At 31.9% G+C, this 62,366-nt stretch overlaps 6 protein-coding genes across 8 annotated transcripts; 2 read left to right on the top strand and 4 right to left on the bottom strand.

Moving 5' to 3' along the window:
* Positions 1–7,646: 7,646 nt before the first annotated feature.
* Positions 7,647–9,901, top strand: LOC101215844 (S-adenosylmethionine decarboxylase proenzyme). 2 transcript variants are annotated; one of them, XM_011650602.2, is made up of 3 exons: positions 7,647–7,833; positions 8,008–8,181; positions 8,281–9,901. In XM_011650602.2, exon 3 carries the CDS (start codon positions 8,422–8,424, stop codon positions 9,589–9,591), a length of 1,170 nt encoding a protein of 389 aa, XP_011648904.1. In that variant the 5' UTR covers positions 7,647–7,833; positions 8,008–8,181; positions 8,281–8,421; the 3' UTR covers positions 9,592–9,901. The 2 variants fall into 2 exon arrangements, with proteins under 2 accessions (XP_011648904.1, XP_031737140.1); XM_031881280.1 differs by having other exon boundaries at positions 7,654–7,833; positions 7,998–8,181.
* A 2,438-nt stretch (positions 9,902–12,339) lies between these two features.
* LOC101216087 (nuclear pore complex protein NUP43) lies at positions 12,340–19,183 on the bottom strand. The gene is made up of 5 exons (XM_004144668.3): positions 18,433–19,183; positions 18,041–18,098; positions 13,186–13,423; positions 12,957–13,030; positions 12,340–12,768 (listed from the first exon to the last, which is right to left on the bottom strand). The coding sequence occupies exons 1-5, from the start codon at positions 19,059–19,061 to the stop codon at positions 12,715–12,717; spliced, it is 1,053 nt and encodes a 350-aa protein (XP_004144716.1). The 5' UTR covers positions 19,062–19,183; the 3' UTR covers positions 12,340–12,714.
* Positions 19,184–31,577: 12,394 nt separating this feature from the next.
* On the bottom strand, positions 31,578–33,024 carry LOC101216327 (putative GDP-L-fucose synthase 2). Its single transcript, XM_004144669.3, has 2 exons — positions 32,866–33,024; positions 31,578–32,776 (listed from the first exon to the last, which is right to left on the bottom strand). Exons 1-2 carry the CDS (start codon positions 32,885–32,887, stop codon positions 31,821–31,823), a joined length of 978 nt encoding a protein of 325 aa, XP_004144717.1. The 5' UTR covers positions 32,888–33,024; the 3' UTR covers positions 31,578–31,820.
* Positions 33,025–35,026: 2,002 nt separating this feature from the next.
* Positions 35,027–38,242, bottom strand: LOC101214084. The gene is made up of 2 exons (XM_004144742.3): positions 38,087–38,242; positions 35,027–37,671 (listed from the first exon to the last, which is right to left on the bottom strand). The coding sequence occupies exon 2, from the start codon at positions 37,543–37,545 to the stop codon at positions 35,518–35,520; it is 2,028 nt and encodes a 675-aa protein (XP_004144790.1). The 5' UTR covers positions 37,546–37,671; positions 38,087–38,242; the 3' UTR covers positions 35,027–35,517.
* Positions 38,243–44,324: 6,082 nt separating this feature from the next.
* Positions 44,325–48,151, top strand: LOC101216574. The gene is made up of 6 exons (XM_004144670.3): positions 44,325–44,684; positions 45,023–45,307; positions 45,393–45,566; positions 45,699–45,805; positions 46,199–46,509; positions 47,279–48,151. Exons 1-6 carry the CDS (start codon positions 44,529–44,531, stop codon positions 47,842–47,844), a joined length of 1,599 nt encoding a protein of 532 aa, XP_004144718.1. The 5' UTR covers positions 44,325–44,528; the 3' UTR covers positions 47,845–48,151.
* A 1,816-nt stretch (positions 48,152–49,967) lies between these two features.
* On the bottom strand, positions 49,968–58,846 carry LOC101216810 (autophagy-related protein 11). 2 transcript variants are annotated; one of them, XM_004144671.3, is made up of 5 exons: positions 56,828–58,846; positions 54,313–55,993; positions 51,555–51,775; positions 50,772–50,973; positions 49,968–50,678 (listed from the first exon to the last, which is right to left on the bottom strand). In XM_004144671.3, exons 1-5 carry the CDS (start codon positions 57,769–57,771, stop codon positions 50,268–50,270), a joined length of 3,459 nt encoding a protein of 1,152 aa, XP_004144719.1. In that variant the 5' UTR covers positions 57,772–58,846; the 3' UTR covers positions 49,968–50,267. The 2 variants fall into 2 exon arrangements, with proteins under 2 accessions (XP_004144719.1, XP_011648903.1); XM_011650601.2 differs by having other exon boundaries at positions 50,772–50,964.
* Between the last annotated feature and the right edge of the window lie 3,520 nt (positions 58,847–62,366).

The following is a 62,366-nucleotide window of genomic DNA, read 5'->3' as shown; positions in this document are numbered from 1 at the left end:
ACTAACTTTTTCGTTGCAAGTACAAATTTTATATCAATTGTGATCATATATATTGACATAATTAACATTCTATTTTAACTCATACAAGTTAAAATTATTGTTATATATATTAAAAAGAGAAAAAAATTGAACATGTGTAAGTTATAGAATTGAACGAATAATCTTTGAGATGATAACGAGTATATGCCTTATTCATTAAATTATGCTTAAATTAATGTTAACATTGAAACCCATGGAATAACTTTCATCATTTTACTTAAACACATGATATTAAACTTAAACTAATGAAGTTAGCGTATGAAATTATAATTTTTTTTAAAAGAGAAGGGAAAAAAATATATGATTTGATTATCTAATTATATATTTAAGTAGTTACTGATTTAGTGAAAATTATTCAAGGCCAAACCGACCACTCTTTATATATATTTTTTCCAAATTATTTTCACTTAATTATAGATTGCTCCATCAATAAAGTTTCAGCCAAAGAACATTAAATTCTTTTGTTTTTGGTTGAAGAAGGCTAAGCTCAATTCTAAAGCATTATGCTTTTTAATACTCTAATTCTGTATCCATTTTCTTTAGATTTTTCATTGGCATCTTTATCAACTTTTGGAAATATTTCCTTTTATTGTGTATATCTTTAATCTATTGGTCAATTATTGTAATGAAAAATCAAATCATTATATTATATTATATATATATATGTTGTATTGTGTACAAGCATCAATATCTTAATATTATATTATCTCTAAACTTTTATGCAGTCAATATATGATCAACATAAAAGATATAATATGATTCAATTATAAATTGAAAGGTCAACTATGAAAATAATAATGCTATTAAAAATTTGTTAAAATAGTTTATTGAGAATATTAAATTGTGGGATGAGACGTGAAGTTTCCACTCGATTTTATAATGATTGTATTATTATTTGTAGGGATACTAAAAATAATTTTAAAAATAAAAAGAAATTTAAAATGATTTCCATTATAAATATTATATAAATATATACATGTATATATAAAAGACCTATTTTGAACGCATAATTAAAAATTATTAATTTTATAATATAAAAATAATGGAAATGTTGTTACCTATCCTATCCTAATAACTAATCGTTTCTTTGTAGAATACAATAGAAATGTTGTTACCTACTTAAAAATTAATTTTATATGAGTTTCTTTAACATTCAAATATTGTACAGTCAAATGAATTGTATCGTGAGATTAATCTAAGTACGGATAAGCTAATTTGAATATTCACTAACATATATATATATACAAATTTAAAAGTCATGAACTGAAATTTGAATGCTTTCAATAATAATGTCTAACAACATTTCCCTTTTTTTGGGCATGTTCGGTTCTATATTTAACCACATACATCTCTAATTTGGAAACATACGATTCCATCAAATATTTTTATGCTTTGATCAATAATGTTTACCAGCATTCAACTTTTTCCTTCAATTTCTTTGGCAAGTTCAATTCTATGTTTATCCACATATATCTGATCTAATTTAAAAAGTACAGATGATTCTATCAAATATTTGATCGATAAATATCATACATCAAAATGTATTTATCAGTGACAATTGATGTACACTCATTCTAACACGATAAGAGGTTCATATCTCCCAACCCCACTTACTTGTCACTAGTAATTACTTCTATTTGCATAACTTCAATACAAAATTTGCAAAAATATTATGTTTATAAAACACAAGAAAAAAAAAAAAGGCTATACTACCAACAAAAACTTAGAAAGCTATAGAAATGATAAAATATAAGAAAAAGACAAAGAAAATAAGTGAGAAAATTATAGAGAAAAAGAAAACTAAAAATGATACCAATAGAATAGATTCTTATCTCAAAATCCCATGATAATAATAATTGAATGTAAATAAGTTAAAAGTATAGCCAAGTGGGTGCTGAGTCTGTGCCCAAGAGGATGCCATTAATTTACATTATTATAAAATTGCACCCCAAATAAGAAAATTATATAAACAAGACAAAATTTAATCCTTTTAATAATTGTGTTTTTTAAATAAACAAATATATACATTCAACAATATTTGTCATCTCTGCCTCTTTTTTTTTTTTTTTTTTTGTTGTTGTATGGTTCTTATATAAATTATTTTCATAGGTCAATTCTCATGGAATCTTGACTTAAATTAGTTGACTGCTAATTATTTTTGTTACTAATGTAATGTTAATGGGCAAATAGGCCAAAGATTGGAATATTAACTTCTTTTAGTTAAATTACAAATTATTGTTATTATTACACTTATACAAGTTATTTTTTTTTGTTTTGAAAATATATTCATATTTAAATTTGTTTCATGAGAGGAGAAATAATTTTAATTTTATCTACTTATTTTGTTTTAAGAGGGAAATCTCAAAATTAACAGTAACTTAAGTCATGCATGCGATTTAAACCTAATTTGATAAATTAAGACACTCATTATTCAAATCATAGAACGTTTTTACCGACGTAAAAAAATGTTAAAAAATCTTAAAGAAAAGTGTGGGTAAAGCCTTCATTCGACTTCTTTTAGCATAGACAATGTAGTTGAAAAGACGTTGTCCTTGAGGCATCATAAAAAGTAATAATTTAGCCATGAAACTTTAGTCAGTAACCATTGTATTTAAGAAAGATGCAAATCATTGTAAAACATGAAAATATAATGAAATTAATTAATTTTAAAAATAAAAACAAAAAACAAAATAGTTACCAAATTAGGTCTTAATTCTTGTACTTTGTAATTTTGATCAACTTGTCTCTATATTGAGATATACTTGTATGATTTAATGGAATTTCGTTCACGTGTACGTTGATAGACTAATTCGGTTACCAAATTTATTTATATACTATAAAGAAACTAAGTTGTTACGTCACAAAAAAACGACACGAACTTGTGATAAAATAAAATTACCTATGCAAGAAATTGATCATTACAAATTGTAATTACATTAACTAATTAGTCGCATATTAAAGCGTAAAAACTAAATTGCTACAAATTTAAAAATACAGAAATCAATATTATTGTTTAACAAATATTTTTATTAGTATAAAGTCATTCCACAATTTTTTATTTATAGAAAAACTCACTTAAAAACCTTCATAATAACTATAAGTACTAGAGGTGAGTATGATAGATCGAAAAATCGAGCCAACCGATCAAACCGAAGTCGGTCAGTTGGCTAGCAAGAAGAGTCTATTTCAGAATGTTTCAAATCAAATAATTTCTAAAAAATATTTTGAAGTGCTAAACCGACTAATCCTTACTCGTCGAAGTTGAAGTTGGTTTGCCAATCTACTAAACTGATTACTCAAGGTCAGTTTTTTCAAAAAAACTGACTTTAAACGATCGATGATCGCTCCTAGCGAGTACAAGGATGATAGTTTATAGGATGAATCAATTTTTAAAAATGAAAAAAGAAAAAAAAAAGGAAAAGAGGGGTAATTAGAAAATTGAGAAAAGTTGATGGGTTTTGTTGCAATTTGGTAAATTAAAAATTTGTTTAAAATGGTAGGTTAGTATTTGGGTGCATGGGAGGCAAGTGCAGGCGGTAGAGTGGAAAGGTAGGGGCATCGATTCGACGTGTAACGTAAAGGAAGCGGAACAAACGGAAGGGCGGATCAGGTGCTTAGCCGCTGTCGACATGTCGTACTAGGCTTTCGTTTTTTTAGTAAATAAAAGGCATCACAATTTCCAAAGTGCATTCTTAGCCATGCATTTCTCTCCCCAATGCTTTTTCTCTCTTTCATTCTCTTTATTTCTTTCTTTTTCTCAAATTTAATTATTTTCTTCTTTGACTTTCTTTTTGAAAAAAAACAAACTAATTTATATATAAGTTAATGCATGCACGAGAAAAGCATTCTTACTTTGTTTTATATATATAATATCAATTTATACCTATAAATTTTACAAATTTAATCCATTTAAATTTAACTTTGCAAGTCTGTCAATTTATGTTAACTATTATGTTCTATTCAAGAAAACCTCATCTAAACCACTTGAATATTTAAAAGAATTGTTTGGGACATTTACTCTTATTGTCTATTTTGTGTAATACAAGGGAGCATTTTGAACGTAGAGTGAGTTATCATAATTTGTGGTTATTATAGTATGTGAGTTCTAATAGTTTGTGGGTTATTATAGTGTGTCTTTAGGGTGCAAATTTTTATAATTTGGGTTATTATAATCTATGTTTGGGGATGTGGGGAATAGTGAAAGAAGGGAGCGAGAAATAAGAAAAAAATAAAATACGATAATCCTAGGGATTATGATAATCCTTGGAGCAAACATGAAGTGGGTTATCATTCATAATCTGAGGGTCAAACGGATTCTAAAAGGTTACACATGTTTGAGAATTAATACATTGATGATTTTCAAATGCGATCATAATAAATGATTTACATACGATATTCGTTGAATGAAATATATGTGGGTTGAAGTGTCTAAACTGACATGTTTATGAAAGTTTAAGGTTGTGAGTAAATGAGATCATTAAAGCAACAAAACTAATAAGATTGGGAAGATTTTAAACAAGAAACACAATACTTTCAAACTAAAAGAGATCATATAGAGGAATGCAAGTCTATGTACCAAGTTGTTCGACGTTGATCTAGGCTCAAGTTGTGCCTAGTGAAATGTCTTACATACATGCTTATGGCATGCTCCGACCAATGATTAAGGCGAATGATGATGGATAATGGTGATATATAGAGGGTTAAAACTCAAAGTATTTTGTACTTGTGAAAGTTTCAACGTAAGGTGATAATACAAATTGTAAAACTAAATAAAAATATTTTATTAATTAAAAATGGATGAGAGTTGATTCTCGAAGAAAACTTTCTACCCAAAAGAATCACTTTATAACAATTAAAACAGTTTATTTCAGAAAATCTAATGATACAGATATCCAATAATCAAATCCTAAAAGAAAATTTTGAAACAAATTATAACAATTAAATAAACACAAAGGAGAGAATACAAATATATGGATAACAATTATTGACACCAATGATTATACACGTACATCTCAAACTTGAAAACAATGCTCAAAATCTTGTCTGACGACAACAAGCTTTAATAAAATATTATGCAAAACTGTGATAATCTAATGTGACGAGTGTGGTGAGATATATGCAAGCTAGAGAACTCAAAGACGTCTACCTTGCATATATCTCACTCCTACTTTCAACCATCAAAATTTCTCATTATTATTAGTTCCACTCTTAAGGTATCTACAATTAAATTGATACACTCACAAATAACAATTTAATTTCAACTTTACGTTATTGATGTGATAACAAGTTTAACATGAGCATAATTAATCAACTAATAGTAGTAGTTGAATAATAGATGAATATTTAACCTAAAAGGGAAAATATCGTGTTCTTAATTAATTGCCACCATAATTTTTAGTTTATTTTAGTAATATAATTGTGTATAGTTTTGATTTAAAGGCTTTGACCCTAAAAAAACTTAAAAAAACTAATTGAGAAACTAAATTACATATTTAATTTATTTAAATGTGTATTCTTACATAATACAAAAGTTTGACAAAATATGCATATTATTTTGATCATATAGAGGGTTTATTTAATGATTACTGTTTGAAAAGAAAACATGGTAATAAATTATAAAACCATCGAATAAATAAATATTTTAGAATTTTAAATAAGCTAATATGATGTTTAAATTAGTGACACTTTGTTGTTTATTTTGTTTTTCTTTGATATAATGAAAATGTTGGTTCATCCCTTATATTGATTTTTGACTTATAATAGTATAAAAATATTTATGAAAAAATTGATACGTGAATATAATTTTTTTTCTAAAATATGCATGATCAATAGAAAAAAAATCTAATTATTTCAAAATGAGAGAATTAATAGTAATGTACTTCAGTTATGTGGACTGAAAATTGTACATGAATGAAAGTTATGAAGCACAAATACTTTAAAGTGTGCAAAGAATCGGTATCAAATACATGACAGACATATATATGTTAGATAGCTAAGATGAAGTATCTAACTTGTTTTTATATAAAAAACAACCAGGGACATCAATCAATTTTTTTAAAATTTCCATTGATAGCAAAAAACTTAAATAGACTATAAACAATTTGATAAATCTGGCTATAATTTGTAAGTAATTTCAAAATTTTACCCTATATGAAAATGTCAATTTATATATATTCAACATGAATTTTAACCTTAAACTTATAGCTCCTTATTTAATTTCATAAAAATATTATAATTACTAGCTAACTAAATGAAAAAAATTAAAAGAAATATATCCATAAAATCATATTTTCTTTTATTTTTGTTATAACTTTGTTGTCTCAATTGCATTTTTTAAAAATTACAATTAGTTATATGGTTTTTATATTTCAATAATTAATTAAATGATTTTAAAAAATGGTTCTCCTCCCAAAATCCCATCCACGTTGAAGAGGAAATCGGAGGGTCATCTTTGCATTAATGATTTTAATGCAATGTTAATAATTTTAGAGCACCTTTCAATAAACTAATTTAATGTAATTTTTAGAAGTAATTTAAAGTTTTTTTTTTTTTTGAATTTTTGGTTAAAAATTGATAGTTGAACTATGGATTTAATAAGGTGTAACTGAAAACTCTTTTTGTTGCATGAGTTATTAAATAATATTTATTTAGCAAGTAATAATTATTACTAAGCAATGAAAGTGGAACTCTCGTGTAAGAGTCGGTTATATTTCATTCTTTTGTGCTTTAAAATACTACTAATAAAATTCGTGAAATACACGTATTTTTTACTAGTATATTAACGTATTTGTATCTTAGTTTTTTATACATCAAGAAATGACATAATACCAAAATGGGTGATTTTGAGAAATAAAGTTTGAGAAAGGGGCAGATATGCAAAAGAAAAAACTAGAGATATATTCCATATGATATGCTCCATTTTAGGCCAAGTAAAAATTCGACGTGCCAAGTTCTCCTCTCGCCTCACTGCCACGTGCAAAGAAAACTTTGCAAATAACCCCCTTAACTATTCATAAAACTTCTGATACTCCCACTCCCAAGCTCACCACTTCCTCTTCCACTCCCCATTCCTATTTTCTACTGTAGAAGTGTCACAATTTTTGTTTGTAGTATATTTTTTAAAACTTATAAATCTTATTAACAACAACACTTTTACATAAAATTTAACAATATTATAATAAAAAATTGACAAAAATTAGATAAAAGATTTGGTTGATTTCAGATAAAATTGTATAAAAAAAAAGTCTAAAATTATCGATTTTTTAGAATTTTTGGTACAATTTGTCGTGGATTAACCAATTTTGTTCTAAATGAATGGTGATTCATAATTTTTTTTATAAACAATATAGTTAAGGTTTTATGTAAAAATGGGAAAAATTTGAAAACATAAAACAATTAAAATTTTAATATTTTAGAAAAATGTGGATGATTAGTTTAGTTTGATGGAGAAAAACAATTTTACAGGTAAAAAATGTACGTCTTGAAAAAGAAAAGTGCTACTTTTGTAAATTTATTTTTTATTTATTTTCACTAAGGCCACTCCTCCCGGCTCCGATCCCACACTAGAAACCTTAGGGGCACCTCCCTCTTCGTCTCTATAAATAGCCTTTCTCCGATTCCTTCTTTACCTCACAAAATCAAATCCTTCGTTCCCTCTCAATCTTTCTTTCTTTAGCACCAATAATCCTTCTTCCTTCCTCCTTCTACACCAATTTTCCTGTGGTCTGTATAACTTTCTTTCTTTGGAAATCTCCCCTTTCAACCTAAATTTATTCCGCCATTGACGAAGATTCTGTAAGTATTAGGATTATTAATTTCTTAGTTCTGCTGTTTGATTTATGTTCTTCTTTTCCGTTTCTTTCTCATTGGAAAGGTATTTCTGAACTTATGCATTTTGTGTTGTGTATTTTAGAATCTTGATCTGAAGTTTTTGTTGTGTAATTTTCTGATTTGTGGAGTTCGTTGCAGAGAAGAAGCGTGGATGTTGTAATGGAGACGAAAGGCGGTAAGAAGAAATCTAATAGTAGTAGTAGTAGCAAGAGTAGTAAAAGGCAACAATACGAAGCTCCTCTTGGTTACATTATTGAAGACGTTCGTCCTCACGGTGGCATTGAGAAGTTCCGATCTGCTGCTTATTCAAATGTAAGATTGTTTTTCCATTTCTTGTTCGGTCGAGTTGTTTTCTTGAGTAAACTTTGTGATTTCTTGTGTTGTAATTTGATTTCCTTTTTGTTTTGGCAGTGCGTGAGGAAGCCATCCTGATACTTTTGATTACTGCCGATTTCTTGTTCATTCTCAGAACAAAAATCTTCCAGATTTCTTTCGCTTTGCTTTTGTTGTTTTTTCCTGTTGTTTTGAGAAGCTTTGATTTCCTCTGCAACCATGACTGTGCTCACCAAACTCACGGACGCTTCGGCGCCGGAACAACCTCCTTCTCCGATCGGGTTCGAAGGCTTCGAGAAACGCCTAGAGATCACATTCTCTGAGCCGCCTATTTTTCAGGACCCTGAAGGACTCGGCCTACGAGCTCTGACTCGAACTCAACTCGATTCAATTCTCGAACCTGCTTGCTGCACTATCGTATCTCATCTCTCCAACTCGGATTTTGATTCTTACGTTCTCTCCGAATCGAGCCTCTTTGTTTATCCACGAGCAATCATCCTCAAAACTTGTGGCACCACCAAGCTTCTCCTCTCCATTCCGATTATACTCCAACTTGCTGATTCACTCTCACTCGCCGCCGTCTCCGTGAAATACTCTCGTGGAACCTTCATCTTCCCTGACTATCAACCTGCTCCTCACCGGAGCTTCTCCGAGGAAGTCACCGCACTGAATGTCTATTTCGGCCATTTCCACTCCGAGGCATACGTGCTCGGCGATCCGGCCGTTCCGAATCGCAACTGGCACATCTACTCCGCCGTGAAAACGCACTCAAATGTGAACCGTATGGATCTGGTTAGTCTAGAGATTTGCATGACGGGCTTGAACAGAGAGAAAGCTGCAGTTTTCTTCAAAAAACCTGGAGGAGAAGACTCATCGGCGGAAAAAATGACAAAAATGTCCAAAATCTCAGAGATAATTCCGAATCACATCATCTGCGACTTCGAATTCGATCCGTGTGGGTACTCAATGAACGGAATCGAAGGTGCAGCTTACTCTACGGTGCACGTTACTCCAGAGGATGGTTTCAGTTACGCCAGCTACGAAGCTATGGGATTCGACACAATGGAGCTGCCTTTCTCGGAGCTGGTGAATCGAGTACTCCGATGCTTTTCTCCCGCGGAATTCTCAATCGCCACCACATGCGGCGACGGCGACAACTCCCGCTCGTGGGCTGTGGATCATGCTGACGTGGAAGGGTACACGTGTGAGAACGTTGTGAAGCAGGAGATGGTAGGTGGCGAGTTGGTAGTTTACCGTACGTACAGCGTGGATAGAAGAAGGTGCGTGGAGGCCCCGGCATGCAAGACTTTGCTGATGCAGTGCTGGAAGGAGGCTGCCGCCAATGCAGCGGAGGAAGAGGTGGTGCTCCGCCGTTTGTCGTCAGCTTAGAAAGAATAATAATAACGTAGAAGGAAAGAGGAGTATTAGTGAATTTTCTCTAATACTACTAAGGTTAGAGGGGCGCCGGGCGGTGTGATGTGGTTTGTGAGTAATCAGGCAATACCGTGGATGGGGTTTAATGTGTTTTAAAGCTTTTTCTTTTTTATGGGTCAAATATTAGATCTGTGTTTCGTTTCGTTTTCGTTTTCGTTTTCGTGAGTTTGGAGTGAATTTTTATCTATTACACAGTGATTTGTTAAATGTTAATGTACATTTGGGTTTTAAATTTTGAATAAAAGTTGTTCTTAATCCCTTAAAATGATGGTTTTGTTTTTCCTTTTTCTCCATGAATTTATGGAAGCAATATTCTTTTAAATTTAATCACTCGTTTTTCTCCAATTACAAATTTACTATTGAGACACAATCGATATCATCAAACAACAAAAACCACTAAAATGTAGTTTAGTTGTGTGAGAAATGTGAGTTTACTTACTCAACCTTTTAAAATAACGAGGTGAATTAAACATTAAGTGTGTATTTAACTAAACTATCAAAATTATACAAATTATCTCTTTTAACAAAACTCATATCAACAATAATCAATCAAACCTTTGGACTATCTTGTGTAGGGAGAAACTTTCTTCCAACAAAACTAAGCCGATATTGAAATCAAGAAGTTAACACAACTTTCTACCTTGCATAACTTATTACGACACGTGTTAAGAAAAATCAAATCTTATAACGTTTAGAGTGAATGGAAAGGTTCATAAAAACTTTGTTCTCTTATAACATTTCTCTTTATTCCTTTATATTGAAGCATTTGATTTTGTAATTTGGTGTAATAAATGTGGTGAATCATTTGAAACTAATAAACAATCAAATAAAGGGAGATTTTTAGAGTTGGAATGGTGGATTCTCGATCTTTACACTTTTTGAAGACTATGAATAAAAAATTGCTTAATTGTATCATATCTAAACATTTCAAAGACTTGTTTAGCAATAGACATTTTTTTACCATTTGAATGAAAAATTATTTGCTATTTCTGATGTTTGTTTTGAAATGCAAGATTGGGTTGGATTTACCTTTCTTTCTTTTTATTATTTGTTTTTAATCTCCTCCGTGTACTTGAGTTTGTGATGCTACATAGCTTTCAATTCCATTACTATCATACTCAACTTTATTTTTAAAAATTAGAAAAGAAACTGATTTTAATTTCTAATTGTAACTTTTATAGAACGTTGAAATGTGTGGCAATCAAAAGATTTGTTCCGCGTTGATTTAAATATTTTTGTAACTCATCAAGGTAAGCTTAATTTAACGTTAATTGACATGATTTCCATCTTAGAAGTATAGTGGTGGTTGGATTACAACAAATGTGAGTTGTAATGAGTTGAATCTTACAAACTAAATACAAGATTATGTCCAAACTAATTCCAATCCAACTTTATTACTACTCTCCCTGTGTGGTCTTATACTATTTACAGTGTATTTGGTTTTTTGTTTGTTTCTTTTTATCACATCTTCATTGGGTTTCAATTCTTGGGAAGTAATTAGTTTCTAAAATTTCAAAAGTGCCCTTCAAGGATATTTTACTAAAAACATGTAAAAATAGAAATAATAAAAAATTAAGGAAACAATAAAAACATTAATTTGAATCTAATGAATTCATGTTTCTATATTCACTCATGTTTCTATATTCACTCATTGGCACCATACGTTATTAATTCATTTTATGATAGGAGAATTATTCACGACAGTTCAAATCTTCTACTTTCTCTATGACATCTTTCATTAATGATTTGATATGTTATTTTAAACATTCTACACGAGATCCTCCTTTTTGTCATTTGGTTGGATCACTACCCAAAGAAAATAAAAAATTTCTTTTAGAAGCTTAACCACGATGACACTAATACCGTTGATCGTCTCCAACCTCGTATGCCTTATACGTCTCTTTTCCCATCACAGTGTATTATGTGTCACGCTCATGCCAAGTCTCCTACTCATTTATTAATGCATTGCTCTTTTGCACGGCAATTTTAACACATCTTGGATATTGTTGGTGGTCTACTACTACACATTCTAACAATATTTACAACATAATTGAATCTCTTTTGGTGGGACACCCTTTTCTTGGTAACAAGAGGATGATTTGGCTGGCTATTCTTCGTGCATTCTTCTGAACTTAATAAGCATATCTTTCAGAATTCAGTTTCCTTTTTTAATTCCTTTTGTTTCTTTTTTTTATGTTGGTGCAAGATTGGACACCCTTGTGAGAACTTTAGCTTCTGTCTTAGTTTCCTATTGACACTCTTTTAGTAATCACCTTTAGGTGCTTGGGGTCTTCCATTATTTCATTTTATAAGGAAAAAAAAAAATAGTCTAGATAACCTTTAAAATAAAGTCCTGCGAATCAAATAATATGGATAATTCATTGCAAGTATAATAATAACCTATATCAATATTTTAATCTTATGCAATGTTTTTATCATTTCTACTGGGTGACTTCGATATATATTGTAAGACTAATTTTATTCAAACGTATTTTCAAATATAGCAAAACGAACTAACACATTTACAAATACAATAAAATGTCACGGTACATATCTAATGACAAAAAGAAATATGGTGGCATGAGTAATTTCTCATAACTAACCAGCAGGAAGGTTTGTAATCGGCCAGAAAAGAAAATACAAAAAAAAAAAAACTATAATTCAATCATAACAAATAATAATCCAAATAAAAAATATTCGATATAGCAAAGATTTTACGTTCTGTAACACTATATTGGGAGAAAAAGTTGTTCTATTTGGTATAAAAAAAATTAAAAGTGAAAGCGTCAAGCTGAGAAGTTGAATGAAGAACAGGTTAAATACATATAAAATACAAAGCAAAATAATATCATAAATATCCCCCTAATATGGTCTCTGACCAGTATGAAAATTCATATCAAAATTGAGTTCCAATTATGTGGTAAACACAGCCAAATTTACATGAGCCTAAAGCTAAGAAATTGCATGCACTCAATGAGAGATAGAAAGCTAAGGATACTCCTTAAATCGTTGAAGGAATTTATATAGTGGATTGGAACCTGATAATTTGGGAAGAACGATGACTTCTGATTCTGAAAATCAAGGTCTTGACAGGATGGCAACGGATTCCCACTCCAAGTTACATATCACTTCCTGCATAACATATTTAGAGAGTCTCAAAACGTAGCCACGCTACCCCAACCTAAACCCTCACAGATCTTTCACATAAGATGCCAATTTTCACAGTTAAGGGACAACACACAATTTCAGTTGGAACTAGAAATCTTATCATCACAAGTACACAAAACAAGTTTGCATAAAATAGTATATGGGAAACTTACTGATGGATGTTGACGGTTAATGTCGAAACCATTAATTGCACATGGTTCTGCCAGCAGTTCCACAGGCTCCTTGCCTAAAAGTGACATAATTAAAAAAATTAAGCAATATGGACTAGAAAATAATTCTTTTCAGGCATTAGAAAACAGAAACAATATAAACCAACAAAATGACGTTGGATAAACAATGGTTAACTTGCCAACCAAACAGGGGTACAGCACCAGCTCATACCTTGCTCAATACTAGTTAGAATCCCGTCCTCAGAGCAGATCATAGCAGGTAAAATCTGTGTAGATGACATGCCACCTAGATTGCCAGACTTAATATAAGGATCATAGTGAACCTCCCAAACCTCACTTTCACATGGCGAAGGATTTGATGTTTTGCTCCCTTCTAGACCCGAAAGAATGATAGGCTGCTGTTGTGACCTCAAATCCCAGGCAAAGACAGTCCCAAAAGAGCCCCCTGCCTAACATGAGAAATAATAAGCACTCTAATATCAAAGATGAAGAGCAGAAAAAGAAATATGGAACAAGTCACGACACTTTTAGATGAGAAACCAATTTGCACAGTTAAGGGGCAACACAATTTCATTTAGAACTGGAGATCTGAACATCACAGGCAAAGTAGACAACACCAGTCGCATAAAATAGTCTGCGGGCAATGTTTGTGTGTCTGATTTAATTTTATTAAATAGCTCAATAACTCTGCCAAATTAATCTACTAAAAGAATAAGATCAAGAAGACTATTGAGGAGTTTGACAGATGGCTCATTTAGCAACTATCCAAACTGAATTGATATGAACTGCCAAGGTCTTTAGATTTTTTATTCAATAATTTTGATCCAATTTTATCCTTTCCTTTCTAAACGTTATTAAAAAGGCCAAGGTTAGTCTTTTTGTCATGTTGATGATGTGAATTTAGGATTTTGTTGGCAAACCATCGGAAGCCTTGCCATTAGCATTAAGCTGTTGAGGATAGAGTGTGATGAATTGAGTTTTACCCTTTCCACTTTTCCTTTCAAGTTTGACGTCAAGGACATTCAAGTAGGATTAATCATTCAATCTTGTGGAGTGTTCAACTTTAGGGCTAAAACCTTGATCTTTCTCTTGTGATTTTGATCCTAAGACTCTCCACATCAAACCTAAACTTAGAGTTGAAATCAAATGGAGTTGGGAGTTTTAGTGTTTGTGACTTAGCTCACGTCTCCCAAGAGTTCCTAGTTATCACTAGAGTTTTCACATCATTTGGTATCGGAACATTTTTATTATATCACAAATGGAAGAGAGTAAAGAAACTCTCTCACAAAGTTTTAGGATAGAAATATTAAGTTTGAAAACTTTGATTGAAGAGTGCAATAAGGCTTGAGACCCATATTTAATGTAATGAAACGTCCTCTCTCTTCTCATCTTGAGCCATAATCGTCTCAAGCAACCATGCCTTTTACTGCAACCATTTCTTATCAGACCCTCACCACCCGATCAATCCTTATTAATCAGAAAAAATCCTCTATTGCCATTTAAGAAACCTCAAGGGGCACTCAGACCAAGATAATTGAACAAGAAAGATTATTCTTATCCACCAAACCATTTCACTATCCTGAAAAGCTCTTGACCGGCTTGCCCATTCCTTCAGCACCCTTTGCAAAGAGCCCTGCAATTTCAAGTTTGGAAGACACTTGTCCTTTATTTCATGATCAAATTATCTCTCGTAGGAATCTTCAAGAACAAATTGAATTACTGACAAGTCGAGCATATTTATTGACATCAACACTACAAATTGAAGTGGCTCAATGAGGTTGACGAAAATATAAGTGGCTCCATGTTGTGGAGTGCATTAAGGTGATCTTCTTTCGTGCTTATTATTTATAGTGCTTTTGGATTGCCTTAGTTGACTTATGGCCCATAGTGCTCGTCTAGGTAACATGGCAGGTTTGATGACACCCTTTGTTTTCAACTACCTCGGTACATCTTTTTGAGATTATTAATATTTGTTAGAAGGTCTCTGGCTTAAAAACACAATCTCTCTAATAGTGAATTGCTTGGGATTTGTATTGACGATTATGAGACAACATTTTGTTGCTAACAGGTTCATTGGCCATCGCCATACCTAAGTCTTCCCTTGGGTGGCAACTCTAAGATTGTTTCCTTTTAGCACCCTGTCATTGGGCGCATCCAGCCAAGCTTCATAATTTAAAGTATGCTTTTATTTCATAGGAAGGTAGACATATCACATATGTTTATCCAATCTACTCTAGCTAGTATGCCAACTTATTCATCTTTGTTTCTATCTCCTCCCAAGGTTACAAAGATTCTAGTCAAATTAACTTGAGATTGTTTTTGGGAAAACTCTCATGGTGATGGCAGTACACCTAATGTGAATTTAGAGATTACCTATTTTCCAAAATTGATGGGTGGTATGGGTATATGAAATTTTCAGCAACGTAATGATGCTTTAGTACATAAGTGGATTTGGAGATTTGATACAAAGGAAAGTGGCTACCAAAGGCCAATGGTGTGGAATCCTAATCCTAGTAGAGGTTTCACGAATAAGTCCCTGTTTAGTCTTTTGTTAGATTCGTTTTCATACTCTGAGTCGGTTTTTGATGTGGTTTGGAAGACGAAGGTTCCCAAGAAAGTTAGGTTCTTTATCAGGCAAGTATTGCTTGGGCATGTTAACACTGTGAATAGGCTTGTTAGGAAAAGGACTTTGCTTGTCGGCCTTTTTAGTCCTTTTTTGTTGTATGCTTTGTCGAAAGGCGGAGGAAGATCTTGATCATTTTTTCTGCCTTTCTGGGACTGTCAGATTGCGAGGGCAGTGTGGAGCTCCTTCCTGTAGGAGCTTGTTGTCAATTTTGCTGGGTGGTCAGGTGTGTGCTATTATAGTGAAATTTGGCCTTTGGCTAGATTTCATGTTTCCTTAGGGCTTCAATTTAGAGTTTTTTTGTGATTATTCTATAGGTGACTTTTTACTTAGTTGGTCCCCCTTCTACTAGTTGGGGTGTTTTGGTGGGCGGGTTTTTTTTTGTATGCTTGTGTATGCTTTCAATTATAAGAAACTAATGAAGGCTCGTTTCCTTCATCCCAATTATAAGTAGACTCTTTATAATCAGTACCATAATTGCTGGCAAGGAGCAAGAACAGTTGTTGATTATATAGAGAAATTTCACCGGTTGAGCGCAAGAACCAATCTAATGGAGAATGAGCAACACCTTATTGCCCAGCTTGTAGAAGGATTAAGGTTTGACATCAAAGAAAAGGTAAAGTTACAACCTTTTTTAAGTCTTGTTGATGCTATTACCTATGCAAAGTCTGTTGAAGAAATTATTGGGTTGAATTTGAAGAAAAACACAAAGAAGGGACCATGGAACACTAACCCCAATCCGGTTGCAACACAATCCTCTCTGACTCGTTATCAAGAGAAGGATAAAACTAATGAAATGAATGGGAAGAAGGCTGAAGTAGTCCCTAAGAAGCAAGCAGAAAATGCCTACCAAAGGCCGAATCTAAGCAAGTGTTTTCACTAAGGTCAAACTGGCCATCTCTCAGATGCCTGTCCCAAAAGAAAGACAGTGGCTATACTTGAGGAAAAGAAAGACAGTGGTTTTGAGCAAGTTGCTTTGCTGCTGCCAAGTTAGCACATCGAACAGCCATTTGGCCTATAAACTGTTAGCGCTCTGATACCAATTTGGTGTGAACCAAAGAGTCCTTTATTTGAGTGTATGTTCTGCCTCTCAAAGTGAGAGAAGATAGTTTATTCATAGGAAAAATGGTTGGTTACATAGTAACTAACTAGGTAGTTAACTAACAATGAATTGAAGCCTAACAATGAATTAAAGCATAACAATACTTGTAGCTTAACGATGAAATATAACAGAAGAGTTTACATCAGATTTGTAGCTTTATGCTTGTTATTTCCATTGTACTTTGAGCATTAGCCTCATATCATTATCTTAATGAAGAGGTTTGTTTCTTGTTCAAACAAAAAAATCTATGCAGAAATTTTAATGACTTGGGAACTACCGAGTGGGGTAGTCTTTCTCATCTTTTGTCCCCAATCCACTTTTGACACTCTTCTGAATCATGGACCCCCTCTTGAACCTTCTATGAAATACTATGTGAAATCGCTTGTGGAAGATTTGGTGAATCATGCATATCTTCTTTTCAAATATCTTTATATGATGATTTGGAAGGATCATCATCCCAATTTCTTTGGAAAGCTTAGTCTTGGAACAGCAGGTCGATTGCAGCAGTGAATGCCTTGCCTTATATGCACTTGTACCCTACCTAGTGTGTTATGTGCAACTCTAGTGATGAGACTACTAGTCATCTCTTCACGCATCATCCTTTTGCTTCCCATCATTGGCTTGTCATTTTGGATACTTTTGATTGGTATTTGTTGCTCCCTAACTATGTTTTTCATCCACTAGCTACTGTCTAGATAGAATCGTGGGATATCCTATGATGCATGAAGGCATTGTGGTTAGCCTTATGCAGGCTTTCTTTTGGCATCTTTGGGGTAAAGGCAATGGTCGTCTTTTCAGAGATACTTCCTCCTCTTTTTATCTATTCATGAATTTGGTTCTTTCTACTACTTTCTTTTGGTGTAAAGCTAGAAAAGTGTTTGTTCATCACAACTTATCCTTTTTTATTTTCAATTCCAGATCTTGTTGTAGTTCTTCTTTAGGTGCTTGGAGTTAGCTCCATTCATTTATTAGTGAGATAGCTTCTTAATTTAAAAAAAAAATGAAAATGAAAATATTAAATACTAAATATAATAATAATAATATGGAAAATTGTTTTAAATGACAAAGCTACTCATATTTACAAATATAGCAAAATTTCACTATCTATCATCAATAGATCATGATAGACTCTATATGTGAAGACAGATAGTGAAATTTTGGTATATTTGTGAATATTTTGGTCCAGTTTACAATATTTTGGAAGAACCCATATAATATATTAAGTTATAAAAAAAGCACAATTCAACACTCAAAGATCTTTTGCAGAACATAAATAAACAAACGTAACTATGACTGCTTGAGTATCATATAGAAATATGAAAGAAATATAACAGATTTTACCAAACAAGTATGCTTTCGCGATGGATGGATATCAATGCAGTGAACTATACCAGACGCCCTGCAACATTGGCATAAGGAATTCAGCAGATGTGTTTGTCAACTTCGACACCTTTTACTTTTGAAGATTCAACTATCAACTCAAAGTTTCATATCCTAAAATTTCTAGCCAACCTAGAGAAGAACCAATTACTTTTTCGCAATGACTTCTTAATTTTTCTACAATCATAATGTAGGAACGCTCTCTCATACAGGCAACAGCCTCTGATTTACCAAATGCAAGCCAATTCCAGTTTTAGAAAGCTGGGTGATTCCCAGAACTCTATTCTAGTCCTAGTTCTAAATGTTCCAATGCATATGATAGGATGCAAGGGAAGATAAACAAATTCACATACCAATTGGCCTTAAACTGAGAAACAGCTCCACCGGGCTTCCTCTGATCCCACCATTGCAAGCTAAACCCACAACCACCAGTCACAAACTCGGTAGGCGATGCCCATTTCACAGCGTTATACGACACCAACCCATTACTATCAAATATCCGACGATAACTCAATCCAGATTCCCCAACGCTCACCAAACTCACCCGTCCATCTTCCGAAACAGTCAGACATTCACCTCCCCCATCCATCACATCGACACATGAAATAGGTCCGTCGTGCAACATCTTCTCCGGTACCGAAAGCTCCGAGTCAAGCGACGCTTCCATTGGCTCGACAGATAAAACATGAAGAGAACCTGTGTAAGTCGAAGCGAAAACAAGAGGGTTTCGGTGGAGTTGAGATGTTTTAAGTGAAGATACTCTTGAAGGTGAAATCCATGTCGAATGAGGGACTATATCCAGTGGATTTTGAGTCAAGGAGTGAATTTCAATGGAGGATGAGTCGGAATCAGAGTCGAAAAGGGCAATGACGGCAAACCGGCTAAATGCGGAGAGTGGTGGAAGCCAACGAACACCATCAACATACTTGAATTGCGGGAACCTGTGGATTTGCGGTTGCTGTTGGGGACTAGCGATCGCCATTGTTAGGGTTTAAGGGAACTTAGATTGAGAAATGAGAATGACGTCGGAATTTAACTTTTTGAGACGCCGGTCCGGCCAAATTAAGTTTAGGGGTACTTAATTATTTTATTATTATTAGGGTTTAGGGTTTACTTTATAACCTTATTCTAAAATTTTGTAGGATTATTATTTTCTAATATCATACGAATTTATAATTTATAGTAACCAAAATTGCACAAATCGTTTATAAAATTGTTTACCTTTGTTTAATAATTGAGCTTATAACATTAAATAGTATATTCTTCTTTTTTTTTTTTTTTGTATATTGTATAATACAATTAGGTTAGGTTGATTCATCAAATAACCTAGTTACGTGAAACTAATGTTTAAGAATCTTGATTTCGTCGGTAGCTAAAATCCCTACTTATGGATGACTTTACTTTATCATTCTTGGCTCATCAAACGTAGCTATGAATTGATTTTAACATAATAGAACTTAATGGCTCAAGCCAGCCAGACCCATCAAGTTTGGAGGATTGTGAAGCTAAGTCAAGGTCTAAGTTAATTACTCAAAATGTTACCAAACACTCCAAATGGGTTGATCGATTAAAATGAAAATCCTAACGTTTCCAACTTTGCCACCAATAGCTATTGAAAAGAGTGTTTAGGATAAGAAGTTGAATGATGAGGATTAGGGAGTTATGGAATATTTTATACATAAACACACATGTTATAATAATCGGTGTAATATGTTTCAAACACTCCAAAATTATTGGATTGGAGATTATTTTAAATCACAATGTAGCAAACTCTATTTATAATAAAGGAAAAATATATTTTTAATTCTAGGGTTTTGGGTCCATATTATATTTAGTCTTAAATTTCAAAATGTTACATGATTGTGTTTTGAGTTTGATTTCAATTTAATCCATAAAATTTAGAAGGTTGGAATTTAATCATAAAAATTTAAGTTTTATATTAATTTGGTATCTAAATTTCAATATTTACATTTTTAAATGTAGGTTAATAAATTTAAAAGAACTAAACAAACTATATTTAGTTAAATTTCACTATTTTCCCTTGCTTTTTAAATTAAATTTTAACTTTACTTTAAACTCATTATTAAATACTCATAAATTGTATCATTTCACAAAAACATGTATAAAAAATTGTGAATGCACCTTTTTTTTTTTTGTATATTGCAACAAAATTAGTGATATCAAATGAATTTTAGAGAGACGCGAAAGCGAAAGCCTATGGGGTCGTTTCTGTAACTGGATAACCAGCACTGAAAACCGTCTTTACATTGGATGGTTTGGTGTTTTGATGATCCCTACCTTATTGACCGCAACTTCTGTATTTATTATTGCCTTCATTGCTGCTCCTCCAGTGGATATTGATGGTATTCGTGAACCTGTTTCTGGATATCAGAGTTATCGACTTTTAAATTTGTAACTTTTGAATTTTAGACAATGTAGTGATATAGGCCTTTATTCTTATAATTTTTTTTGCTATTTTTGCAAAAGCTCTCTGAATATTAGCATCAATATTTAAAGGTGAGTATATAATGAAAAATTTATGTTAAAAATGTAGATTTTGAAATCTATGGACCAAATTGAAAGAAAACTCATATCTTAAAGATAAAATTTTAACATTTTGATACTTTTAAACTAAATTGAAACCAACAACTAAAACGTAAGGACTAAATGCGTAACATTTTGAAATGTAAGGACTAAATAAAAATAAACCCAAAAACATAGGAACCAAAAAAATATTTTTTTATAATCAATAACCCGAGAAAAATGTAATATTACAAATATAAATTATTAAAGTAGTGGTGTTCATAAAATCTAATAACTGGAAAAAATCAATCAACTTTTGATTGGGTTGAGTTCAAATAAACAAAAAATTTATGGACTGGGTTGGTTCATGGGTTCACTAAAATAACTCAACCAAACTCCAATTTAACATTAACTTTAAAACGATCCTTATATTTATTATAGCATTATTTAATTTCATTAATGTTTTTTAAAAATTTATTCTCAAACAACTTCTAAAAATAATATTTTGACACTTTCAAAAGATAAGTTTCATTATACAAGATCAATCCGAGTTATTAATCTCGAATCCATATATAAAAGTACTTAAATCAAATTTTTTATTTCTTTTTAGAACCAAAATTTTTATAAATGATTTGAGTAATCCAAACCAACTCAATCCAATTTTTTTTAGTTAGATTGATCACATGGATGAATTACATTTTCAAGTGTTTAATTTGAAATATCAAAGTTATTTAAAACGATTTTTTAAGTATATTTTAAACAATTTTGACGTAAAATCAGTTTAAATAAACCAAATTAAAATATGTCGTATTCTGTAAAATCAATCCAAACAAATCCGCAATTAATAAGAGTTTTTCTCGGAGGAAAAAATTTCTCAATCCAAACTCCAACTTATGAAGACTGTATGACTTAAAGTATATGAAAGTAAGATTGGTCCAAGGCTATGGTGTAGGGTAGGGTCTTAGTGAAGTAATTGGGTTTGGTGCCCTTTTGGCTGCAGGTGGAGGCAGCTGCTCAGTCAATTTTTACAAACCAAATGTAAATAAATGGAATTTTGTTATAAAAATAAAACTATTTACAAAATATAAATAAATTTTTAAAATTTTATTTATTTGTTTTTTTAATCTTTTAATGCAATTTCAAATGTTTGATTTTAATTTCAGTACTTTTACTAATTTTTTCTCAACAAAAATTTTATCTAAAATACAATATTTGGATATGCTTTCAAAATTCAAAGTAAGGATACTAATAGATAATTTAAAATTTTCCTAATAAAAACTATGAAAGTTAAATATAAGATTTATTAAAAATAATTATAATAACTAAAATTTAACCAACTGAAGATTATTGGACCAAATTTGGTATTTTAACAAAACCAAGTAATATAACTAATTTACTTTATAATATAGATTTTTTGTTCCAATGAGCTTAAAGTTATCAGCTTGGGGGAGTACTATTAGTGTTAACTTTTACAATTTTTAGTTGTTGTTTGTTGGTAGTTGTTAACTTTGACATTTTTTAGTTGTTGTTTGTGGTTGAGACTTTTATGTTAACTTTGTCTTTGGTTTTGACACTTTTTCCTAAATGAAAGAAAACAATAATGTTAGATTATGACTCTGTTAACATTTAAAGCAAACTAATTGGTTAGAGCACTAGAAATTTTTATTATATGAAAAAGGAAAACATTCACATAAATTAGTTCTAAAAAGAACGGATTAACAAAAAAATTAAAATTATCAGATCAATAAACAAAAGGAGTTGTTGTTTGGTAAATTTTAGCCTGCACAAGAGAACCCATGGAAAAACCTAAGCAATAATAGAGGGAGTTCGGTGAACCCATGAGTGAGCTAAAGAGAGGCTCTAAGAGCCTAAGAGAGAGTTCAAGAGGAGCATCACATCCACATGGAGGAGAGCTTGGACAGCTCCATGAGAACCTAGAAGGTAGGCTTAAAAAGAGGTGAGATGAGAAAATGGGCGAGCTCAAGAGAAGAAGCACCTATGAGAGAGCGCTTAGACAACTCTGTGGGATATGGAAGGTAGACTCAATAATAGGTGAGAGAAGCCCGGGAGAGAGCTTAGGCAACCCAGCAGGACCTATGAGGCAAGCTCGAGAAAAGCAGCTCAAAGGAGCATAGGAGAAAGCTCAAGAAGAGCACTCATGAAGGAGAGGTTAGACAACTCCACAAGACCCACAAGGAAAACTCAATAGAAGTAAAAGTTCATAGGAGCTAGGAGATAGCTCAAGACGAGCTCAACGGAACCTAAAAGAAATCCTATTGAGAGAAGTCACAGAAGGAGAGCCCACAACCAGAGAGTCTTACCTATTGTTAAGAGGAGATCACAATGCAGTACCAAGGACAGCTTAGAGGACCCACAAAGAAAGAGCTCTAAAACATTGAATGTGAAACCGATCAAATTTCAAACAGACAAGTGTCATAAAAGGAGTTGATAGGAGCATTCTTGGTCTATCACAATGGTAATGCAAATACTAATTGATTATCAACTCAACGGTAATGAAAGTTTAAGAGAGGCGCAATTATGACCCAAGTGTCAGCTATGAATCAATGTATTCTATAAACAACAAAGGTAATTAGTCAAAGGTTTGCCCAAATACACCTAAATAACCTATCACTTTTTCTATTGTCTAGTCACTCGAAAGCACAAGACTAAATTGAACGCCACAGTGTGACTAGACTCCATACATGTGCTTACCTTCATTTGTCTTGCAGGCACCCAGACAAATCTTCCTATAAAACAAATTTTACGGCATCAACAATTAAATTACAAATTTGGTCAACCTGATTTGAAAAAAATATATTGAAATTTAGTCTCCTATGATTCTAACAGTTAAATTTTAATTCATATAATTTAATCATATCTCATAAAAATAGTCCATCGTTTAATAAAATCATAACTAGCCCCTAACATAAACACTGTTTATGAGACTTTTATCAAACTTTATAACCACAATTATTAAAATTTTAATTTAACAAAAAAAAAAAACTAATACGTTTATTTTTAAAAAATTGCAAAAATCACCCCTAAAATATAATTGTTATTGCAAAACGTTCAAACCTTTAAATAGTAAAATTAAGCCTTCAATCTTAGACAATTGTTAAAACAAAAATCATCAAACTTACATAATTGTAAAAGTTGTAACAACTATATAAATTTTTTAGAGTTCAATTTTCATCATTCGAAAATCTAATTATTTCATGAGATCCAAAGTTTAGAGAATACATACATATATATAATCAAATGAAAATAGTAATTTATACTAGGACACAATGTATCATTTCATGTCACTTTAGAGTAGATATATCATAAAATTAAAATAAAAAATGTTGTACTGTGTAAAAAATAATTAAAAGTAAAACTACAAGATCGTAACGTACAAAACATATGTATTACGTGTAACTAGTTTACAATTATTATAAATTTGAGAGGTCAATTATACAGAAATGAAAGTTTAAAGTTTGAGAGTATAAAAAGCAGAACTTGCAATTTGTTTCTTTTTCTTTTTTATCATTTTATCCTTCTGTTCTTATGAAGCATTGATTGCCAATTTCTCCCTTTTCCCTTCTGTTGACAGTAGCAGAGAGAAAACCCCATTTACAAGAAACTAGAGAGAGAAAAAACAACAAAAAGAAACTAGAGAGAGATTGAACCAAAAAGAAAAGAAAAAAAACCCCAACACCCAAATGTTTCTCGTCTCTCGTTCTCTTCTTGTTTATTTTGGATTTTTATTCCATTTTTCTTTTGACTATCATTCTTTTGTATATCTGACCCACTCCCCAAATTTACATTCCATCCTTGAGTGTTTCTCAAGTTAATTTTTTTACACCTCAAGAAAATTTTAATTTTTTTTAAAAAATATCCCAAATCTTCCATTTTCCCCCTTTTGCCCTTTCACATGTCTCGTCTCATCCTCTTGCGGCGGCGGAGGCGACGGAGCTGGCGGTGGCGGTGGCGGAATCGACTTAAATAGAATGAGGAACACGGCGGGATCTACGGTGGGCGCAAAAAAAAAAAAGAAAAACTAGCTTCTGCAGGACCCTTCTGGCTTATCTCCTCCGTGGCTCCTCCGGCGTTTGATCTCTGAACCGCCGTGACGCGGCGGCGGTTTTGGTGGTGATATTGGCGGACCGGCTCAATCTCTTGTAATTGCCTTTTCTTTTTCCTTTCTTTTCTTAATCTTAATTTTTGGCTTCTCTCTCACTCTCTTTTTCCATTATGTTCATTTTAGGTACATTTTGCTCTTTCTTTCTAATTTATTTTTTAATTTAATGAAATGGGTTAATATTATTTTACTTCTATTATATATATATATATATATATATATATATATATATTTCTGTGTGTCTCTCTCTAGAAGAATGTTAAAAAAAAAGAGTCATTTTGGGTGTTGGTGAGTAAAAAGAAAATAGTGGAGGGGGCGGCGGAGAGGGCGGTGTAGACGGCGGTGTGGGGAAATTGGAAGTTTGAAAGGGCCAACTGTTGTATTAGTTAGTATTAAGAATTTAAAAAATAGAAAAATAGAAATGATTTGATATTTGTATTTTAATGAATGAATTGATATTATATTGAATATTTAGGGCACTGTTCTGTCGCTCTGTCTTGCAATTAATGTAAACTCTTGGGAACGGTGGCTCTACAGTATGTCAGTACCAAAAACCCCTTTTTATTTTATTTTATTTTATTTTCTACAAAAGAAAAGAAATTATTATTGTTATTATTATTATATGATTATTGAAAAAAAAAAGAAAGAAAGAAGAAGGATGAATTTAGAAAAAAAAATTGGAAAATGGAAACTTGGCAATAATACCGAAATGGGTATTTGGAAATAACGCTGAGGACGATTACTTGTGGACCTATCACTACTTTTTGTTACTATTTCTTTTCTCTTTTATTTATTGGGTTATACAAATTGATGCTAATATAATCTACGTTGCTGTGAACATCCATAATCCAACTCATTTTAATTAAATGCCACATCATGGATTCATTCATCCAAATTATTGCAATCATTTTGGGGTTTCTAAATACTGCTTCTCAATTTACTTTTTATTACAAAATTTAACTCATTTGACGAGATGTAAAGATTTGAGTTTTTAGAAAGAAAAAAAAAACAAAATTAGTTTTTTGGTTTTATTTGATAAATGTGTTACTTTTGTTTATGTATTCGAAGTACATTCTATCGGCAAGAATCGAAGTAATTTTTTTAAAAGTAGAAAACTAAGTAGAACAATTTTACAAAATTCATCCATCAAAATAGTAATTAAAAAGACTACTATTTTAGTTATAATTTGAAGTTCATATTCAATATATTTAAATTGTACAATTTAAATTTATGTATTTTCAGTAAATATTATTCTAAACAGTTGTAATAATCTATAACTAAACTAATTTACTCCTTAACCCAAACACTCGGTCGAATAGTAAGTAAACTTTGTTTAACATTTTTTTTCAAAATTAAAGGAAATTATTTAAGCAAATGGCATACATTTTGATTTTTTTAGTAGTTAAAGTTGAAAGAAGTGAGTCAGATGTTTAGGTTTAAAATACAAATGTATTTTGATTAATTAACTACTGAAATTAATTATAAAGACTATATAGTACTAAATATTTAAATTTATTGGATTAATATAGAATATAATAAAGCTAAAGGGGAAATTGATAAACTATTGTATTAGTTAAATGTGTTAGAATTACGAGTGATAAACTATTGATAGAACAATTTTCTTCCTCTTTTTAAACCATCTATATCAATTCAATCAATGTCCTTTGTTGTAGACATTTATCTCAGTTCTAAGTGTATCATTTTCTATCAATTATGGATATCGTCCAAATTCATTTGATTGAAGTTCAACTATATCACTTTGTACAATTCGACTATGTCCTTAATATACCATTAATTGTGACTTTCTTTTTGTTTGTGATTGTAAGTGATAGAACTTTATTTTCATCAGTGATGGATATAAATAGAACTTTATTTTTTTTTATTAATGACAAGAACTATAGAAATCATGTGCTTGTTATTCGTCTTCTTTGATTGACCGAATTTGTTTACAATCTTACGCGAACAATAGTGATAGACAAAGATATAGCTCTATCTTTGACTATCACCAATCGATATATATAATTTTTTTTATCACTAATAGATAAATATAGAGTTATATGTCCTGTCAATCATTGTCTATCTAGTTTCACTATTGATTATCTATACAAATTTTCCATTTTTGAAGTGATTTGAAACCATAGTTAATTTTCCTATAGTTTTTCGTTTAAAAAGATATATTAAAACGACAAATCAACAAAACTTTAAATAATATTATATAGCATAACTATCACCAACAATCTATAAGTAATAGTAATGTACGTCTAGACAATGATATACATCCGAAACAACACACATAATTTACCATATTTTTTTTATGATAGACAATGGTAGAACACTATCGCTATCCACAAACAGTGATAGACTTCCGTCTCTATCCATCACTAAAAAAATCCATGACTTATTCTTCTCTATAATTATGATTCACATCCAATAAAAAAAAAGTTTAGTGTTAGAGCTGCAGGCTAACAAATTTAAACTCTGGTCTTTAAAAACAAATATTGTATCAATATCACTAAATCAAACTCACATCGAATAAATCAGCATCACTCAACTATAAAAATAGAGAACATTTTTTAAAATAAAAATATATTAAAACTATTGACACGAAAATATTAAAATCCATTTACAAACAAAAAAGGAAAAGAAATCCCAAATGATTTTCTATATTTTTTTCTTTGTCCAAATAACAAAAAGAAAGAAAGTGGGAAAAGAACGTTATTGGAGTTTGTTGGTTTGTTTTTTAATAAAGTAAACCTTAACTTTTCTTGAGCCTTCCATTCAAAGTTTTTGAATAATCTTCAATAATTAATTCCTTTATTTCACAACTTAAATGTTCAATCTTTTCTATTTTTCTTAAAAAAAAAACAGTGCATTAAATAAAAATAGGAAAAAGTTGAAATTTGTACCCAAAAATTATCTAAAAAACTTTGTCAATTTTTCAAAATATTAAAATTTTTGGCTTGATGAAAGTAAAATCGTAAAAAATAACAAATTGACGATAAAATGTACTACAGTAATTGATAGAAATATGTATTGGTAGACACCGATATCCTTCTATTTGTGTGATAGAATACAAACTATATTTTGCAAAAAATTTAGTTTATTTTACTATATTTGAAAATTTCTCTTTTTAAAATCATATTAAATATGAAAAATTATTATATATAATAAAGTTTCAAATTTGACTCTGATATACGAAATTAATCTATATTTTATATATATTTTGGTGTATTTGAGAATGTTGTTAAAATATTTAAAAATTATATTTTAAAAGAATTTACATACTTTATTAAATTATAATTAAATTTAAATACAAAAGAATCAAAAGGGTTACTATTTCGGCCTAAGTATCAAATCAATCAATTTATTATAAAGTTAAAAAGAAATATAAAATAAAGGGATGATATTTGAATACATGATAGAGAAATTTTTGCAAATAAATAAAATTTGAAAAGACACGAATAAACTTTTATTAGTCTATATCATAATAGACGTGTATCAACTTGATAGACTTCTATTAGTTTTAGATAATGGTAGTAATCTTCGTTTTTCTATATTTAAAAAGCTTCATTTATAATAATTTCTTTTTGGTAAGATTCGAACGTCCCAATCTCTCGTATGAAAGATCATCTATGTAGTAACTTATATAAATTTTATAATTTTAATTTATTGTTCGTATTTGGCTACTTTACCTAATAATTTTAACAAAAAGCAATTCCGAATCATCCTAAATTTAGTAATTTAAAATAACATAGCTAAAATCACAACTTTTAACAAAATTATTGTTAGAATATCTTGTTTTTATGAAATTATATCAATTTTATACCATACATATATGTTTGGTAATTGGTTTAATGCATATGAAAATAATTTATTGTTATTTAAAAAAAATATCCAAATGAAAATTGATTGGAGGGAGGAAATTGTATTACTTTTTCGCATTAACTTAAAGTCGGTAATTCGACCACGTAAGCTATTATAGTCCACTTTATGTTTTAATTAAATTGTAATGCCTCAAGACCATGGTTCGAACCAGAATTCTAAATTTGGATTAACACAAAACGACCTTGGCATTTCCCTACAATTTGACAACGTTATCATTGCATGTCTAAATTGTTTTTAAGAGAAAAGATTGTCTTCGCAAATCACCATGGGTTCTTTCAAAATGGTTTGTCCTAACAAAGATACTTTCTAGAAAAATGGTCACCGAACATAAAATTGCTTCAAGCTAAACACACTTAAATTTGAAGTTTTCATGACTGAGTCACTTAAATGAAAGTATACCTTGTCGGTATAGATAGTGATTTTCAATTCTTTTGAGTTCGTTTTCTCAATATTCCACTTATTCAAATGTAATCTTGATTCATTTGTGCCCCATCTAAACTTGAGACGTTACAACACCAGTTGGTACTTCCAACTTTGATACTTGTAATTAACTACAACATCACTCTTCAAAATCCTTTTTACTACAATGTTTAGTGTTTCGTTCTCATCTTATCTCCCTCTTTCTTTGTGTGCAACCCATTTTATTTAGTCTAGATCTCAAATACTACATTGTTATTATAGTTATAACTATATTAAGATAATATGCACCTTATTGTAACCCACATGTTATAATAATCATCACACCCCCTCAAATGTTCCCTACCTTTTTAAGATTTTGAAAATAGAAATATAATATGGTTTCTTGTTACTGGATGATTTGTTACATTGTTTTTCAATTTGACTACTTTATAGACACGATATTAAACCTTCACTAATATAACGGTAAACACATAAATACTAATAATTTTATTCTACTACATGTGTCTAACTACATCATAATAGATACAAATAGTAGTCTATCTTAATTCTATTATATTTTGTACGATGTTTGAAATCGATTATAATATATAACCTTTTGTTGTAAGTGTTGGAGTGAAACAAATAGATATTTTTTTTATAAGAAAAAGTTTTGTTTTATTTGGTGGGTTAAGATAGAAATAGACAGAAAGGTTAGGTGATGAGAGATTACATGGGAACATAAGATATAAATGAAAACGATGGGTCTTAAGGTTTCGTTATTTTGGAGCCACGTGAGAAGAGAACCAAACTCAATCCCATCCATTTTATAAAATACCAAATAGGGAACCCACCTTATGTCCAGTAAATCACAACAACAACAAAATAAACAACAATTATTTTATTTTTTATCCTTTGGATCCATCGTGGCTTCTTTTCCCCTTTTTTCTTTTCTTTTGATTTTGTTTTTTAATTTCTCAAATTCAAATTGGGTAGAAAGGGTTGAAAGGGTTGGGTTCGATTCGGTTTTAAATTCAATTTTTGAAAATTAATCACATCTCTTCTTCATTTCTTACAACAATACAAACAATGGTAGGATTTTTACCCAAATTTGAAATACAAAAACACGTTATTAAAAGCTTTTAAAAACTTTTTTCTTTTAGTTTTCAAATTTTGGTTTGATTTTTAGACCATTTATAAAAAATAGATAACAAAAAGGGAAGAAATTTAAAAACAAAAAAGTAGTATTTATAGACTTAATTAAAAAAACGAAATAGTTATTCAACAATTTAAGGGTTGAATTCGTGACTTACAAACAAATATTGTATAGTGTGAGCAATGAAATGAAGTGAAAAAAAAACCCTACAACATTATTTATAAACATCAACTTTCCATCCAACTAATATAATCATCTAATCGATAAAAATTACTCAACCAAAATCACCTATCACCTAATTCCTTTCAAACCAATTTGAAATGATTTTATATTTTTTAAAAATAAATTTTTGTTAATGTAAAATAAAAAATAAAAAAAAAAAGTGATTTTGATCATCTCAACATCACTACCAAACTACCAAACACACCGTAAATGCAAATTGTTAAATAACTTCTTTAAGACAACATCACCTAAGTATTCATTTTTAAAATCACCTCGAACATGTTATTTATCACTCAATCAAATTTTTTATGGTATAAAAATTACATTTAAAGGCAAAAAAAAAAAGTTAAAATTTTATTATTTTTGAGTGATTAAAGGTGAATTTATTTTGAACATGAAAAGAAAAAAAAGGTAATTTGAAGAATTTCAAAATCATTTTCCCCTTTAAATCCAAAAAATGACTCCAAGTAAGGTGAACTCTTCTCTCTTAACTTATTTTTAAATTGTGATGAAAGGTCCTAATTAAAATGGACAAAATGCAAATAAATTAATCCAAAATATTTAATTGGAATCAAAACTGTGGTATTCAACTTCCGACTTGAAAGAAAGAAAGTAAATACATACTTCAACTGAGCCATTTTGGTCTAACATTTCTCCAATCTAAGGGAGACTTAAATATTCACAAATGATTGATTTGCTTTGCTTCGTGGTCTATTTAAACACAGCTACCTCAAATCTAAATACCCAACTTCCCACTTAAAAACAGAAAATTGTATTTGTTTTCCTTCTAAACTGCCTGTTATGAACTTGTCATTACAGCTATCTCAAACTGATACGAATTTCTTCCATTATAGATCAAAATTCTCACACCCACAAGCACTTCAAAATCCCTAAGCCTTGCAAAACAAAATGCAGGAAAGACAAGGTTCTCCAATAAGAGGGAGGGACTATATCAAAGAGATATGATCGAAGAGTTACTCCTCAACACTCCTGTAAAAGGGATAGGTTCGGTTCTTGTGGTCTGCTGAGGTGTGTGCCTTTGTTATGAAATCATAGAGTTTTTTCAGGGTGTGGAGAGCAATCCTAGGTAAGGTTTCATGTTTCTCTTTAGACTTCGATTTCCAAGTGTTTTTTGTATAATTGTGCGTTACACAAGCATTTTAGAGTAGTTGTTTAAAAATGAAAGAGAAAAGAAATCTCCAAAATGCAAAATTTATTCGGAATTGTATTTGGTTCAATCTACTAGTGGTAAGGAAAGATCAAACAGAATCTCTATAGCGGATGTAATCGTAGATGATATAATATCAGAAAACAATAAAAGCTTCATATCTTGCAAATTAGATTCAGTAATATAGATTTTTAAACTACAATCACAACAAAAGGATCAAACAGATGATTGAAAATGGTGGACTAACCTGTGTTTTTTCCTGTTCATTTCTTCATTGCTGCACATTTTGAACATACCATTTGTAAGTATCCACAAGCCCATCTTTGAGAGAAATCTTTGGATTCCATCCCAATTCAGCAAGCTTAGAACTGTCCATCAATTTCCTTGGAGTTCCATCAGGTTTTGATTTATCCCAAACAAGATCTCCTTCAAATCCCACCACTTCTTTCACCAATTCAGCCAGCTCCTTGATACTCACCTCCTTCCCACTTCCAACATTCAAATGCCCCAAATCACTGTATTCCTCCATGAGGAAAACGACGGCGTCGGCCAAATCGTCGACGTGAAGAAATTCCCTCAAAGGGCTTCCACTTCCCCAAACCACCACTTCTTTTGCTCCTTTAACCTTTGCCTCATGAAATCTCCTCATCAATGCCGGCAATACGTGTGAATTCTCCGGGTGGAAATTATCGTTTGGACCGTATAGATTAGTCGGCATTCCTGAAATTGCATCCCATTTGTATTGAATTCGATATGCTTGACACATTTTGATTCCGGCGATCTTCGCCACCGCGTACCACTCGTTTGTCGGCTCCAGAGGACCGGTTAGTAATGCGTCTTCAGGAATCGGTTGTGGAGCGAATTTAGGATAAATACATGATGAACCGAGAAATAGTAGCTTCTCAACGCCATAGCGGTAGGCTGAATCGATGACATTAGTTTGGATTTGAAGGTTAATGGCGATGAAATCCGCTGGATAGGTGTTGTTAGCGTGAATTCCACCAACTTTCGCGGCGGCGAGGATAACGAATCGAGGTTTTTCATTAGCGAAGAACGATTCGACATCGGATTGGCGAGTTAGGTCAAGCTCAGAGTGAGAACGAAGAATGAGATTCGTGAATCCAAGCTGCTGGAGTTTTCGGACAATGGCGGAACCGACGAGTCCACGGTGACCAGCCACGAAGATCTTCGCCGATTTATCGAAGAGAAACGAGGATCCCGATGAAGCTGCAAAAATCAAAGAGAAAAGAGAAATTTCAGAAAGGATTCAGAGATCTAAGAAACGCGAACCGCCACTGAATGTAGAGAGAGATTACCGTTGTCGGCGGCGCCGCCCATCGTGGGAAGTGGAAGGAGAGAATCGTCGGCAGGCGGCGAGAGGAGGAAGGAATATGTGAGGGCGTATAATAAACGATAGAGTCGCGGATTCAGTGTGATTTTTATTGGAGGAGTTTAGTTTATCATCTGATGATTGCGTTAGATGCAATCCTGGCCGTTGAATTACAATTCATTGATGCTTGTATTAAATCTTAAATTAATTACATATTTTCACCTTTGATTGTTTCTTAAGCATTATTTATTTTAATTTAATTACACATTTAAATCTGTTGTACTAAAAAAGGCTACAAATTAAAATCTTTAATTGTAATAAGAAGACAACTATAGCAAAATAATTTTAAAATACCAAAACTTCAAATTATTTGAAAATCTAACAAAAATCAGTTTGTCAAAAATGTTAAATTTACTAAAATACCCCTGCTTAATTCAAATGTGCACATGCTCCCCAGCTCCAAAAAAAAGATAGGAATTAAGAAAAATATTTACAAATACAAAAAATTACGAAAGATTTCTACAATAGACACATACAGTAACCTATCGTAAATATATCTTTTATATTTTTTTAAGTTAAATTATATAAAAATGTTCCCTAAACTTTATTGTTTATTTTAAAATATCCATAAACTTTCAAAAGTTTAAATAATGCACTTAAACTTTAAAAAATGGTTAAAAAATATCTAAAATTGTTTAAGTTTTGTTTAAAATATACCGATAAACTATTAAAAAGTTTTAAAATAATCTAAATTTTACACGAATTTTTTCACTAACCAAAATTTCAGGTTAAAATTACAATTTTAAATTTATTTTAATTGTAGATAGATCTATCAACGTGAGTTTTTTTTATTCAACTAATTTTTGTTTACTATGTTACAAAGGGATTTTTTTATTTTGAAAATTTTTAGATTTTATGGAATTTTATGTTTTAACCAAATTTTAAAATGTTGAAAGATATATGGAAGTTTTAACTTTACATAAATTTTCATTTGGATAGATGTTTGTGGAAAAATTATAAAATAAATTTAAATTAGTAAATAGTATTTTGTTGTTTTCAAACAAGTAAATAGACATTTGTTTTATTATATTAATGTCATTTTCAGGTTTATTTTTGTGTGATTTGTGATTTTTTACAATGGAATAGAAATATCTATTCATCCACTCTATCTGAAAATGTGAAATTATCCATAGAAATATGGACATATTCATGCAAATTAACAAAATTTTAATGTTTAACGTTTTCAATTTTTTTTAATTCTTTTTTAAAGTTTAATGACATTTTTTAAATTTTTAAAAATTCAGCATATTTTTTATAGACATATTTTTTTATATATATAATTTATCCTGTTTTATAAATATTTTAGAGATGAAAAAGTAGAGAAATTAATTTTTAAAAACAAAATAAAAAAATCAAATGGGATAGGTTTCAAAATTTAGCTCATTTTAAGAACATTCACAAACAACAAATATATATACCATTTTAATTTAAAAGCCAAGAGTAAAAGTGAGAAATTGAATCGAGAAAGAAGGGAAAAGGAAATATCTATTATACTAAGAGTACAATCCTCATTTTCTTATATTTTGTTTTAAAAAGAAAGCAAAAATAGAAAATTGAGTAGGTTCCTTTCAAATAGGTTTTGGATATATTGGTTAGAGTCGATTTTCCAACCAAACTGTTAATGAACATGCTATGACTAATTTAATAAATATTCAAACCGACTTGACTGTCGAATAGTGCAAATAGGCTATTGATCTGTCAGTCAATCGATTTTATGCTTTAATTTATTTTTAAATGTTGGTTTGGACTCTTTCCCGACCGAGCTATTTCTTTCTTCAATCGCTTGCTCTCAATTCGTCTAACCTTAGTTTATTGAGTACTTGGTTTTTTGGTGCTCACCATAGTTTCAAGCCACAACAGTGAATTACTTTTAATACAACAACTATATAAAATGATTAAACTTTCAATTTTTAATAAGAAGTATCGTGTCAATTATCGTTGAGCTAAACATTAATATTTTAGATGAGCAAAGATTATTATAGTAGTTTACGACCGGGAGAACTTTAGATGAAAATAGTTATTTGAGTAGTTTATTTTACAAACAATATTATTATTTGATTAGTGTTGTGAAATTGCATGGAAATTTATTATAAACTAGAGACCGGAAAAACACTTTCAAAATAACATTCCAGAAGCGATATACAAAAGAGCAAAGAGCATACAAGTGAGGTGGAGTTTCTTCCATAAATCGTCTTATAAAGATCTTTCGAGAGGTTTCACCAAATCTCCCTTCAGTGATTTCTAAGAGTATTTCATAGAATGATTGAGAGGCTAAGTCCATGGATCAGAAGAGTGCAGAAAGTGGACTAAGGACGAGGTGGGAACTTTTCTCCATTGAAGATGAGGTCAGTTGAGGAATTGTTTACGTTATCTTTGACCCCATTTGAATGAAACCCATGAATTGTAATTTTTATAATTAAGGAATCCCATGTAGCAGTATCGATAGGATGACTTCACATGCATTATTATTATGTTTTTTACAAAACAATCAATGAACCACAAAAAAATGATAATGCATAAAACTTCCTTACAAGCAATCAAATTTCATTTCTCAAGGAAAAAGAAGTTGAAAAACTAACTAAGAAGTAGCTGGAGTCTCTTCATCTTGACCTCCCGCATGGTATTCATATGAACTGTATTTGGTAACATTATGGGCTATCAAAAGCCAAACATGAGTGATCAATTCACCACCTTGTCTGATGTGTTCTGAATGATATTCCATTTCACATTTACTTGCAGCATATCCCAACATCTCAAACCACATGCTGCCAATTAGCTTCCACTTGTTCTCGTTGCTCAGTGCCAATAAGCAGTCTGCAAGTTCTTTTACATCCTTCATCAGATGCCAATTTCCTACAACTACTTTTTCTGCTTCTGATTCAATTGGTTCATGTGGCTCTCTTGCATGAAGGATGCTCTCTTTCTTTAATTTCAGAATATCATTGCAGATGTCCTCTTTCTTTAGACGTCCAGTTCTTGTGAACTTCCCGAGTTTCACACATGAATGATCAAATATTATATCTGCAGTTGTTGTTGATAGCACGTGGGAACGAGTCACCACAAGATACATCATATAATCTGATAGACTCATGATAGCTTCCGTTTTATTTCCTACACTAGTATCACGATAACCTTCGATGTTATAGAAAATATTTGTTGTGATGTGCCATATGAAGATGCACTTATCAAAGGGTCTCTTTGATACAGTTGTTTCAATTGCTTTAATCAATTTGTTTTCGTTGTTGAGGTTCAGTAAAGTTTTGTACCTATTGATTGTCCATTGGCCTCTCTGATCAAATTCTTCTTCTCCTTTGATCGCCTCTATCTCTCTCAGTTCTGTCACCACAAATTCTTTCACCTCTGGACTGACGTCAATTCGATCCAAACTCAATTGCTTTCGGAGTTTCATATCCATTCCCATATAGCGGAGAATTTTTATTCTGCTGTAGTTCCGATGCTTGGTTTGCAAGCAGAATTCTAAAAGATTGAACTGCCCCATTGTGTTAGACCACCTTCTCCAAGTTGCCGACTGAGGGGATAGAGACCGCAAGAAACCCCGAAGGATTGGGAAAGCTTCATGGTGCCTTACCATCTGTACTATAGCCCAATCTGTAAATGGTAGTCTCAAGATCTGATAAATCTCAATTATCAAAGCTGCTATCAACACAAAATGGATGAAGCCAATACTAATATTGTACACAAATGCATCCTTGAACAATACAGAAAATCCAACTAGTGTGGCAATTACGCTAAGCAAACTTATTAAACGAAGAATCAAACCCTTACGAGTGTATACAACAGGTGCCTTAGTGTAGAGGGCATCATACATGAAACCCAATTCGACATCTGTAATTCTGAACACATCTTCATACCCACATTCTTTAATGTGTAGTTTACCTTGATCACAATCAGTTGGAGGATAGTAAAGCCAATTTTCAAGATGAGGTTTTAGGCAGCAAAATCTATAGTAGGCCCTCAAGATCAAGTTTGCCTCTGGAAGTTCGTTCTCTCCCTGTGGCAATTTGTTAAACAAATCAGCTACTTCGTGATATTTGAAGAAATCAGCAATTGTGAAGCCAAAGTTGCCATTAAGTGCTGATTTCAGAGCCCATGAAGTCTCACCATACTTGATTATTCCAGCCAAAGACATCGGCAAGTAAAGAAACGATGTTTTGGAATCTGTCCATGACCTTACTAGAATGTAAAACATAATTCCCACTTGGATTACCATACTGAAAACTTGCCTCACTCCAAGTTGGTTGTCTTCAATTGAGTAGGCCGTGATTGTATCTGGATTTCCTATTTGCATGAACATTAGTGGTGCCAACAACGCCTGGACTTGTGTGTGCGTATTGCGCTGTTCATGCCCTATATCAATTGTTGTGAGCTTGCCCAGAACAACAGTTGCAATTTTAGCAGCTAATAAGTAGGAAAACCAAACAATTAAGCTGAGCCTATTTCCTGGTGTGTGCCTTCTACGACTTCCATTGAAAGTTAGGATTACTTGGAACACAAAGTTTGCCAATACTAGCAACTCAATGCCCCAGTAACCCCATATGAAACTGATATGTTCTGGTACAATGAGGTCAAATAATTCAGAAAACATATTGCCTTCTGTCCTTTTATAATCCCTTTAATAGAAATAAGTGAAGAATACTCGAAAACTTCTAGAGTATAGAACAAATTTCCATTGTTATTTCTGAATCATTTCCTTCCTTCCTGCATCACAGCCCTAAAGAAAAAGAATATAAGAAGTTGAACAAAACTTATACTATCTGTCCTTGTGGTTGTTAAATCACTAATTGACAAAAGCTTAAGCTAAAGTGTGAAAATAAACTTAATACATTATCCCCTAAACATGTGAAAAATCAATATTAATCGATCAGAAAACAACATTGCAAGGTTTGAACACAAAACCTTTTGGATCATCTACTTTTGTACCATATTGTTTTATTGAATATTTAAGTGTATTTTCCACGTGGAGCATGTATACACAAAGAAATTAAAAAGAAGAAGCTATAAATCAGCCTAAGATTTGCTAATTACAGTTCATATATACAGATATGGCAACTCTAAAACCATAGAAGGCGGGAAAATATAATTTGCATGCTAAGAAAGAAGAAAGAAGCTAGAATTGAAAGTCATACCAAAAGAGATGGCTTGTGGAGGCTTGAAAAAGGAAAAAGCTCAACCTCTAAAACCAGAATAAACGATTACAAATAAAACAGTTCAAAGAAGCTAAGGAATTTAAAAAGCTACATCTCACATATATAACATGAAAGAAGCAATCATCCCTCCGACATATGCTTAGACTGCAAGCCAAACTTGACCTTTAAAAAGAATAAGAATTACTTACCTTGGAGATAACTTTTGGCACCTTATTGGCTTACTATAGTTTGCAGAGCATGGGCAACAGGCCTGTGGCCAGAAACCCACTTGGAAGCCTTGGGAAATAGGAGCATAATATTATAATTATTTTTGCATTTACTTTTTCGTTCTCGTTATCTTTAGAAAAATTGATGACCGTTGCATGCAAAATGGCATGGCTTGGATGGAACTACACAGAAAAACGCAACGGTTTGTAGTATTTTTCATGGAGAACCTATAATAAGATCTATAGAAAAAATAGATAGTAAAATTTTTTTAGAACCTTATTAGTTGGTGTTTGGCCTACTGGTGTTAAATAACTCAATTGTTTCCTTTGTTGAATTGTCGAACAGTTATTCAGGAATTCTATCTTTCATTTCTTTACTTTGTCCATTTTTTGAAGAACTCAACCACAAACTTTTAAATTCAGAGTTCATAACTCAACACAGTAATCCAAACACCTCCTTAATGGATTACTGTTTCTTTTTTATAATGTTCCAATCTATCACAACAACTCAAGTATTATTCTATGATTAGTTTCTAAAATAAGCAATTTCATTGTTGAGATTATACAGTATATTTTCATTGGCATAGCTTTTAGAATAAGATCAGTCTCATTGAAGTGATGCAGTTGAAAACTGTCATAGCCTTTGCTTTACAGATTTCAAGATTCGGCAGCCTTGTACTGATAGCTTCTTCAAAACTCTACAGAATAAAGGTAAAAGTCATTGCTTGTAATTAACCAATTGCTTAAATGTTGAATACATAGGACGAAGAAATCAAGAAGAAACAACTTGTTCTCTGATTAATAAGTATACCCTTCACTAGCATCTTATCTCTAGGAATAATTTTAGATTATGGTTATTGTTTGTGTGATCATAATGAATAAATGATTTGCTTCAGTATTGAGAATCTCTCCTATGATTGCTGAATGATTACTTGTGGTAGTTCTTTTAGATTTACCTTTTAATATGTTTGATTCAAAAGGCTGGAAGAAGAAGCAGACGAATATATATTTTTTCTTCTTCAAAAATTTCCCCTAATTTTGACCTCTTAAATATCAACAAACCTGTGTTTTTGTCTCTTTTTCTTTGATTTAGCTTTGCAAAATGTATATAAGTCAACAAATTGAAGTGATTTATATTTGATCTATCACGGGCAAGATAACTTAATTTGTAAGTTTGTTGATCGTAAATTAATAGTTTGCGACTCTCAACTACTATTGGTTGGCCTAATAGTAAAAATAAGACATATAGTCTCAATAACTAACTTAAAGATTAATTATTTAACCCATGGCGATCACCCAAATGTTATAGAATAAAATGAGTTGTTCGATAAGATTAGTCAAAATGTGCGGAAGCAGAAAGTTTGGGATTCTCTTTTTACTTATTTTACTAATTTTTTTTAGATGAGAGAAATTCTTTCTCTAAGTTTATTCGTTTGTCTTTGCCAGTTGCAAAGTTTAGGTTTTGATGTTTGGAATCTCGAGATACTATTGAGATTATTTCACATCTCACATAAAACTTCTTTCTTTTTCTTCTTCTCTCTCACCTTTTGAACATAAGTAATTAGGATCCAGATTTGAACATCAATTCTTATGATTAGTTGTATAATGTTCCATTAGGTTCCATTGGATAATCATTTGCTTCTTTTTGCTTGAATTTAGTGCTTTTATTTTTCTGTCTTTTAATGTATTTTCCTTTATTTGCTGTTTATTGTACTATATTTTCATTTATTAATTAATGACTTAATTAAGATCAATTAATCAATTGCTGATTTGTGCACCTTTTCCCATCATGAATTACTAATTTTAGTTTTGAAAATTTTGCTTAAATTTTGAATGTTTTTTTTTATAGAAACATATAATAGGGAGAGAAATATGTGAATTACAAAATTTAAAGAAAAAGAAAGAGAATATTATAAAATTGTTGCAATTATTATTATAATGAAAAGTTAAAAGTGTAGTTACTAATTAAGTTCAAACTTAAGAACACATCATTTAATCCATTTGCAATTATTATAATGAAAAGCTAAAAGTGTATGTACTAAATTCAAACTTTTAAGAATATATATTTTAATCCATCAATTCTTTCCTTTCTTGTGAATGTTTTTATTTTCTTTGTCTTTTCCAATGTAAACTTCTTTGTTTGAACCTATTTTTTTTATTTATTATTTTTCCTAGGCCCTTTCTTAATATACATTATGTTGTGTTATAAAGTCTAGTATTTTATTGTATTTTACTTTCAAAAAGTATAATTAAATAGAAAAAAAAGGGCAAAAGAATGTATTCCTACCTTCATTGAGATTAAAGAGAATATTTATGATGATCCTTGTAGACCCAACAAAAAAAAAATTAAAATATAGATAAACGTATAGACCGTGATAGAAGAAAATAAACTACTATTTATGTCATATTAGTTTATGGTTTAGAAGTTTTATTATTTAAAATAAATTTTCAAAAAAAGTTGCAACTTGTTTTTGTAATTATATATACAAATCATAACAATAAAATTTATAATTACACTCGAAACAAGCTAAATTCAATTAACATACTTGTGTTAGCGATATAGAAGTTTGTGGTTTAAATTATCCATTTTTGTTGTGTGAAAAAGATATTATGGTTTGCTTTTGTAAGATCGCGATGCTAGTAATAATAATAATAAAGTGTGATATTCAAGAGAATATGTGAGAGGGTATAAAATCGGCCCTACGACACAAGTTTTAACTCAATAGAAAAGAGGGAAATATCATATGAGAGTTAGAAAATTGATATATCGTTGTTATATTCTAGGATAACAGTCTTTGACTCTCGTCTCAAGGCTGGATTCAATTGAGACCTAAGTGCGATGGGGAAATTGGCTGAAGATGAGTGCAAGGTGCAAATAATATTGCGGCCGAAGCCCCACTCGAAGAAATCAATGAACAAGGTCTCTAAACCTACTAAAAATCAAGAAAGCGCATTCAAATTCTTTGAACCTCTCGATCTTGCTTTGATGGTACGTACTGATCCATAGTGAATGAAGAGAAATCAGCCTTTCGAAACTTCTTCGTGCTTGGGGAGGTGGAAGATGCAACTTTTTTCCATAGATTTTTTTAGTCTGAAATTTTCTATATCATGTCAAGAAAGGAAATGCATTTTGAATTATTTGAATACGAGACACTATCAGTAGCAATAACGATAAAACGTAATTCACAAGCATAATCAATCAATTTCTTAACTCGTAAATGAAATCACATTATTTCATTATAGATTTGGATGTGAGTCTCATGTATCAGTACAATTATATAACAAAAACAAATAAATCAAAAGTAATAAAAAAAAGAGATCAAATATTTTATTTTTGAGAATTATATATTACAAAAATGCAAAAAGACACAAAACTAAATTAAAAACTCTATTATTGTTGGTCACCTGTGATAATGATTTTTGATCGGTTTCTTATGTGGACCAATCAGCAGTGAGGTCCCACCTTATGAAATCAGATGACGTTCCCATCTGATTGCTTCTCACAATGAAACGTGTCAATCGAGGCCCCACGTGTCAATCTCTAAATAGGGAGCTTCTGGGTCCCGCATTTTTATCCATTTAATCCGTATCTGTCTGCCAGCTCACCCTTGCTTTACTTAATTTCCGAAATGACAAAACTACCCCTTGCAAGGATTTTTGTTTTCCGCTTTCTTTCTCATTTTAGATTTTATAAAACAAAGATTTTGGAGATTTTAGGGACATGTTCGAGTGAAGGTTATTTTAGATGAAATATTCTTATCATTGTGAGATTGAATCTTATTTTATCTAATATGGTAGGGATTTGATTCATCTGCTTTGGCATGTTAATTTTACTAAAATGAAAGTAGTTCGATTATTAAAAAGTTTTAGTGTAAACTTAATTATATACCCTATTGATTATCATTTTTAATTTTTGTGTACTCTATAAAAAAGCTATATGTATCTATTATTGATCTTTAGTACAATTAGGGTGTTGTTAGCTTTTTGGTATCACTAAATGAGTTGAGAGAGTTTTCATTTTCTTGTCCTTCATTTCCAAATCCATCACTAAATGAGAAGTCATTTATGACCGTTTGATTGTGATCCGTGGAAACGATTGGATTTATCCTTGAACTTGTAAAAAGAGAAGTGTATTGATTATCTCTAATCCATAGAAAGAGTCAACAAATTTAGTGACATACCCAAGAGAAACTTGGGAAGTGGACGTTGGTTGGTCCACTATACAATTGTCGTGTCAATTTCTCTATTCTTTTCCTATTTAGTTTTACAATTAATTTGTTGATATAGTTCATTGCATAAAATTAATTGCTACAACTTGTGTTTGACTTTCTGTATATGACATTATAAGACATTTGGAGGTAAATGCATTTGTATGAACCACTTGTGTAAATTACTTATTAGCAAAAACTTCATTAATTTGCTTAATTGGATCCACTTAGTTGAAAGGTTTCATTCATGTGTAAAAACCCTATTCACCTCAACTTTTAATTTCGACCAAATTAAACTCTAAATATAATTTGTAATTCTTTTTTAAAAAATAAATACTAATGCTATTTTTACTCTACTAATTTTGTGTCAAGTTAGGTGATAATATTTCTTTTAAACAAATGCCTACTATAAAATAAAAACAGGTACTTTGTTTTGTTTAGGATGAAAAGTGCAATAATTAACCAAGTTTAGGGTATAGTGATATAATCAAGAGTTCAATACAAAAATAAATACTATACCTTGCAAATTTTTAGATATAAGTATGAAAAACTTTAGTAAAAGATATCAATATACTATAAATAAACTAAAATTTAGTCAAAATGTGATGTCTTTTACACTTCAATTGAAAAACTTTTTTTATTAGAAAACTACCCATGATTTTTTATATACATATATAAACATTTGGAAGAAATCTAAACTCTTCAATTGTCCACTTAGTATTTTTTTAAAAGAAAGTTTTGACTCAAAATCTCACAATAAAAAGAGTAAATGAAAAAAAAAGAAGAACTCTTAGGTTGCTAGGGTGTGAAAGCAAAGTGAGTGGAGCTCATTGAGTTATAATATTTAATAAGGAAATTATGGTCCCATTGAATTAAATGCATAATTTAAAACTTAACTCTATTTTTTAAATAAAATTCTTTCATTTTTTTTCCCTTTTATTCTTTTAGTTAAATTCATGTTTTATTTTACATTTAGATCACAAATATTATTTAATAACAAACAATTTAAAGATAAATTACATCATAATAAACTAGTTTGAAGTTAATTTTCTCATTTAGAACATACCTATAACATACTTTAAAAAAATGATTTCAAATGCAATTTATAAAGGAACTTCTTACCACTCGATAACATAAATTTTAAAAATTAAGCCGATAGCTCAAATTTATTACTTTTGAAAAAAATGACAAAAAACAACCTCATCCATAAAATATAAAAAAATACTAATAAATCTGATACACTTAATGTCATTGATACACTACTAATACTTAAATGACATACTCCATACATTAAAAAACGACAAATTTGAGAAATGAAAAAGAACAATATAATACACTTTTTAAACATTCCGTTTATAATTTGTCATCTACTTAAATTTTCATATCCAAATTAGCAAAAAAAACTTATTTGAACTTAACATTTATAATTTGTAGAATACAAGTCGTGAAATATACGTATGTGGTGAAGTAAAGGAAAAAGAATATAAATGCATGAAGCATAGGGAAAGAAAAACAATAATAAAATGTTTGGGACCATGAGGAGAACTAAAATAATAAATAATATTACCATATTATAAATATATAAATATATATATGACAAAGACAAATTAACTATTTATAATCCAAGCGCACGTGCCATCGCACGTGAATGTCGCCGTCAAATTAGACTCCGCCAACCCGACCCGGACGGCGTTATGATTTTTCTCTCCCAAAATCTCTCTCTCTATATTTATCCTTTTTTTTTTTCTCTTCTCTCTCTCCCTTTTATTTTTCTTAATTTATTTAAAATTAATAAAATTAAATTTTAAAAAATAAAAAATAAATTTTTCTGTGGAGCTTTCAGAATCTCCGTCGTCTTTCGTATTTCCTATCCATTTTGGTCACAGATCGTCGTTCTAGGGTTTCTTCATTCTTGTATTCGTTTTGAAGCTCTATTTTGGATTTCTTTGGCCATTTGTTTCAATTTTCGGTATCTGAAAAAAGGGTCGAACAAGAGCAAGAGTTTTGATGGTGCAGTTGATGAAATCCGGGAATCATTCTCTTGAGCCCGATATGGCGTCCTTTCGCGACAAGGTACCGGTGAAACTGGAGATCGAAGACTCTCTTGAAGAGGACCATGGTCCCTTCCCCAAGCGATTGAAAACGGTGACGACGGATTCTCCGGTATGTGGTGTTGGTTTTTCTTCTGCTTGGTTACGAAGAAATTTTGGGGTTGAGAGATTTTTTTTTAATACTTGGTACTATTTTGACTACTGAATGTTATGCATTTCAACGTTGAAGTTTATTATTTATTAACTTTTTTTTTTTAACGGAGATTGATCTTCTGTATTATTTTTTCTTTTTTTGCTATTCCATTTGTTTTTTAGGGGTGAGATGATGCACTTTTGATTGTTGAAGAGTTACGGTTGAAATTTTTATTTCAAATTGTGATTTTCTCGTCAGTTGAAATGATTTTGGCCATTTTTGTTTGTTGTTTTTGCATGATCTTGCCAAACTTGAAGCAACAAAGTGATGGTAACGATGATTTTGCTGTACCGCCTTCACAATATAATCCGCTTGATGAGCCTAGTCCTCTTGGTTTACGGTTGAGGAAGAGCCCTTCATTGTTGGATCTAATTCAAATGAAGCTTTCACAATCGACTGCTGCTTCAAGCGATGTGGCGGAATGTGAAAGCTTTAACTCTTCATTGAAAAAGGAAAATAAAGGCACTGTCATTCCTTCCTCTACTGATAAGTTGAAAGCTTCAAACTTTCCTGCATCGCTTCTAAGGATTGGTGGTTGGGAGGTACAATCTATGCATCTCCCTTGTGTATTTAATCATTTTTAAATGGTGTGGATATTAAGTAATTGAGGTCATGTATTTTCGACAGTATAAATCAAGATATGAAGGTGATTTGGTGGCAAAATGTTATTTTGCTAAGCACAAGCTTGTTTGGGAAATTCTTGAAGGTGGGTTGAAGAGTAAAATAGAAATCCAGTGGTCTGATATCATGGCCTTAAAGGCCAACTGTCCTGATAATGGGCCTGGTACTCTGAATGTGGTGGTAAGCACTTCTTATTTTTGCCTAATGCCTTATTTGCTTGCTTTCTCTTTTTGAAAGACATGAGAGTTATTTGGGAAACTTCTTGTATTTATTTTATGGCAGCCTATTTTATTTTATTTTTCTTTTATGTAGTTGGCTAGGCAGCCCCTTTTCTTCAGGGAAACAAACCCTCAACCAAGAAAACACACTTTATGGCAGGCGACTGCTGACTTTACCGATGGCCAGGCTACTGTTCACAGGTATTACTTGTGATTTTACCATCTTTGAAGACTAAAATGCTATGCCTTACACTTTCCTTTTTGTGCTCTGTGTTTAAATTTACTTCTCAGTGATAATCAGTGGTAGAAGTCTGTCTATAGAATAGACTCTTCATGTCTTTTGTGCATAAATTTTTTAGTAGAGGAACCTCTGTTTTGATATATCATTTCTGAGATGGTTGAATGGGAGAATTAGATTAGATTGTCATTTCTTTATTCTTTCATCTCATTTTCTTCAAGTGCTGACTGGGTTTTCATTTTTCATATCTTGGGTGCATGAACTCTGTCTTTGGCCATTTAATTTTCTTTTTGCTGGTTACTTTCCATCTTGTAGGAATGAAAATCATTACAGAAATCTAATTTTGTGATTTTTAGGCAACATTTTCTGCAATGTCCTCAAGGATTGTTGAACAAACACTTTGAAAAGCTAATTCAGTGTGATATGCGTCTTAACTTCTTAAGCCGACAACCAGAGATAGTTTTGGATTCACCATATTTCGAACGAAGAGTGTCTGTTTTTGAGGATCCAGAACACCAAGCAGAAAATAGTAAAGGATCAATCGTATCTGTTCTGACAGATGGTACCTCGCCATCTCCTCAGCAATCATCCCTGAAGATAGAACAACAAGACTCTACTTGTACGACTGTAGAGCATCACTCTCAAGAAGCACCATCACCTTGTTCAGGTGACAACTTATTGATTTGCTATTTTTTATATGCGTTTTAGTGGATATGTTTTAATATATATTTTTTTTATTATTGTTCTTCTTTTGTATCTTGTTATTAGAATATTATTGAATTGAATAAGTTAAAAAGTAATATAGAATAGGGCCCAATATAGAGAATCTCTTTAACATTGAAGATATGTTAACTGAATAGCCAACATTTGAGATATTTTAACCAATAATTCTAGTTTTCTATATTTATAAATGGAAAAAAGAGCGAGGATGAACGAAGGGTAGCCCAGCAATCTAGCATCCTTATCATCCATACTTGACAACAAATGTCTTATATAGCTTGTGAGTTTAAATGGATTTTGCTATCAAAAGGATTACATACTGGAAATATCTGTTTTCCATGCCACACCACATGACAACATATTTTTGTTTATGATTATGTGTATTGTCATGGTTGAATGATGTGTTCATTCTACTTAATTTTAAGGACAAAAGGAAAACATTTTCTTTATTTTTGAGTTCATGAATTCTTAGTGCAAAATCGTGTCACTTGCAAAATGTCCTGTGAGTCCAAAAAAAATCACATGGTGTCAACATCATGAGTTGAATGGTCAATATTCCTTTTCCGTCCATATCTCTTGCCAATTTCTTTCTGGAATCTTTGAGTTGTACCTTTTGCAAGGATTTCGTCAGGAATTAGTCCAACCAAATGTTTGTTTGTTTCCAAAATATCTGTGCTCTTCCTTTGTTATTGATTAAAGATGGAATCTTGTACCAGCCGAAGCAAGTGCAAATTTTGAAGTTGGTAGCTCTAGAAGCCCAAGGAATTGGGAACAAATGAAAGTGCCCGGGCTCCACCCGTCCATGTCAATGAGTGATCTCGTGAACCACATTGGGCACTGCATTTCAGAGCAGATGACAGCAGCAAATTCGTCATTTGCCAATCAAGGACCAGAATACCAAGACATACTAGAAGACATTACACAATATCTCCTGAACGACAACCAATCCACAACTTCTGATGAGAAATCTCTCATGAAAAGGGTCAATTCTCTCTGTTGTCTCTTGCAAAAGGATCCAGCCAATCCCACAACTCAGAACTCACTGTTCAACGATGAAAGTCGAGTCGAAGGACCCGACAGTAGGAAGAACGATAAAGTTGGTAACATATTAAGGGGAGATGTCAAAGCTTTCGGCGAGGACGTAAAAGATAACTCGGGCACTAAGCAGGCAGTTGGTATGTCTAGGAAGGATTCATTTGGTGAATTGCTGTTGCATCTTCCTCGAATCACTTCTATCCCAAAGTTTTTGTTCAATATCTCAGAAGAAGATAGTGAAAGCTAAAGTTAAAGTTGACGTCTCTGGCTGAAATGTTTCTCTGTACATTGCTTCAGAAATCGGCGTCGAGACGATTTACAAGCAGATGAGTAAATCTTCATGGGATTCTGAAATATATATTGATGAAGAATCCTATGTGTGTAATTTCATGTATTTAGGCAATTTTATGTATGTCTACATCTGTTTCAATTCTTTCCCATGTAATGTTATGAAACCAACTTACATAAGTTGTAAATGGAATAACCCTTGATGAATCAATCCATTGTAGAGGTTATACAATTTGAAACGAAATTAGCTACATATTTTGCTGCAATGCTTGTCCAACATGTTCCTGTTCATTTTCTAATTTCTTGGAGTAGAAAAGAGAATATCATATGGAAGAAGAGAGGATACATATGGCTAAGGGTTGAAATATCCATTGTTATATTTGTAAATCAGTGTTTGACATTACACATGAACATAACTAGTTATATTCGTGTTTGACATTTCAATCAATGATATGTCTATCCCTCTGTTGCCTTATAAGTAACACATAAACACAACAAATTATCATCTATTAATTTTATTTCTGTTATGTGTTGTGTTCATCTATTAATTTCATTATAAAATAGATGTATTCCTAAACTAATACTTTTGTTGTCTTATAAACATACATAAACACAACAGATTATCGTCTATTAATCCATTATTGGATACGAATACTTACACTGAGATCTGTTTTTCATCAATTTTAGTTTGAAAGTAAAAAAATAATAATTGAATTCTTTATTTAAGTAATTTTAACACTTTATCAAAAAAACTTCTTTTACAAACCAACTTTAAAAAAAAAAAAAAACAAAAAACAAAAAAAACAAAATCTTCTATTAAATTAATTTATAATTATTGTTGCCAAATTCTAAAAAGAGTTGAAGCTGTTTCCTAATCAATCAAAATCTCAAATGCAACCAAAGTGCACTAACACAATCAAAATTTTCTACTAAATCGTATGATAACTAACTCAAAAATTTGAAATAAAAGAGAGTATATTTAACCCAATCATTTACCTGAACATATTTTCCAGAACTATCAATGTTAAAACAACTTAGCCAACTAAATATCCCTATACTAATTTTCCAGGCTGACTTATTAAGAAGTGTGTTTATGATTGTTGACTTACCATTGTAAAAGTAGAAAGTATAACCTTTTGTTTAGACCAAATCTCATTTATGGTTGATGGAGATGGCAAACAATTATAGTGGAGTGACGAATGATTCTGGTTTAGGAAGACATATCATGTCCAATTGATAGAATAAATTCAAAGGGATTAGGATGTGTGGGGAAAAGCCGAGAGTAAGTCCCTAAATTTATCCAGCGTCAGAGAATTTACAAAGATAAAACCAAGAATACCAAGAGATACTTATGGTTACATATCTTCTCAGTTATACTTTACTTGACATTCGTATTTTGTTTGTAATTTTGCTTTTTAGTTACTTGTTTGTATTAGTACATTTTTTAGATTAGGAAGAGATAAAGTGAAGGTCATGCCCCACCCAAATTCCATCATAATATTATCATTTTAAAAAAAAAGATTCCAAAGAGATAAGATGCGAGGTCCTGTCGACCATTATTTATATCTTTCCACTTTGTAAAATTATTGTCAACACGTGTACAATCTTTTTGGATGAATGATATCTTAGTGGGAGATTCTTAACAGTTTTTTTCTAACTTTGTTGCATACCATATCTATTATAGTCTTAACACGATATGACAATCTGAGTTTTTTCCACCTATATTCATGAAAAATTGTGATAGAATTGGTAGATTGCTTGAGGAATCTACACATGGCAATAAATATATCACATGAAAAATTCCAACAAACTGTTATAAAATGTAAGATCATCACGAACGTACTGGCATTGTAATAGAGATGTCATCCTTAACACTACAAGGTTATTGTAATAGAGATGTCATCCTTAACACTACGAGGTTAGATTTCATACTTTTGTGAGCGACAAGTCGTCGGTCAAAAACACAATCTCGAAGAGGCCATCCATTCAAAAAATCAAGAGGCAGAATCAGAAAAGTAAAAGGAGTCCCGGAAAAACTTGTAAAATCCAAGAGAGAATAAGATTTTGATGAAGACATGGGTATGAGAAATTAGCTGAGCATTGGCATTTTGAACTAATATTTATATATAGATATGAAGTCATCAAAGTAGTGTCAAACTAGAAGAGTAGGTGGCAATAATATTCACAGTTTTCAACACTTAAAAAAGTGTTTTAAAATATTTACATAGAGAGATGGGTATAAAGTGAGGGGTTAAAAACTCATTCCACCATCATTTTGTACAAAAGAAAAATAAAGGTTCACCTCCCAACAATTGTTCTTCAATGTTATTGATATGTACACTTGGGATCTTCCATCATGTCAGACTCTGTTGTTTGCAGGGATCAGGAAGCTGTTGAATGAATAGCAGTATCCGGTAACATCGCTACGGTCACTATAAAATATTCACACCCGACCGGGAGACCGTATGGGTTCGAAGATAAACCTGAATTCAAGGTCAACCTGTCAGTCCCCGAGTCGGAGATCACACAATCAGTTTGATCCACCGTACCATGATCACGCCGAGGAGAAGGCGGTGATGGTTTCACAGTTTGGTGTTCAATGTGGACAATCTGCCCAACAATGTAGTTAGAACGAGTTAGGAGATTGTCAGCAAATAAAGCCACGGATTCAGCAGACAGGTAGTAGTTGGCGCAATTACGATTAATTGCCTCATAATGCCCAGCTGCATTCCTAACGAATGCAGCAATCTCATGGACTTCCATTCGACCAAAAGAAATCTTCTCCTTGTTTGCCTGTAAGATGGCGCAATTCAATTCAGTATATCGATCCAGATTATGAGCAATCTGAACCTGAACTTAAACCAACAACATATTCAAACAGATTACCTGCTTCTCGAGTTGATGCTTTGTGTATAAAGTTTTAACAAGCTCTTTCTTCTCTTCCAGTTCCTTGACAAGTTGTTCGTTGGTAGCTTCAAGCTTTGCGTATTTCTCGTGTTGTTTGACCAAATGTCCAACTCTTTCTGCTATAGCCCAGATACATTGCCGGAATTCATTTGTGCCATCATTTTCATTGTCACTGCCAGAACTAATAGAATTCTAGGTAAGTTTCATTAATTAAATAAATAACTGATAAAACATTTCATAAAAAGGATACTTGAAACACAAGATCTTTAGAATTCAGAATTAAATGTAAAGGTAAATAAAATGAAATTTGCTGTTCATAGTTCTAGAACTAAATCTCATAACTATAAAAAAAATTACCAATAGCTTATCAACTAGTATCAAGCTCGAGGTTAGAGATTCGACTCTACATATTGTTCATAGTTCTAGAACTAAATCTCATAACTATAAAAAAAATGACCAATAGCTTATCAACTAGTATCAAGCTCGAGGTTAGAGATTCGACTCTACGTATTGTAGAAAATGATAATAAATAAATCTTATAACTAGGAGGATTGCACACCACAGTACAAGCGCATTTTAAAACACATGAATATTTAAAGAAAAAAATTGAAAGAGCAGAAATGCATTCATTTGCATGTAGAAAAACAACGGAATACTAGGTATAAGGTGGCATTTGCTCCTCTCCTTTTAGTGTGGGTAAGGGGAATGGTTTGGAAACCAGTAACTAAGCAAAAAAAAGAAAGAAAGAAAAAAGCGACTTACTTGGCTAAAGATTGTGCTAAAGTGCGTAACGAATGAGCAAAAGCAGCCGCTCCATTCGGAGCAAAAACATAAGATTTTAGTCTTTCAACGTGGCCCCGCATCTTCACAGCTGATGTACGAAGTGCAGTATACTCTGAAGCCCTACGAGCAGCTGCACAAAGATGGGTTTGAGCTTCCTCTCTCGCTTCATGCAGACAATTCTCCAAGTGGGCACAATTCATCTGCGAGGATGGATAAAGAATGATTTACAATGATCACAAAAACCTTAAACAAAAATCTGCATTGACGTGGAAAAAAATTATTGATCATGATGAATGAAAACTAAAATAGAAATGAAAAACCACAGTTAGACAAATCACAGGTATAGTAACGTAAAACTAATCTTGGGCTTCCGCTGTAAGCAATCCAACTCAGAACTCATGGAAACTGAAAACTAACTAACCATCAACAGAAAACTATGGTATGATGAAAGCTCTTTAAGCTCCTTTCATTTCATATATCAATGAAATCTGTTTAAAAAAACCATGGTAGTTAAAAGGAGATACCGGAAAGCCTACACCAATGATAATCTAGGATTCCAGATGCATTAAAGTTTTTAATTATTGAATATCAAATAATTCATTCACTTCGCAGGTGGGCACGGTATTATTGGCGTTGAAGGCAGTCCTCTGGAACTTTATTGGTGAATGGGAAAACGACTGAAGTCTTTTTATCTACTCACAATAGAAATATGAAGACTAGATTATACATATAATAACAATTTTAAAAATTAACAAATTCTAGAAGTTTTCTAAGAGATTGTTCCGAGAAAAGAGGACTTTTTTACAGAAATTTATAAACATTACATATTATACTCACAATGATCAGCCAACACATTAAATATAACAAAAATTCACACCTGTGAGGTAGTGAAGAATCCTGGGGAAGCTTGACAAAGACAAACTGATTTTTTATTTTATTTTAGAAACTGACCTTCCAATGCAAAAACAAAATGACAAAAAATGTTTATCAAGGAGTGACAGTTACTCTCCAGCTTAGCAAACTGGCCAACTTATTTCGTACGTAGATTTTGTGCCACTTATCAATGGCTCTGTTTATATTCTAAGGAGAGGGAAATTTTCTACTAACTCTTTCCTCCAATGCATGTTTGGCTTACGGAGGCTGGTCTTTCATTTTGGGAGAATTAGGCCCACCACCCAATTTGTTTGTCCAGGCAAGTGAACGATTGGTTTTCAGAAGTCCTTGTGAGTTGTGGACATGAGTTCTAATAAGAATAATACCTCTTTGTCACACCAAATTTATATTCCTTATTTAGGGATCATCTGTTGTTAAGGTCGAGAAAGGAGTATGGACAATATTTCAGAATGACAAATGGGCAGGTTCTCTTGAAAAAGGATTTGTTCTCCAAATTCTTGGCAACTTCTGTTCTTAAAGATATAACAGCAAAAAGGACTGAAATGGAACTTCCAATTCATGAAGAGGCAAGGATAAAGAAAAGTGACATGTACATATTGGATTATATTTGAATTTTTCAAGGACCTACTAGGCATAAGATTGAAAATTTAGGAACATACAGCACATGTTTGAAAGTTCAAGAACCAAATAGATACAACCCGAAAATTGTAGGGACCAAATTTGTAAATTAACATAAAATTCAATTCAAACACACTTTATAGTGTGTTGGAACGCATCCGTGTCCGACTGCTAGGTAAGGATTAAGGGTCACAGGCACAGTTCCAGAAAGATAAAGCAGAGGGATAAAATATAATCACGAAATACTTAATTCCTCGCTTTCCAACAGGACACTGATCAGCTGGACATTTTCGCTATAAACAAGAAAAGGGGAGAGGGATAAGATATCCCCCAAACACAAACATGCTACTGCTGAAAAGCTTCACAGCTGACATGTATTAAAAATTAGAATACCTACAATTAAACGTCAATCAAATCCCTAGTTTGTCCTAAAAGTATTGTTGGTTCTTTTCAAATAAGTTACCTTGACTAGTTTTGGAAGAGTTAAACAAAAAGCTATGGGGTTAATTCCCATCGGTAAGTCACAACAAACAGCTGGATCATCGCTCCCCTTCCCCAATCTGGTTTGGGAAAACCCATGAAATATAAAACGTTTCTACTAGCTGATTCCAGCAGCTGCTTTTAAACTTGCAATGAAGAAGAGATGGTTCTTCTCCAATTTAAAAATTTTAGAAACTAATGGAGGCAGACAAATCGACAGCATCTATCCACACCCCCAATATTTGAGAGTGGAGCAAAACGAAATACCATGATCATCCAAAGTTATATCCAGATTCAAAAGACTGCTTCTAACAAATTTCCCCAAGAGACCTAGAATTTGGTCACAATGACAACCATTCTGATACAATTAATTTAATATGCTTAAAAATCCCTAATATAAATTAGTAAGGTGATCTAACGAATTGGGTTCAGAGTCAATATTAATCTAACCTCCATCTTGTCCATTTGTAGGGTTGTTCATGTAAATCAAGACTGAATAATACCAAGACAACAGGGCTAGAGGATCCATGCATAATAAAAAGAAAGGAAATAGTTGGCTGGATAAAAGTGAGAAACATATGAGAGAAAGCTAGAAGTCACAGAAATGGTAAAAATGAACGCAAGGCTGTCAAAGCATTGGTCACTAGTTATAAACAAAGCTCCAAGTGAGATAAATCTTTAAGAGGCGATCAAAAGGCCCATGGTCTAGAGCAGAGCCAAGGGTCGTTACTTAATAAATTAGTACCTGAGATTCATCAAGAAGTTTCCTACTAGCTTCCAAATCTCTCTTCAGTACGACAACCTCCTCCAAAGAACCTTTAAGTTTGGTTTCAGTTTCACTCAACAAAATGGTCTTGTCTGCAAGCGCATTTTGCAACTCCAGCAGAAGGCCATTTGGAATATTAGATTCCAAATTGGGATTTTCTACTGTTTCACAAGGTAAGACATTCAGAGACCGAGGCATGCTCTCAGCTGTGGAACTGTTCGTCAGAGATATTCCCATCTGCCCTGCTACTTTATCTCTAACATATTTATCATTGTCTTGAAATTCTTCACGATTTGGTTCCATCATTGAGGAATCCAAATGAGGATTCTGATCACCACGGGAATCCAACATATTTTCATCCACTGCTTCACGCACTCTGCCAGGTTGTTCAGCAAAGAGCCCCAGCTTAACATCTAGTGAATTTGAGATGCAAGAAACCTCATCCATTGGCTCTGAAGTAGATACACAAAGTGCAGGGGCTTCTGGACCACCTAAGATTTGTGGTTTGCAATCACCACTCTTTACAGCCGAAACTGAAAAATCAGACACCACATTACTTGAGAGACTTTGCCCCTGCACATACTGGTCTGACAGTCTTTGTTCCAACTCTTTAATGCGTCTTTCGTATGATTCACACTGCATTTGCTTAGTTTTAAGCATTCGTTGAAGTTGTTTTCCATACTCATCTTTAAGACGCAGGGCTTCAGCTGTTTTCTCAGCAGCATTCTTTAAGACACTGTCAAGTTTGCTATCGTCACTTAAATCATATTCAGAAGAAAATGAACATATCGTGGCTAAAGCAGACGCAAGTTCAGCTTTCAATTTTGCATTTTCAACTTCCAACTTGCTGGTTCCAGCAATCTCTATTAACTCAGAACCTTCAACAAGCTCACCAGACCCATAACTCTCAAAGGTATCCTTCGAACTTTCTTCAGCCTCACCAGAACTCAAAGCTCCAATCGACTTTATAGAGGAGTCCTTAGTGATTCCTTGCTTCTCGTTCTTCCAAGGGAATCCTAACAAGTACTCAGGGGCATAACGGTCAAGGTCTAAGATACCAACATCAATCAAACATTCATCATAAGGAGATATATGGACATCACACGGGTTAGGAATATCATTTAGTCCCATGGATTCTATCACATCTCTTGGAAAGTATCCACCATGTTCCGTCAGAAACATCTCACGCCTTCTAACTTCATCCTCCCTCTTTCTTGCAAGCCTTTCAGCCATTTGACCAGCCATACCCATGTAAAGCTTCATGCAAGCTTTCCTTCTCACAACTTCAGAAAGACAAGCTCTATAGGCTGGACCAATCCCTCGCACTAACTTTAGGTCCATAAATAGGTCATCCTGACGCCCCATCGCCTCTTTAAAAACAGGAAATTGTAATTTGACATCTTTGATGATGTAAGAGTTATAAGCGATCTTTTGCATGTAATAGTGCAAGAAGTTGTTCATTTGATTCTTTTTATCCTTACAAACATCAAGTAGTTTGGAAACTGCACGATCACAAGCTTGCATTCTTGGCAGATGATTTTTGTCATGGACGTCATACATAGGACCTAAGGCCGAAACCGCATCATGAGGGCGAAGTGAGGAAGATAACTGACAAGATAAGCAATCATCCACCAGTTTCTTTACAGTGTCAACATCTTTGCTGCATTATTATGAACAAGCAAAACTTTAGAGTCATTGTCAACACACCACACAGTTTTTTTTGAACTTTTTTTGTGTAAAAACCATGCTGATGGGGAGAGAGAAATGAAAGAATACACAAAATAGAAAAGAAAAATAATAAAAGAGAGTCTAATCCTAACTACAGAAAATGACTCCAATTCAATAAATCAAGGCCATGCTCATAATTACAAAAACACAATGAAAAACGTCCACCGTAGCGATCCCCAAATACACTTCAACAGTTAAAAACTAGTGTATTAGATGTGTAACATGAACAATATTCCAATTTTATCAGATGCATGAATCATTGGATTAAAGTAACTAATATCATCAATATAAGAAAGAAGTGACAGACATAAGAAATAAGTATTGAATACACGAAGAGAGGATTGGGGAGGAGGGGGGACCAACGCCTGCAAGGAAGTATTAAACCTAGCAACCTCCCAAACACATTAGAACAGTTAATAACTACTGCAACAGAGATGATTTCTATGTCAAAAAAACTACTGTAATAGACATAATTTCAGATTGTACCAGATACATGAACACGAGATTGAAGTAGCTATCGTCACCATCTAAAAAGAACTTACAAACATAAGTGATAAAGTATTGAATATACAGAGAGAGGATCGAGGAAAAAAGAAAAAAAGGTAAAATTTTAATTGGGAGGGGGATGGTAATGGTAAAACCAGATGATAAAACATAAGTGAAAAAAGAAAAAAGTATTGAATTCACACGCCAAGGACAAAACCAGATGGTAGTAGTATGGACGGTGTGGATGCTTGAGCTATGGCAGAAGTACATAGAAGCTAACCTCAAGGACTGCATTATACTCTTTTGGTCGCTGATATACCGCTGATGATCCTTTATATTCAGTTCCAAATTTTTTATAGAGAAAGAAGCCCTGCTGGAAAACAAATCCTCAACTTTCCGCTTAACCTCGTTGAATATGTCCTTAAATTGAAAAACTTTGTTCTCAAACTGGCTGTGCGAACTGCTGCAATTTTCTGCTGATTTCCGCAAATTATCTTCCTTTACAAAATCCAGTAAGCACTTGCGGTTGACTGTTTGTAAGGCAGGATGAAGCTTAACAGACCTCAATTTCCCAATGTCTCTATCCAAATTCATCAACAAATCAGAATGAATACGATGCTGCTGCGAATAGCGCTTCATGAAATCTGTGTAGTTCTGAGTAATCATTTTATAGTATTGATCCAAATTACCCCTTGCAACTTCTATAGCTCTCTCTTGAACCCTCTGCTCTCGCAAAAGCCTCTCACAGCATTCATATTTCATCATTGTACTACTGTATATCATATGAGCTTTGTGATAATGGTAACGGAACTCACGCTCATAAGAAGGCAAAGCTTTCAAAGCAGGGTCTGATGCATCATCTAAAGGATGGGAATCTTGAGAAGAGGAAGGTGATGGCGGCTCAACAAGATCAAGGATATCAATCTGCTCCGGTGGAGGCGGAAGCGAATTGCTTTGTAGCCTGCATCGATCAAACAAAAAAACTTCCCGATCATCAGCTGGAAGCTTGTAAACCGAAAGGGGTCTCTGCGATTCAAGTCTAACATCCAAAGAGAGAATAACTTGATCATTACAGTTAATCCCAGTGACCGACTCAATCAAACGCATCACATCCTCAACCAGCATACCCTCGTGACAGTCAAGCTGAAATGAATGTCCATTTTCAGAAACATGAACCAGCAACTTGCCGCTATTTGCACCAGAATCTGTCACGCTTGAGCTCATCTTATCCACAACGAAGAATCTCAACCACAGGATGAAGACCGACAAGATTAAGCAGCCAAATTAAACCTTTCTTTTTCACAAAGAAAAGTGATGAACCAATCCGTCGTCTACGGCGGAGGCACGGCAAGGAAAGTCAAATCAACCGTTCTTCCAGATTACGCTCCGCCGTTGCTGCTAAACTTTAGAATCCCAAGCATTAAAAACCTTAGCCCTAAACTAAAATCCAAAATCTCAAATCGTTACTTCACTGCTAAAAGTACCCTGATCTAAAATCCCTAAAAGAAGCTAATATCGTCTACAGAGTTCTTGTTTATCAACCAACCTTCAAAACTACTCAATTCAACAGCAACCCCCACAACCTTCAACCGAAAATCCCAATCCCCAGCAAAATAACCACGAAGAACTAACAAAATCTGCCTGATTCCAACGTCTCTCCCGGTAAAACCCTACTAATAAATGACCGACCCACCCCACCCCCACAAAATCCTCAACGAAGATAACTTGATTTCCGTCCTTATTCACAAACTTCCTCAGAAGAACACGAAAAAAAAGGAACAAACCAACGGATCATCAAAACCAAAAACCTAAACACTAGGGTTGAAGGAAACAAACAGGTAACAACAGAAGAAAGAAAGGTGTGGAAAATGATCAAAAAAGCGATAACGTGAGGAGAATGATGAAGGAGAGAAATTTGATTCTTGACATAAGACAAAACTTCTACGAAACCTTACAACAATGTGATAATACTCGATATAAAAAAAAAAAAATATTAATATATGAAGATGAAATCTACGGGGGGTTTTTTTTTTTTCTTTTGTGTGTGTTATGTGTGTTTCATAATCTTCAACGATTTATGCTTGTGGGTTCGGTTCTGTCTTTGGCTATTGATTTGAATATGGAAAAGCCATGAAGGATGAAGGTTCTTCAATGGCGGCCACCACCATGGGAAAGCTTTTTTCTTCCTCCTCCTTGTTCTATCTTTAAAGTCTGGCGCTGTACGAAACTTTGAATGAAGCGAAGGGAAGCAAAGCAAAGCAAGAGCCCAGGGGCTTTGCTGTCGTAATGGTTTATTCAATTTTGGAAATTCCAATCATTTTTTCCCACATATTTATATATATAAATAGTCAAATTAATTAATCAATTTAGAATTTCAGAATTCATTAATCTATTATTTAACATAAGATTCAACTATCAAATTTTAGATATCTTATACACATAACTAAATTTATTTTTATATTTTAAATATAAAAAAAATTAAATTATATCAATGGTAAATGTTGATAGACACCCTCAATTTTAACAGTCAATATTGTAATTTAAATTCATTCAACCTAGATATTGTAATCTATCAATAATTAAATTCTATTATTTATACCTATCATCCAAAAATTATTTTTAACTATTTTATAAATATTTCAAAATTTATTGAATGAGAAATATAATATTATGAAAACAAATCACGAATTTTAGATTTTTTTTCCCCTCAAATATTGTATCTTATAAATTTGGTATAATGATTTAGTTTGGATTTTGATATTGTTTTGGTAATTTTAGGATTATTGTTATATAACAATTTTAGTGTTGTAATAATATATAGCTTTTGAATTAATAACTGACCTTACATGACCACAATAATTTTAAACAAAAATTTCAAAACTTTTTTAATGAATTATTTTGATCTAATATAGACCTTGATTAATTACAATTTGTATTTTATATCATAAAAGATATGTATAACAATTTATTGTGATGTTTTACAATATTTTTACAAATATTGTATATATAATTAAACTTTTGTCCATTTTTATTCTTTTTCTTCACAGTCTGTTTTATTTTGGTTATTTGTTATTTAAAGACTATAGTTAACTTTTATTCTTTATCAATACTAAATAGAACATATTGTGTTATCTGTATACGATATTTGATAGAGACTAAAGGTTCAATTTAATGAAACTGATACCAAAAATTAAACATATAAAGTCTAAGGGACCAATACAAAAAGTGATAAATGATTAGACACTAAAGTCAAAAGTACTTAAACTATTGTACATTGAAGCGCTTACAAAGATTAAAAGCTTGACATCATATTCAAGCTTTTCATAATTTTACACCTGATTATATATAGCATATAAATTTGTCATTAAACTTTTTTTTTAAAAAAAAAGTTAAATACATCCATTTCCATTTTCAAATCAAAACATTTTCTAAAAAAAATATATTTTGTATCCAATAAAAGTGCATCGGTATCTATATTGATATAATATAAATTTCTATCATATTTTATATGTATTTTCTATTTTTTTGGTTTGTAATACATAGCAATTTTTTTTTTCTATATTCCTCTTAGAACACGAAGTCCATATTCAATAACAATGAAATTAAATAGGAAACTCAATTTTCAAACTTTATTTTATGTCCGCTTGCATTATGTGTGAATACTAAATATTAAATTCCCTCTCCAATAATATAAAAATAATATTACTTATTTTTATCCATAAAAACAAATTGGATATAAAAAAAATTGAAACATTTGACTTAAAAAAGATACATGTCTAAATATACACCAACTTTTGAATTAATAAGTTTAGATTAAATATACAATAAATAAAATATTATCGTGCATTACCATATTTAATATCTCACTTAGTCAATGATTAAAATATTTTTGGACATGTCAATGTACAAGTAATTTAACCCAAATGTACAGATTAATATTAATATTAGCATCTATAATTTGTAAGCAAGCCAGAACACATGGATAGGTTATTGCTTCAAATCATAAAATTTCTTAATTAATTAATTTTGTTTATATGATTTATGAAACATTTTTTCTTTAAAAATGAAAAGAGAATATTATATATAAATAAAGAAATAAAAGAAAATTGGAGGGTAAGAGTAAAAATGCCAAACGTGAGAGAGAAGAAAGGGAAGGCGACCGGCCAAAGCCACGTGTGGATAGAAAGGTAAAAAGATAAATTAACAAAGTAAATAAAAGTCATACACCATTATTAAAGTTAATTTACTTATAGCAAAAACATTTAATAAAATATTCTCTTTTCTTTTCGTTTTTTACAACTTAATAATGAAATTGAAATGTAATGTGAATATGAATTATAATATTAAATATACTTCGTTTGGACAGTTTTTAATTAATTTTTTTTTATGCTTTACGATTTTATTTTTTATTTCGTTTTCAATTTTACATGCATTTTAGTACTTGTATGATTCTAGTAGTTCTGATTGTATTTTAGCCTTTTAAATATATTATCTCAACGTTCAAATCTCTCAATTCTAAATGTTGTTTATAATTCAAAATGATAACAATAACATTGTTGATGACAAAATTTGGATGAAAATGACACATCTATCTTCTAGCGAGATCGACAATATATATTTTTTATCGAGAGAAGATTGTGACTTATAAAAGAGAAATTTTGAACATTGTTGTAGTGTTAGAGTATGAGAGTAAGATTCAAATTTGTCTCATGAAATTTAATCTATTTATAGAGGTGTTGTAGTGTAAGGAATTGAGGATCTCCCAATGTTTAAAAACGTTGTCGGAAGATTAGGCGTTGAAAGTTCCAATATATCTCCCGACGTTATATCATAGGCGTTGAGAATAGGGTGTAACTCTCGGTGTCGTATCAAGACCTTGGCAACTAAAGAGTATAAATTGAAATTTGAGAGGAAAATAGTCGACAAATTATATGTGCGTTCTAGGAGTTTTCGATGGCTTAAAATATACATCAGGATTTAGAGAGAACACCCAACGCTTATTGTGTAACATTGGGAGTTTGCTTTTAAAACCCTCTTTTAGATCTACATTTCACATATGTGAATAGTTGAAGAGGATAAGACAGATCGACCATTCCCCATGCGCCTCATTTGAGATCATTTCTGTCACTTTCCGTCGCTCATCGTTTCACTGATTCGACGCCACCTTCGACCACTGGTCTCCTTTGCCACCACTACCACCAAGTATCTCTTATGGTATGAAATGTCTCTTGTGCGTCTATTTCGAAGATTCTAAGTTTTTGTTATGAAAAATTAGATATGATAAGTTGGATTGAAGTTTTGATTGTGATTCAAGTTTTAGTTGTGATAAATTGGATTGAAGTTTCTATTTGTCGATTTTAGTTGTGATCAATTATGGGTTATGTAATGTTAGGGTTTTTTCTTCTTCCTAATTTTGGTTGAAATTAATTTTGATTGAAGTTTCTCTTTATTTGTTTTTTCTTACTTTTTTGTTTGAGACTAATTGCTGCCACATTTTCTTTTTGTTATTCTTAGATTGATATATTGAAGTTATTTAGACTTAACTTAAGCTTGGTCTAATAAAGTGATTCTTAGAAATATAACTATTTTAAAGAGTTTAAGCTTTATATAATAACTTGTTTGGATTTTAATAAGTGTTTTTCACTCCTACAAGGATTTATGAGTAATGTAATAAGTCACCATAACTATTTTATAAATATTTTCAAGAATTCTATTATTTATTGTGAATTTCTACGTAATATTTTGTTATGAAAAAAACTAAAATTAGTCACCAATTTAAATAAGTGAAAAACAACACATTTAAAAAAAATCCTATTATA

This window comes from Cucumis sativus, chromosome 2, assembly GCF_000004075.3.
Source record: "Cucumis sativus cultivar 9930 chromosome 2, Cucumber_9930_V3, whole genome shotgun sequence".
NCBI classification, from domain to species: domain Eukaryota; kingdom Viridiplantae; phylum Streptophyta; class Magnoliopsida; order Cucurbitales; family Cucurbitaceae; genus Cucumis; species Cucumis sativus.
The sequence above is the reverse complement of the archived record's forward strand: the minus strand, read 5'-3'. Positions and strand labels throughout refer to the sequence as shown.

Excerpts from the sequence above, each read along its gene's own strand:
- LOC101215844 (XM_011650602.2), top strand. The coding sequence starts at position 8,422 with ATGACTGTGCTCACCAAACTCACGGACGCTTCGGCGCCGGAACAACCT.
- LOC101216087 (XM_004144668.3), bottom strand. The coding sequence starts at position 19,061 with ATGGCGATCGCTAGTCCCCAACAGCAACCGCAAATCCACAGGTTCCCG. Across the intron at positions 18,099-18,432 it reads TCTCAGTTTAAGGCCAATTG|GGCGTCTGGTATAGTTCACT; the intron begins GTATGTGAATTT and ends CCAATGTTGCAG. Across the intron at positions 13,031-13,185 it reads TCTAACTAGTATTGAGCAAG|GCAAGGAGCCTGTGGAACTG; the intron begins GTATGAGCTGGT and ends TGTCACTTTTAG.
- LOC101216327 (XM_004144669.3), bottom strand. The coding sequence starts at position 32,887 with ATGGGCGGCGCCGCCGACAACG. Across the intron at positions 32,777-32,865 it reads GGGCGGCGCCGCCGACAACG|CTTCATCGGGATCCTCGTTT; the intron begins GTAATCTCTCTC and ends TGATTTTTGCAG.
- LOC101214084 (XM_004144742.3), bottom strand. The coding sequence starts at position 37,545 with ATGTTTTCTGAATTATTTGACCTCATTGTACCAGAACATATCAGTTTC.
- LOC101216574 (XM_004144670.3), top strand. The coding sequence starts at position 44,529 with ATGGTGCAGTTGATGAAATCCGGGAATCATTCTCTTGAGCCCGATATG. Across the intron at positions 45,567-45,698 it reads CTGGTACTCTGAATGTGGTG|TTGGCTAGGCAGCCCCTTTT; the intron begins GTAAGCACTTCT and ends TCTTTTATGTAG. Across the intron at positions 45,806-46,198 it reads GGCCAGGCTACTGTTCACAG|GCAACATTTTCTGCAATGTC; the intron begins GTATTACTTGTG and ends TGTGATTTTTAG.
- LOC101216810 (XM_004144671.3), bottom strand. The coding sequence starts at position 57,771 with ATGAGCTCAAGCGTGACAGATTCTGGTGCAAATAGCGGCAAGTTGCTG. Across the intron at positions 51,776-54,312 it reads AACTTCTTGATGAATCTCAG|ATGAATTGTGCCCACTTGGA; the intron begins GTACTAATTTAT and ends CCATCCTCGCAG. Across the intron at positions 50,974-51,554 it reads TTAGCACAATCTTTAGCCAA|TTCTGGCAGTGACAATGAAA; the intron begins GTAAGTCGCTTT and ends GAATTCTATTAG.